Raw genomic sequence first — 72,089 nt, 5'->3', positions numbered from 1 at the left:
TCACGTGTCCTGTGAAAACAACCATAGCAAAGAAAAAAAATCTAGGGAAGCTTGGACTCAAGTGCAAGGTTTGAATCGCGAATCTGTTGTAGGTGAGCAACAATGGACACAAAGTTACAGTAGCACGCCCTGCCTTTCGGTTCGCTGCCTCTTCCTGGGCCATGCGAACTACCTGCGGTCGGGACATGCCGAGAACTGCGGAGACGTTGGCGCGAGGTCTCTTGTGATACCGAGCGCATGCGGACATGACTACGATGCGAGCTCCCGCACGAAGGCTTTCCTTCGATAGTGCGCGCATGCGCACGCCCCTCTTGAGTGTTCCGGCAGCTGCTATGACGTGTCTTTCAATTGTAGAGGTGGCAATGCGACATCTGCGCGACGCTCACGTTATAGCGTTCGGCGCGGAGAGTTTGCGACGCGCCCAAACCCCCGACTTACACCCAGTAATACAGCTTCGCTGTTAAAAGAACTGCACGACTGGTTTGCGTTGCAACGTGACTCGCTCAAGACGCAAGTAGCTCCAGACCATGCGGATTGTCAGGATAATAAGGAAACGCCAACTGAAAACAGCTTAAGTGTGGTATTCATGGTGAAGCGAAAGAAAAGACTATCAGAAACAGTCCATTTATTTACAATGATTTCTACGGGGCATTTCGAGAGGACAATAAGGTGGCCACAGTCAGTGATGGACAAAATGACTGCTGGCTGGTGAACGAAGGTTCCACGCCGAAGCGGCAATGAAAAAATTGGTTCGCACACTCGTTTGTACTGTTAAACAGTGGTTCACGAAATAAGAAAGCGTCTGCTTTGGCACGCCAGAAAGCGGCGTTATTATCGGTGTTAGCAGAAGTGGCGAGACCTCCACCCTGCTAGCTTCAACTGACATGAATTCTTGTTGCCTGTCAACTGGACTGGTTTTCAGCCATGGACGCTGGAACACCATAAAATTTGTAGCCATCTTCGCGCGGGGGAACAAGTTCCAAAACACGAGTGCTTGCCTGGAGCCTGGTTCGTACCTAGTTTTTGGCACCAAAAAAGTGGAGAAAGCGACGAGCCGCCTTGACTGATTCTGATAAATGCATTTATTGAACATGCTAATGGTGATGATGGCCGCGAAGGAGGCGAGGCGCCATCGTTTTAACAATGCACTCTTGGGCTGACCAGTCCCACACTGCGAGTACGTGCGACTCTAGAGGTACGCACTGGTTTTCTGGAATACCAATGGCAACTGTCTGGTGTGCACTCCGTAAGCTTAACGTTTGGGTTTGGGATGTATGTCGCGAATCAGTACCTGCTGCTTGGCGTTCTCTTCGAACCATATCAAAATGGAGCATTCAGATAGATAACGGCGTCATAACGAGAAGGACCCAGGCCCGAATCTGGCCACGGGACGCATTTTTTTCTTTGACTTCACCCACGATCATTTATCATCCCTGAGAGAGATAGTTGGCTTTCTTGCACACCGCATTCGCGTACAACGGCATACTGTGAGGACGCTAAAGTTTCGCTTAAAATCAGCCTTCTTAAAAAATGCCAGGATGCAGTGACGAGGCGAGAGAGTTGACGAGCGTCAACAAACCTCCATTGAATAGGCCTGTTGAAGAAAGTGAAGCAAGGAGCCGCGGGACGTGGGTGATACTTTTTATTGGCGCGCGTTGCAACTCTACAATGATGATGGTAGCAGAAGAGAGCTTCCAAGCTACCTCTTGTTTCTTTAATTTTTTTAACATTACAAAATGATGCCGTGACCAGGATGGGAAGATCTACACAACGTAAGAACGGAGTGTTCCAGTGTTCCATCAACGATGACGCCAGTGACACGGCTGCAATGGCACTGGGCTCCTGGTCCTGACAATTGACCGCAAGCGTCCGCCAAGAAAACCCAAGGAATTGAGGACGCACCAAACGTGTACCGAAAAGCACTCCCTCAATGACTTTTACCGATTCTTGGTGGACTCCTAGAGGAAATCAGTGAGTCAACAACAACTGCTTCGACCTTCTGCCGACCGCCATCCTTCTCAGTGAGCACGTATTCATTAACGACGTCTAGAATTAACCTGGAAGCCCTTCGCCACAGACGAAGCTTCATCCGCAATAACGTGACCACACTGATTGAAGACGTCAGAACAGAGATGAGCGCCGATTCACCATTCATCTGTAAGCTGATTTTTTGTAGACAAGCCTACTCGAAGCACAAGATATTCTAAAGAAGCTTCATAGCGATATTGAAGAGCTTGTTGATTTGGATAATTTAACCGAAGAATATAAAATCTCATATGAATTCTAAGAATCTACCCTGTTAACCAATATTAAAATAAGCGGATTATTTCCAGAGTTGCAAACCCATTCCAACAATCACATTGTAACAATAGCAGCGGAAAAACAGAGAGGTATCTCCAACAAGAATGACTCGGCAGTGGAGAACAATGACACTTCCAGCAGAGTGATTTGGTGACACTTTTTATACATGTGAAGAGCCGCAGGCCACTCAACGAGGACTGAATGTAATAACAGAAAAAAGAGGAGACAACTGTTACTCTTCTGTGCCCAGACGACGGATTGGAAACCGCTTTCTCCACAGTACACGCTCTGAATGATGAACCGGCTCTAGTAACACCAATCAGGATGACGACCAGTCAGAACTACGACAACGCGGTGGAGTCAGTTGAAGACTCGTCGGATTTGCATGGTTTTCATGGCACGAAAACACGTTCGGTGCTTAACGATCAACCTCATGAGGGCCAACAAGCACTACCGAAGGCGAACGAAGCACCCCTTCCGACCAATCGATAGATCGGCCAAATCTCATGCCCGGAGCCTTTATATACATGTTCCTATCGCGGAACGTCGCGTTTGGAGGTGATTGTGTTGGTCAATGCGAAATGTGACGATTTGAAGATCACGAAGTCGAAACGAATACTGAGAAAACAGCGAATACAGGCAGCCCTACGATCAGGAAGTGCAAGCACCCTACACAAGTCTCCACCGAAACGCAAGATCGTTACAGACATAGAAAGGTGCAGCCGGTACGTGACTTCCTATACGATACAATCGATCAGCCGCACATGTCACGTAAAGCTTTCGCGACCACTGCCAGAACACATGACGTTCCAGATTCCCCACATAAACTGGTCTGGCTTCTCAGAGCGAATTCGGCCCAGACGCTTCAAGCATAGATGGAAACAGAAGACTCCATAGACTACCATTATGTGGCCAACATGGAGAGAACATCGACTGCTACCACACTGAACCGATTACGTGACTTCGGATGAAAGTGTTAAAATATGAGTGGTTGATGACCGCTGAAAACTGCAGTAGTTCACGGCATGCTCTGTATCCTCCTTCCTTTACCGCGTGGCCGGGAGGATGCAGAAAGTATCAGAAAGCAAGGAGAGGTGGCCATTAGCACCTGCCTCCAAATAGTGTTATCACCATCATTGTGGAATTCGATCCACCGTTAAAGATTCACCAACGTACCGCGGTCCCCGCTTCGGTTCTTTAACAAGGCGTACGAGCCAGAAGGAAGAAAGGCGTCAGAGGTGCGAGCGGAGAGCAGAGAAAGAGTTACGTGGCAGGGGTACCGGAAAATTGTAGGATTTTGACGATAGATAAAGAAAAACGCAATTCCTGTTGATGCGTGCTTTGTACGGTGGAGTTGCGGAAAAGCGGCTGTATGGGCTTTCACCCTTTAAACCAGGGCGCGCGGGTAACTAAGCATTCGATGGCGCGAGAACAGATGCCCACCAGTAGGTGCGCAATTGCTTCAGAATAGGAGAGGCACAGCGTTGCTGGGTCAGGTGTGGATTGGTGTGCTTTCGTAGTTCCCTCCGTTCGGGTATGCGGATGGGGAAGCAGGTACATTGAAATGCAGGTGACGATTGCTCGAGTTGCCAGAGAGTGGTTGGAGTTGTCTGGGAAGTGCGGACTCTAATAAGGATACAGGGGTTGAAGGTAAGGAAGAACGGTTGGTACCAGCTTTTTATGGAGAGTGATGCCGTGGAATGTGAGTAGTTTGTTCAGGTGCGTAGGAGCTGTAGAAGCACCAAGTGGCTGTATAGGAATTCAGTGACTTGGTTCTTGAGCCCTCTTGTGTGCCGTCTCCGTCCTCCTGAAGGCTATGTGTAAGTCAGTTTATAAAGGACAGGTAGGGGTCTCAGGAAGGAGGTGGAGGCATAGAATTAGTGGGCGAAGGGCAAAATGATGACCAAGCAAAAACTTCCAAAGGCCAATTGTCAATGAGGAGCTATGTGGGTGGAGTAAAGTGTGGTTTGGGCGAGTGATGCTTTGTCTGCTTCGTGGGTATGCTAGCGTAGGTTGTGGTTGATGGAGAAATAATTAGGGTTCGTGTTTACGGAATTATAACGCAGTTCTGGCGCGGTTGCTGCTCGGCAGCTTTGACGTTTAAAGTAAAATAAAGGGACGGAAAGTGTTTGGTGTGGTGTTGTACTCCCGCCAGGTGAAGGTGCTTGTGGTAGAGAAGGAGTTATTGCTGGAGGGTAGGAGCAGGTGGTGGATAACACCTAGGTGTCTTCCAGAAATTGGAATTGGAGGGGAGTGCTGGACGAGCCAGTTGATAATTATGGAGCATCGGGTGGTTCATCTTTGTGGATCAGGGCCTCGGTGTAACCGAGGGAAAAAGACGGGACAGAACACCAGCAAAGCGGAGAATAAATATGTGCAGAAAGCTTGAGAGGGACGGCGGATGCCGAAACCGAGCGACACCTGATCTGCAGCGGCACGCTCCTGTGCTTTTGAGTCGCCGTCAGCCTTCCTCTCACCGAGAGAACGACGAGAACCGCGAAGACAAATGGTATAGAGTGAGGAGAAAATCAGAGGCGGAATGTGTTGTGAAAATGTGAGGTGGATTGCGGTAAACCGAGTCCGAGCGAGACATTCTCGGACTCGGTTTGAGATAACTCGCTTTGAGATAACGCCAGAATAACGCGCGCCGTCGTAGGGTAGCGGATGACGCGATTACTTAGGACCAGCAGTAGCTATGTGCCTTCACAAAGAACACTGCCGTTGAAGCTGCGCTCCAATGTCGCATGAAGAAGTATCGTAATCATCAGCCTGTTATACAAGTGGTAGACCCTCAAACTTTTGGCAAACAAAATTGTCAATTTCTTGAGCACCGGAAAATTAAGTTCGCTGTGGATTTTACATACTAACGGTGTTGTACCGCAGCACGAAGAGATCAAATTGGTTTTATATATCTGAGGGGAAAGTTTTATTAAATAGAAAAATATTACCTATAAAACCAAAAACTGTTCGGGATGAGGAAGGAATAACGGAAGAACTTCGAGGCATGGCGAAAGCTGGCTTTAACACCTCACTTACTGGCTAAGTTGTCGTCAAGGAGGACATCAAAACTCTGCTTTAAAACCCCAATCCAAGTGTGTCGCATCTAGTCAATGATTTCATTATCTGCCACGATACACCACTGTTAGCTACAATTGGCCAAATAGGCTAGCAGTTTATTATGAAACTCAACACTCAAATATACATAGTAACCCCCGTCATGTTTTCATTCGCATTAAAGAGATATTTGCCCCTACGTTAAGGTACCTTCCCCTTGAGTCCAAAATAATACGTATACGCCCGATTCCCCAACAGTGAACTACGTGGAGGAGCACAGATATATTATTTTTAGAGCATATGCCAGTGTTCCACTTAGGCACTGTTGAGTTCTGGCCCTCATGTTATATTATTGCTGCTTTCTATTCATTTTCTTGCCCACCTCGAAATTAGGTAAAAGATATTCGCATTTATACCAATGCGGTCATATTTATGCGGAGTATTACCACTACGAGAACTTTAATATGTAGGGTTGAATTTTCAAGAGATGAATTCATATTTTGACTAATTATTTAGACCCAATACCTGCTTGTCGTATTGTCCATAATAAGTATTACTTTAAATATTGCAATTTTGTTGAAAACGCTCGAGTTAAACTGTTATCACGCCACATTCATGAGCTTGTAAAGAGTGCGCAGTAATTAATGTGGTGCAACTGTCACTCCGAATGCTTTTGCAGGAATAAAATATACAATGTAGTACTGGAATGCAAGCTTACGCCGCACAGGTGTATTGGTGGTTTCGGTTCTCGTAGTTGTTTCCGGACTTGGCGGGGCGGGTGAAGTCACCTGTAAGAAACATTTAACGGAGCTTTCGTAAGTTCAGTGGGAATCGTGGGAAGCAAAAGATGTAGCCGCTTCAGGAATCGCGAGCCAGAAATCTATCAGTATATGGGCAAGACACGGCCGCATAAACACTCCGTCCACAATAATGAGCAAGTTGTGCTCATAGACGATGATGGTTTGGCGACGATTGTTGAGCGGGTGAATATGGCAGGGTTTCCTCGCAATCATTTGTGATATGTTGAGGAGAACCTTCTCTTGGAGCCGCGCACGAAAAATAACGTGCGCGAGCAGGTCAAGAGTGTCAGATTGCGCATAACCTGATGATAGTAGTAGACGCGTTAGTAGACAATTTTGTACTATGACTATTAGGCATACCAAACCGCAAAATCTGAGAATCGCACGTGCTGTAGAAATTGTGTGGAGAGTGAGATTGCGGTTTTGCTTTACACAAATAACGCACCTGATGGACAGTCAACCGAAGACATTAAACACCTCATCATAAACGTAACCACTGTCTCCAGTTCTCTCTCCAGAAACGCCGAACGCACCGCTATCGCAGCGCTATCTTGAAGGGTCTTATCGCGCCTTTTAAAGGCCGGAACTTTCACGCGGTTTTTAAAAAGTGTTCCATTCATCAAAAGGAGGGAAAACAAAAGTCGGCTTGTGAAATGGCGCGCCTCCAATAATGTGAGGCAAATACAACGCCCTTCAGCTCACGTGCTGCGACTCAGCTGGCCACAAGAATAACTGTTGGCAAGTATTCTATCACTCACAACAAAACGCCGTCTTTTTACTACCTTCTCACGACAAATCTGTGTGCAAGGCTGGCTGTGCATACCCTTAACTTCGTGAGAGAGGGCGGTAGTGAATTGGGAAGACGGGCTGGGACATTGCTAGAAATGCTCGGTCTGGTCTGAGCACCAATACGGCAGCGCCGCCAAGATGAGCCCTCAAACAGAATATTAGTATTACGGGTGCTGTACACACCTCGAGAAGCAATCACCGCGCGGACGCTAGAGTGCACGTACCGATTCAACCTAAAATTAAGTCAACAGTGCGACTACAATCTCTAGTAATAAAAAGTCGCCCCAAAACACGCAGGCATGACACCATGTTCGTAAGATTTCCTTTTACAATAGGCTGTGTCCGGAAGATTGACACGCATATCTTGGTCGCTGGGCTACACAAATTCAGTCTTGAATGGCCATACCCCGTTAGATGGTCCCCGCCATAAACAACCTCACAGGAAACCCCCGCTCTTATATTGACTGTGTATCGCTGTCTCCTGTTCATCTTCATTCTAAAGCTTGCTGGGCGCTGCTATAGCAACTAAACAGCGCAATTCCAGTATACGTCCCGTGATGAATAACTCCCATTCTGTACAGCTGTGGGACTGAATAACCCTAATATTATAGAATTCCCTTTTGCTTCTTTCCTGTACAACTGCCACGGTTCATACCCTCAAAAGCAAAGGGATTTTTTGGGGGGGAAGAAAGGGCAGGCGGAAAGAACTGTTTTAAATATAGTTTTCCACGGCGTGGCAGAAGCAGTCAAGCCCAAGGAAGACATAAAGCAGCATATCTGTTTTTTTTTCTCTCGAAATTGGAGTTTAAAAAGGTTCACCTACATATCGAATGAAAGGAGTCTGTGTACTGCTAACCATTTTGGCATCCTTTATACCCGTGTAATACAAAGAAGGACCAATAGGCCTCCACTGAGTTGTGAACTGCTTCATTACACCGTTGCTACTCCAACAAGCCAGTATTTCTCAATTTTTTCGATTTAAATATATGTCCCGATGGTTTTATTTTTATTCTGATGATGATGGTGGTTGGTGCATCATCCCTCAACGCGCGTAGGGAAAAAGGCGCCAAAGAAAACTGATTCTGGGGGTATTGCAAACGTAGGTATTACAATATGTCAATAATACCGTGACATGAGACACAATGCAATTAATTTGGTGGAGATGCCTAGGCTATCTCTATGCGGAATAAGAAACTACGTATAAATATTTCATATCAGTTCAAAACTTGGGACATCATTGATAGAAAACATGGGATCTTGGCCACAAAGGTATATTGGATGCAGTGGAACATGTTGTTTGCTAACTTGAGGGAGAAGTATACGTTCTGTGCTTTGCATTTATTGAGGATGCGGGATACCGATATTCCCTGCTATATGAAGGTCTGCTATATGAAGATCTCGGAGATCCTGCTATATGAAGGTCTCGAAGAACCAGTGAGCACATAAAAGTGTTACGAGTGTGGCCTATCCATAACATAGCTAAGGCAACTTCAGTGTGGTTGTTGTGTGAGTAGTTGTGTACCTCCTAAAGTGTGGTTTGATAATTTAATTATGTGTAGTCTGCTTTACGAAGTTCTTGGCTGATGTGTAGCAAGATGGAAGTGAGTCGTAGTATTTTAATCATGTACACTACGTTAAAATGAGCAGAAAAAGCGGTCCGTTTATCATCTACCTCATTGCCAGTGATCTCAAAATAGCCTGGAGCCCAACACCCACACATTCCAGGCCTTAGAGCATGGACAGCCATGATGGTTTTAAAAACTGGCTGCTTCAGAGATGCCAATGCAAGCACGCCGCTGAAGAAATATGTAGATATGATGGTCTTAAAAATTTTGTGTTGTACAATGACTAAAGGCAATTTGCTTCTGCTTAGGAAATAGTGGTGTACACGCGCATGGTTCCGCACGCATTAAAGCTCGGTCTATTAACTCATCTGGAGCGTTTAAAACGGCAAAGTAAAATTTCTTACAATAGTATATATACTCCAGAGACAAGAAGTGCAGGAAGGTTGCAGTGTATGTGGCCTTTTTTTATTGATTTTTATCACAGTTACATCCCAAGACGCATGGCAAGCTTGCCCTGGCGGTAAAGTAACAGTAGCATAGGATCTCTATACGTCTAAAACGTAAATTCAGTTGCACCCAGTGTGAAATATGCTGCAACAGCGCAGCTATGCGTTCAAATTACTAATATTCAATTTAGCTACAGCTTCTTCCCAGTGCGTAATGTCACACTCGTCATAGCAGCTAATTGTCGTCGAATAGTGGTCCCGATAGCAGCGGTAAAAATCAATTACAGCAGTTTACAACCACGCCCTCCGCACATGGCAACCTATGGACCGAAGAATATTTCTGCATCGCTTGCAACTTCGCTGTGCAATAATTCTTTTTTTCAAGTGAATAAAAGTGGTCAGAGCACGACCATCGCAGTAACGACAAACTACCATAAAAACTTGCTGCGGATTTCTTACGAAAGCACAAGAATTATACATTTTTCTGTACTTATACTTCTCCGTAGATTGATATGCTTCACTACAAAAGGCAATGCGGGAAAGCCAGCTCACAAACTCGAAGCTCACTCCAACCTCTCGAAATTCGCCTTCATCTCTGAGTGCAAATGCATGAGTCGGTGCCCTCTTACAAAAAACACTATAATGGTCTTCTTATGAATACCTTGGAAAGTACCCAAAAGCCATATTTTGCTGCATAGGTGGCCGACTTTTAAGATGAATGTGCTTTAGTCACGGGTACTTAAAGATCTCACCGGCGTCACGTTCGTCACGGGAATGACATCGCCAGAAGAAGTTGCACTGACGCGGCTGCACCCGGATTCGAGTCACGAATCTGGCGCTACAACGGGAGGTACACAGCGCTCTGAAAACTGCGCTATGTATAAAGCAGAAGTAGGTGTACGACCGCGTTTTATATTTTACCTTTTTGATTAAGATTAGGCTGCCGTCTAGAAGAGGCGAAGCGAAGTAGTTCATCATGACACGAATGAGACCCAACAGGTTGCGCCTCGATTCCAGCCTCAGGACGCGGGTGAATTGAAGCACCACCCGCAACCTGATGCTTTTGGTTTCGGTTTTGGATCGGCTTCGTTCACGCAGTTTTCAAGGGACTACGGTTTCAACCTTATTAAATGCAAAGATCAGGCGCGTGTAATCCAGTGTCTAACGTTGATGCGTCGAACAGCGGCATACCGACGTAATATAAATAGCGATGTGCAAGTTCATGAGGATGTACACTAAATATTTATTGCTCCTGTGAAGGCACCCTTCTCTTTCGTGTTTCGCCGATTCCAATGAAAGAGGCATCAACCCGTTTTTTTTAAGTGTGTCTGCAGGTGAGTGTTGTATCACTGTGATTGTAACGTTGCCTGCTCCAGGAGATGCAAGCTTACAGGCGTTCTGAGCAGCCCTCCACTTATGATGTGACAAGCAGTTGAAAGAACTGTTTGATATATTTTCGTGTAAGGACTTCGTTTCAGAAGTCCTTTGATGTTTCTTGAAAAGGTTCGTGTAGTGAGCAGAGCTGAATACGTGTTGCTTGTTAATAGCTTGAAAAGGTGTCTCATCTGCGCCCAGTAAAAAGCACACCCGACACAAGTTGTCTTCGCCATCATTTCGCAGTGCCGTATCTTAAACTAGATGTATCTGACGTAGGTTCACCTAAGACTGGATAAATTGGGACGTCCTTCCTACGAGAGCCTTTTCAACTCAACAAGGTTTACCGCTTTCATATGTCTAGTTCTTCCCTCCAGAAACCTACCAGTTGTGAAGTCGTCATCGCACTTGTCCCACCTGTGTGAGGGGTTTTGGAGGTGAAATTGGTCTCGCCGTCGTCACTGTCTTCCAAGTCTTCGTCTGGAAATTTACAAAGGCATGTCAGCTACGGTGGCTAACCGACAAGGTGTATACAATCTTGAGTAATAAAACCCGGGAACACACCCGCATCTGAAATATTTACTGCCGAATCACTTTGTGAAAAGGATGTATAATTTTATGCATGTTTGAGGCTGCCAGATACTCATGCAGTCGACATCAGAATATTGGACTCACTCACATTTGAACCTTAGTATCTGCTTTCCCCAATCGACTAAAATCAACACTGTCTAGTTTCGAAGGAAAAAGAAGAAAAGGCTGCTAATAGAAATCGGGAACTTCTAAAGAATAAAAAAAAGGTAAGGCCAATTCAAACACAAGAAAAAAAAGCGCAATTCATACATAAACTGATCGAATTGTGTCTTCCCACACGTTGAGAAATTTGTCCACACATTCAAAAGTTTATTTGAATGCGTGGTTTTATCCGACTCCGGATCTGCCGCTTGAACTCCAACAAGCCGAACAAAAATCTGCCATTCTTTTAAACTTCTGTAGGTAACTTTGTTCAGAGGTACTTCACCAGATATTCGCCGTCAAGAATTATATTTTTGGCATTTTATATTGTTCTAGCCGTCACATTTCCAAGTTACTATCTTATAGCGCTTTTGCCAATAAAGGAGAGCTTGTTGATACGCGTGCAATGAGTCTTTACTGTGAACATTTTGAAGGGTAACGACAAATCAAAGGGTCCTTATTTGTGGGCGGGAATGGTTTTCCGCAATTTGAAACGTCCCATTACCTGGGCCATCGAAGAAACTCTGAAGGCACAGCAAAAGCACCTGCTTGTCCGCATGAGAGGTGGTATGGGCTCAGTTCCTACCGGAATGCGTGAACCACCAGCCGCTAACCAACCGTGCACGAAGGGTCTTAGAGTGGGTTACGTAAGACGGATCGCGACATAGGCGTCAGAAGCTTCATCTGCAAAGGTGGGGCCTTGTGCAGCGGCGAACACTTGACAAAACTATGCGGCACGTTTATTCTCTAGGCCTATCAGCCAAATTCCGAAGATTCGGACCCTCTTTGCGAATACGTGAGTCTTAAACAAGGCGATGCGAAATATAAACAAGGCACTAATGACACAGGCTTAACATCGCGGATCGCCTTTTGGTCCGGCCACACTCGGTTCGATTTGAAATAAAGGACAGGTTGCGGTAAGGCGCCCGTACTTGTAAAAATTTGTAGGGCCCTTAAATATGCTTGCAGTTTTGCAGGCGAAATCATGCTACACTGCATTTGCTACAGTGCATTGTTACACGGCATTTGCGTCTGTTCGGTTGCTTTAGATTCGATGACGGCTTCTTCTCTGATACAAGTTTGGGTCTCCACTGTCTTTTTGGTTCTTACGACGCAAAATACGTTAGCAAGCAGTGTAACACACCCGAACGCTTCATCGGAGTACTTGTACTGCGCCGTTGGTCTGTACTTGTACTCATGTGCCATAATGTTTCGCGGTCACGAAGCATGCAGTCCACTGCGCATCTTTTTTGTGTCCAATGCATGTATTTGCGGATTTTGTGTAGCGAGAACGTGATATCCTCAAAGTTTCTGATTCCGGGCCAATAACCCGGGTGCAGTGGGGCACGAAGAAAAGAGCACAAAGAACAACAACTTTTGTTCTACCGTCATAACCTCCGTGCATACCACATTGGGCTTGCATTGGGCTGCAACTTCACGACCCTGGTTCATGTCTCATATGATTAAAACTTTTTTTATTAATTTCCTACTTACTGCAGTTGCCGTTTTCTTGGTAAAACAAGAACAACGATTATTTGTTGCAGAAAACAGCGCCAACAAATATAACCTTAAAAGCTACCCCCACCTGCGGAGATAAACTTGTCTGTTTTCTTGCCTTGCTAACACTTACTCCGCGGGTGAAAGTAAGCTGATTTCAGGGATAATATTTTTTTATACTTTATACCTAATGACGAAGACCGTTTTCAAAATCATAATAATTCCAGAAGCTATTGCTAGTAAATTTCTAACGTTTCCTATTTACACATATTTGGTAGTTCTCTTGCCTTGACTACAAATTTAGTGTACGATTTTATACTACCGCAAAGAAACGCATGAGGCTTGTCCTTAACCGCCACGTTGGCTTCTCGAGAAAAAATAAAGGACATACTCAAAGGGAAGATACAACGGCTTTGTATTTTTGTAGCGGAGAAATGTTTAGATTGTTCTAGCCACGCAAAAAAGTTCCGGCAAAGATCGCACACTTTTAGAAATTCCAGTCCAAAGCTGCGAGAAGGACAAACGTACCTTGAATTACTAGCAACAAGGACATCGCTAATCCCAAGAGAAAAGCCACGATAACAAGAACACAGACGATGGACAACGCAGCACAGAACATGCTGTCCCTGCAAAGTAAAAAATGCAGTTTTGAAAATTTAGAATTTTCCAGTGAAAAATCCCGAATTTTTGTTATAAACAAAGGCAACTGTATGTTTAAATTTGTCTTAACGATATAAACTGAATGACTAAGCAAATGGTTTTACCATCAATTAGCAAAATGTGCAGAAATTATTTGTACAATTAATCATTCAACCAACGTTCACTCACATCGTCGCAATGTATGAACGAATAACACAAAGGAACATAGTTGTTCCTGTGTTTAGGAATAACTACAAGAAAAGGGTGTCATTTGGATGAGCGCAAGAACCAACTAGGAGGCTTGCGAATGGGACGGTGTATTTAGGTTGTTACAGGCAAAACAGAAATTCCTCAGGACATGTAGATCTGTTTACTGGCTTGGAAGACAAATGCCTGATTGCACTTTCAGACTTGTTTACTGCAACATTGGACTTGCGTCTCTTTCTTCGATTTAGATTTGTTTTGTCTTTGGTGGGAATTAGCTTTACCTACTTTTTCCCTGCTAGGCAATTTTTGCGTCCCTGCCTTTGTTTCTATTTGCTCTTCACACAGCGCGAGAAAACGAGAACGAGAATACCCTCCCTCCTTATTATTGAAAGAGTCATCGACTTTACGTAGGCCTAAATACGCAAAAAAACGTAATTACTTACTTCCCTGTGGGTGGAGTGACGACGCGTTCTGCTGTTTACAGCACACATGAGAACATAAGGGAGTTGAAATAACAACGACACGTCCACCACAAAAATGTTACAGGCTAAAAACGGTTCCTTTAATACACAATATGTACATGTATTTATTGTATACAGTAAAAGTTTGTTAATTTGGCACTGGCGGGACGTTTCATAATTGTTTCCTTATCCGATTGTCCAAATATCGATTGAACAACAAAAAGGCGAAATGTTCCTCAGCATTACCCTTTAATTGTCAAAGAAGTCTGTAATCTTTGTATGTTTTTCCGGGCGAATTTGAGCGGCGACAATAGCTCTAGTACCTGACAGATGCTCCATCGCACACTCACAATGCAGAATTTGTTCACAAAAGTCCTACAGCACGGACAATGTTTCTGGAGCTTGTTTTACCGTGAGTTTTGGTGGTTGCGGCAATTGGTCACAACCGTCACCTTCGTACATCGTCAACGGCGAATCGTCGTTGTTTGCGCCTACCACCTCCTAAAATATTTCTTGTTCCTAAAAGGACGACACACGCCATAATCAGGCTTGCCGAAGATAAGAATATCTGCAACGCGGCTTCACAAAGCCGACAGAGGTCACAAAGCACACAGGCGTCGACCCCCGCAGCCGCCACCAAGCCCGCTTTACACGTCCATGTACGGAAGGATGGTAGTGCCCTAACCTGTTGTATCGGGCAGCAGCTTGCTCGACATATCCCATACACATCTACTCGTTTCGGGTGATGCTGACGACCATGCGGTTCGCCAATGCGGCATTTCTCGTTTGAGCTTTACAGTAGTGTTGCTCTTTGCAGTGTTTTTCTCTTCTTGTTCTTCGCGCATCGACTGGCGAACTCGCGGGCTGCGACGCTCAGACAAATAATTCGATATGTGCTTAAATTTTGCTGAATAAACGAGAGTTTCGCTCCATAGACTGCCGTATGTAATTGTAGAGACCATGAGCGCAGGTCGAATTACCTGATTTTTCCATTTAATGTGGGTTGATTTACTGAGATTTTGCTGTAGACATTTTTGTATTACTTTTATTGAAAGAACATTACATTCGCGATGAGGCGAGGGTCCGTAGGACGTTTCTTTCTGGCTTGCATTTGGTCCTCGCAATACTATCTCTAGTTGTTTAAGAAGCAAGCTGAGCATTGTGGAGGGTTGCCGCTATATTATACATATCAATTCCTCTGTCTGTTCTTGCTCCTTACTCGAGGAGAATGTTACGGCATACCCAAATATAACGGGACCGCACTATGTCCGGTCATCGCCATGTACAAGCACGATCATACAGCATTTGTGATTTGGAGGATGATTGCCAGTTATTCCATGGCGACTATCCTAACGAATGGGCGTCGCCACATTTCTGATTTTGCAATGTCGTTTTCTCTCTGTCGGCCTTACTGGAACTGCAACAACTTTTTAAAGATTATGTAGGCGCTTCGGGGTGCTAGAAAATGCTTTGCTGCTCAGTTGTGCATGTCGGAATGAAGTATTTGTATTTACCTTGAGGCTGTGTATGAATTAAAGCAGTCTCGTCCACTGTAAAAAAACGCGTTTACAGTAAATATTCACAAACCAGTCCAAACAAATAAGAACGGCGATGAACCTCAAAAGTGCGCCAGCAAGGGAGTGTTTTGTACATTCGACTGTCGACCCTCAATACCAGAAAAGTTGGGCAGTAGTGGTGGAAAAGGACAAGTTTTGCGCTAGTTGGGTGAATGTCACTGTTGCGTCCTCATGCATGCGATCAATCGCTACAACAATGGTCTTTTTAAATGTTTCTAAAACATACAAAATGTATTGGCGTCACTGTTAACTGTTAGCTTGTTCTCACGCAGGTACATTGCTGAGGGGTACGTTACTTTACGTAATGAGAACAATACGGAAATATATAAAAAAAACTAATTAATGAACCGTTCGCATTTAAAATCCAAAATTTGTCGTTAGTTTACGAGCCTTTTTGTAATTCCGTAAAATGCTTAATGTATGTTCTCCTAACAAAAGCCTGAGGCAAAGTTGCAGCCACGAAGCTTCTGCTATTTGTTCCCATTACCAGAATAAAGAAGCTCAGTCCCTTGTTGACCTCTTCTAGTTTCTGTAGTGCTGCCTGTAGGTAAGCTTGGTTCCAAATTTAAGATTATCACCGAATGTAGGACGGATCACTATGCACTACCAACTTTTCTACCCTGTGGAGCATTGACGCCATTGGCAAAGCCTTTCATTACGAAAAAGCGAGCGCAGTTAACAGGACCACAACGAACGACAGAACTGTCACAAGCCGGTTTTCTGCCTTTCTGCCCGCTAGCTTTATCCACTCTCCTGTCATTTTGTTACAGTAGCGACCGTTACGCTAAGTTTTCCACTTCAAAATATAGCGCGAAAAAGTCGAACATCCTGCCGTTCTGGTGTAGCCTTCTAAAAAAAATTGCTATGGTCGGACGTCAAGTGCACATATCTCGAAACTCGTCTTACTGGTTAAAATTCTTTAATCTGGCGCGATCTATCCTTTCTTCAAGCACAGGTCGACGTTTGTATTTTGGATAGCACAAGCATGTGGCTTGTGCAGAGCTGTGGGGCCAACTCTGACTTGTTATTGTTGGAAGCCGGCGGCTTTGCGAGACTATCGGGCGACTAAATAATGTTTTCTACTCTTTCTCTCTATCTCTCCCTCTCTCTCTCTATCTCTGTCTCCCTCTTCCTATCTATCTATCTATCTATCTATCTATCTATCTATCTATCTATCTATCTATCTATCTATCTATCTATCTATCTATCTATCTATCTATCTATCTATCTATCTATCTATCTATCTATCTATCTATCTATCTATCTATCTATCTATCTATCTATCTATCTATCTATCTATCTATCTATCTATCTATCTATCTATCTATCTATCTATCTATCTATCTATCTATCTATCTATCTATCTATCTATCTATCTATCTATCTATCTATCTATCTATCTATCTATCTATCTATCTATCTATCTATCTATCTATCTATCTATCTATCTATCTCTGTTTATCTCTCTGGGGCACGTACCACCATGTTGTCACGTGGTGGCCATGATCAATACTTTCCCTATGCCTGCTATCACCTCGTGTGCGAAGTCAAAGCGGTATCCACAGCAAAGACAACCAGCCCTTAACTCATGTCCTCGGGAAGCGGTCGTGCCATGCTTGAGAATGCGTCACCATCAGAAAAAGTCCTATTTACAGATTCACTTTTTTATTCAAGCCACTTTCTACCCTGCAGTGCTGAGCGGGACGAATCGCCGGGTTCAATTTTCACCCGGGTGGTTCCCCCGTTGTACGTTTTAATGCCCAATCAAGGGTTCCTGCCACACGTGCTCACGGCTTCCTTCTCATGCCCGTTCCTTCCACGATCATTTATTGTGTATTCCTCTCGCATGTCCGATTCCCCACCCTTGACCGCACAGCGCTCAGTTTCTGTCACCGATCCGGAATTCGGTTTCTCTTTGGCTGTGTCGAGATTGCACCTACGCAGCGTGAAGAGCTGTTCCCGGCAGTGTGGGTATATCAGTTTCCTCTGCTTCTGCCCAGCAACCGGCTCAAAGCTGCGCTCTTCAAACCCGGAAAACGAGCACCTGCCTCACATTTGCGTCATTGCAGCACTTCACTCTGCTACTTCTACTCTCTTGCGTTTGAAACTCACCATATCCGGCAGGACCATGGAGGAAAGAGAAGGTTAGGAGAGGCCCTGACGTCACATTTGTGAAGCCGAGTCCCGCCATGACTTGAGCCCACGGAGCCCAGCACTCTATGCCATCATCCTTTGCTGTATCCGGTTTGATTTGACTAACACGGCGTCGCCCTGCCCTCCCGCTTCTAAGCGAAACAGCTTCGTTGCTGATTCCTCGGTGCGATATCATCTTCTAAGCTGTTGATTTCGCCTTCAATTTGCCCATTCTAACCCTCACCCAAAGTTTCAATCGAAAAACGGCCTTCGTTTTTGAGATAGAAGGACGATTTTTCAGCTCTTAAGCCTGGCAAAGTAGCGTTTGTCGTCGTCATAGCAACAGGCATGCGGGATGACGAATGCAGACGCCTCCGACGGCAGAGTTTTCAAACCGGCCTAATTTAGAAACGTTTGTCGTAGCGACTTTGCTGGTTTGCAAGCGTAGCGAGGCAGCCACATACGAAGCGCCTTAAAAATTTGTCCGTTGTATTTGCCCAAATTTGGCCGCCGCAGTTGTAAACTTGTAAGCAACATTGTCTATGGGCTCAAGAAAATTCACGTGACTTCCTCCACACTTTTCGCAATGCATTGGGGTGCTAGGGGCCACTCCTAAGTATTCTTTCCTCCATGGGCAGGACCTTAAGCGCGTTATCTAGAAGCACACAAATATACTCACCAACCTCCTACTACTCTCACTTAACTTTCTCAGCAGCCACGTAATAATGTCGGAACAGTCACGTAAAAGTTCAGTACCCAGAAAGGTGGCACCGCTCCGCAGATCATGTGCCTATCTGGTAAAATTGCCATTCAGAGAGTTTTCCCAATTGTCCTGGTTACCTTAGAAACCCACCGACACTTCTGACACTGCTGCTGTCTGAGACCGGCACTCCGCTATTGGCCTGGACGAAAACGAAGTCACGGTTCTACAAACTTCAGCACGCCCCCGTTCCCTCGATGTCATGAGCGCCAACCACTGGTAATGGTCAATGTTTTCTCACTCGTCGCATGTGGCGTTCATCCACCCCGATACATGTACATTACTCTGAGCTTGAATCCCCTGGTCTCCCCAGGACAAAAAACGGTCCTGAGTGTTTGGAGTGGTCCTATTCCGTAGGGGGGATTTCCCGTACAAGCCGGATGAACTTCCCAAGCGTTGAAGTCCAACATAAATAGCCGATTGCAACGCCGGGTAGTCGTTCGCACCTATTTTGACGGAACATATGGCCGGCAATGCCATATACTGCCATGCCTTAACACAAGACGATAACGACTAAGAAGAAGTGGGTGTGTCCTTGCACGCACTATCTTATGGGCGCTGTGTACATTCTGTAAATACGTCCATCGCATCTCTGTGTAAATGGATTTCTTCCCATCAACCATGGATCACCTCATCAATTCTGCCACCACATAACACTATTAAATGCAGAGCGTTTCAGTAACTCACGATGTCACCCGCGTTGGCGTCCGTAGTCCGCGTCCGCATCGCTCCCCCTACACTATATAAAGAAATAATACTTGTCGGCGCCAGGTTTCGATCCTACGACTCTGCGGGCGGAGCGCAAGGTGCACGGTGCTCTACCAACTGAGCCACAAAGCCGACACAGAACGGAAGGTTACGAACGTGCCTTAAATCCTTGACTCATTCAACCGTCGGCCAGAGGTGCGCCCTCTCCCCCGCGTCCTCCTCGCCTTCTCTCCGCTCGCAACGCCCTCTCTCGCCGCGTTCGGTAAGGGCGCACAACAGGTGGGGACGTGCGCAACACCCTCTCTCGCCGCGTTAGGTTCGCGCGCAAGAACAGGTGGGGCGCTCGAATCGCGCTCTCTTGCCGCGGTCGGTTCGCGCTTAAACCACATATGTCGTTCGCGCGCGCTGCGGTCGCTAACATCTGTGGCGTCATCGTGCCGTCAGCATCACGCGTTCGCGTGGTGGCGATTTCGGCGCTATAACACTCTCTCGCGAGGGGCATTGTATTGGATTCGATTAGATTGGCTTGGATTGGCTTGGATTTGGATTGGATTGAAATAAAATGGATTGTGTTGGATTGTGCTGCGTCATAGCCGCGCCACGTTGCGTCATAGCCGCTCCACGCTGCGTCATAGCCGCGGCAGGGGGTTCACGGCACGTTTCACCATCGACTTCATCGACAATGTCTACGCTGGAAGACAACAATTACAACAACAACAACCAATACGTAATCAATACGACTTGCAGGCGCGCCCCCCGCAGAAATGCTCTGCATTTGATCGTGCCCCTCGCGAGGGGGATGTTCTAACATTTGCTAGTTCCTCTTTGATTTACGCGCTCCAAGTCGCAGCGGCGCGGGGCAAGCAAAACACTCCTCCTTCTCTCACTGTTTTTTTTAACGGTAGATGCCCGCCGTCACCAAGGCACACGAATGCACATGGAGGCTGGTACAGCCACGGTGGACGCTCAACTCGCTAACCGCATGTGGCTGGTCATGGGGCCAGATTCTTTCACCCCCGGCAATGCGGCGTGATGGCCGGGGATCAGGTCCAAGATATACAAGGGTCAGGTGCCCCTCGCAAGTGTAAAGGTAGCTTTACAGGCCATAATTTCCCTTTCAAAGGTCCGCACTCGACCAGGAAGGCCCATACCGTTTAGAGAAACCAGTGGGTGCAAGCCGGCACGTGGATTCGAACCCGGTACGCCCCGCATACGAGAAGAGTGCTGTACCTCTCACCCACCGCTGCGGTTTTTAATTTCGTTCGTTCGTTAATTCACGTCACGATTTTGAAAGCACTACTGCCCGATACTTTTACCTAGTTTGGTTTTCCACTTTCCAGGGATGGGTAAGGTTAGTGTAGTTTATGATGTCCTGCACTGGTTGTGCCGTTTCAAAACAGAGAAAAGCTCTATTTACATAACTAATTGCACTACCGGGTGACGTTTTCAAGGGACACTACAGCAGGACCATAAGTGTACTTCCCGAACGCGCATTTCCATTTGCGGCAACCTGCATAACCCTCCTCAACATACCCATGATACGGATCTTAAAAGCACTACAATAAATCCCCGTGCCCCCCAGTAGATTCTATGCAGGTGATATCATTGTACCGATACCACGTGTTAGCAACACCCACATTCAACACCCGCTGCAATGGGCCACCCACACGGTAAAATGCACTAGTTGCCGAAGTCGGGCACACCTAGTGCTCGCCAGCAAAGACAGGGCTGTGCCACCAAAGACGGGAAGACCAAGCATGACCTCTCCAATGCCTATGCAAAAACCGAATTCCCGCCACGCCCATGTAAATGAACTTCACAAGGCTTGACGGAATCAGCCCTTGGAAAGTTCAAATTAGTGCTAACTTCCCTAAAAAATGCCAGAGCACAGGTTGTGTTTGAAAGTCTGAAGTTCGAAGCCGCAAATGCGGAGTTTCTCTGTGTCTCAGTGCCGCAAAAGATTGCTTCCTTAAATTTCACGTCAAAAAGTAGGAGCGTTGAAGCAACCAATCTTAGAGTCATTGAAAATGCACTCTTGGACACAACTGGAAAGTCACATAGCTGAGAATTCTTTTTGATCGTGCCTATGGTCATTGACACGCTTTACTACCAAGAGGTCCTATGTGCACACACCACAAATATATTTTTCTTAGATCACTAAGTATGTTTTGGTTGATATCACTAACTTTCGGTTTCTTTTGAAGGCATATTAAAAAAACACAATTTTTCTGCGAAATTATAATAAATTCCGTCTGATGGGTTCGTGCCACAAGAGTCTGTCTAAACGTTGTGCGCGGCGCGAAGTCAAGTGGCCTCAACGCAGGGGTGTTTTAGGCAGCCTTGGCTCCGCCTTCGTAGCCGCACGAAGTTATGCGAGGCTCTGACACCCGTGCCAGGCGGCCCGCGCCGGGGCAGTTTTGATCCAAAGCTTTACTAATTTCGTCCAGCCGTATCGCTGCGGATGCGCAAATTCCCCTTTTGCCCTCATAGACAACCCAAACAACACATCCCCTGAAGCGCATCGCGTGGTTCGCCTGGCCCGCTTTCAGCGCTGCGCCGAGGGCGCCGTTTTGAGTAGTTCATCTCAACGCATCCGCTTAGGGGCGCGCGGTCGCGGGCGCTCAGCTGATCGGCAGTAAACACAGGCCGGTGCATCCCACGCATGCGCCACTGTGTTGTCTCGGGCTATGGGACTCATCTTGCACACGGCGAAAAGGAACACCGCGTTCACAACGAATGAAAGCGAGGCAGGCCTCCTGTGAGGGTTGCACGGGGCCGACCAGGGTTGAGCCGTGGTCGGCAATACAGCTAAATCAAAGGTTAACCACGCGAAACCAAGACTCAAACGCAATGAACCAAACGTTTGATTTGCAAATCCAAGGTTTGCTGAGCCAAGCCTCAGCCATTTTTTAAATCTGAGATTTTTAGAGCAACTTGAACACGGACATTTTGGTCTGTCTCTTTGTCTGTCGGTCTTTCCCTGTATTTCTACACAACTATTTCTAAACACTCCAGTCAGTTTTGACGTTTATACTTGTAAATATGGTAGAGTCGCAAGATCTTATTTGGTATATCTGAGGCACAACATCAATACATAGGTGATATTTACAGTGTCTCAACATACATAAATGCTTCATTTAAAAGGCGCCAGATTTCCTTGAGCTTAGATAGCAAATGAAGTTTAGCCTCTGTGGGGATGCAGCACGCGAAGCCAAGATGTAAGAAAAGCCTCCACGCGGCCATGGTTCCGCCACGCGGCAGGAGCAATGAGGTGCGAAGCTGTGTGCGTTTCCCGGCGCCATTGCGAGATGGCGGCAACGTGTCGCTTCCGCGGTCGCTTCGGTGGCGCGCTGGAACAAGCGGAGCCAGAGCACGTCATTTTCCACCCTTCAGCGATCATGACATTGGTCATGAATTGCCAGCTGTCATAAATTGCCACTCGGCGCAATACTTGCGGTTACGTATGTAGAGGTAACTGAAATCGACGGCGTGGCGTCAAGGTCACAAACCATTTTAAATATGTAGCTAATATAATATATAATTATATTATTAATTATTAATTATTTAACTATTAATTAATTAACTATTATTAATATAATAGATCACAGATGGTTTGTTACTACCGTCCAGCACGAAGCAAACAGTCGCCATAAATGGAAGTCGGGCTAAAAATGTGGTTGTTCGTTCATAATGGGTTCTGCATATCCGCGAGCACACAGTGCACACCTACAAAAGTGGCATCTGACAACTCGTCCTCTGCTATTCGCGAGTTACCTTTTAAAGGGACCCTGTAACACTCTTCGTGCAGTGCACGTAAACCTGCGCGACGTTTAGATTAGACTTCCAGGACACCCGAGCCAAATATTACACGTGCACGTGAAGCGGTAAGCGCGCAAATCGCCGTGAAAAACACGGAAAAACCAACCGCTCTCTTTTCAATTCTCCTCATTATGCACCCCTAGCATGGCCTCTGCGACGTGAATCGGGCCATGGCTGTCCTGACTGACCTATGGGCTGTCGCTGGTAAACTTCGCGTCTAAATTCTGGCATTTCCTGTGACGATCATCCGTCGTCGGCGCTGTGTATGAACCTCTTCTATGTCTGAACCTGTCCGCATGCTTTTTGTGTTTGCTTTGTTTTGAGTGCGCGCGGAGTTGGAGTGACGAACTAGATATTCCATGTTCAACGAGCCCACTCAAAATTATACGTTTATAACTCCAAAAACGCCCTACCAGCCTGAGCGCTTGCTTGGGAGCAGGCCACCATGCCTGCTTTTTTGTGGCACCAGACCGGAAATAGACCCGTCCACGTTGCGGGGAAAAGGACGAAACTCCCCGGCCTATGACATATCGAAGGCCGCCGTACAGAACGCCGCGCGCCGCCCCCCTTTTTGGGAGAAAGCGCGCAGTTTTTGTCGCATTGTCCGCGGTTCAGTTGAGAGGAAACATTTATGCGCAATTTTTCATCGCGCGTAGTTTCAGTGATAGTGAACGGATTTTCATAATTCTTGCGGGAGGAGATTACTGGCAGAATAGACTTTACCACAAACTACATTGCGAGTAGTCGATGGTAAGTGTTGCAGGGTCCCTTTAAGTGACAATCTAATGGCGATCGTAAAAAAGTACCCCTCTGTGAGAAGAGACGCGATTACTTACTGGTCGTTGCATTCAGTCATTTTGAAAAGTCATCTCACGTAGTAGCCTGAATGTATTTTAATGTATAAAACTTCCTACACTGGAATTTCTTTTTTTATTTTTGCCACCTAAACTCACTGACAAATCTCCATTGTGTGATAGATGATGTTTTACTCGCAAGAATCGGTGTCTCTTCAGTGATAGCGACGTGGGCATTCTTGGACTTGCTATTTATTTATTTATCTATTAGCTATTTGTTTATTTGTTTGATTATTTATTCATTTATTTATTTTTGTATTATTCATTTATTTATTTATTTATTTATTTGTTTATTTATTTATTTATTTATTTATTTATTTATTTATTTGTTTATTTATTTATTTATTTATTTATTTATTTATTTATTTATTTATTTATTTATTTATTTATTTATTTATTTATTTATTTATTTATTCTATAATTAAGATTGATTGAAGTGCTGTGGCCGTCCAATTCCTTTCGCCGACCGGCCAATCCCTGGGTGAGTATGAGATAGTGGCCGACAGCAATCATCACCGGTGCCTGATCGCTGTGCACGAGTCGCATCTTCTGGCTGGTTCACTTGGACTGCCTGCCTCTCGATGCCGATCCGGCGGACTCAGTTTTCTGGCTAATAATTCCCGTTGCAACTGGTAAGAAGCCGAGAGGGATCGATAGGCAAGCAGACCATGGTAAACCAGCCAGAGGATTCGACTCGTGCAGCGCGAACACGCGCCCGTGATGATAGACGTCGGTCAGTGTCTCATACCCGCGCAGGGATTGGCCGGTCGGCGCATGGGGTCGGACGGCCACAGCACTTCGATCTATCTTCATTAAATGTATTAATGTATTTTTTCTCGCTTGTGATAAAGTTGAAACGCCCCCTGGGACAAGGTTCCGCAAAAATTAAACGGCTCATAGTTAAAAGTAATGCCAAACTTTGTGTCTAGCGTCTTCAGCCGGTTCCCCCAGACAGACGGGAGACAAGCATTACGTTGCAAGTATTTTACTAAGCTCAACCTGAATGTGTCCCCAGCTTCTGCCTCAGGTTATGACGTTGGAAGCAACGCTATGTCTCGGAGCCAAAACGTTGTCGACTGGTGACCATTGAAAACAGCTTTAATTGAACTCAGTTCATTTCAACCTGTGAGTGCCACTTAGGGTCGAAAGGGCTTATACAATATCTTAGGATTAAGCTGATGCCAGCCGGCCTTTACACGGGGTCTGTAGTAATCTAGAAAGTGCGATATAGCGCTGTGTTCTATTTACAGCCGTCAATAGAAACCGCCGATAGATCTGTAGAGAATTTGACTGCTTTTAAGAGCAAGTATTTTGTGCTCCCTTTGTGCAACAACCCCGGATTTGTGCACCCAAAGCGTCTGATCAGAACATTTCTAAATCTTGTCACGCTCTCACACTCAACCAGCATTCACCAAGTGAAATGTCACCGCAAATGCTTTGTTTCTACGAAGGTGACGCAGGGTAGTTGTAAAATACATCGTTCGCCATATAACGTGTGTTATACAGCCAAATACTTTCTACCAAGAAAGCATATTTAAAACCACTGGCTCAAATTGTGTCCGAATTTATCCGTTCGCTCCCCTTAAGTTTTAAGCCAAAACGTGATTGCTTTGCGGTATTTTGGGGGAGCTGGGATGGCTCTGTGTAGGTCGCACTAGTGTAGTGGCTATGAAAAGTTTCGCACAAGGATTGCACTTGCTGACTATAACACTTAAAAAGTATAATAAAAACTACAGTTTGTTTTATAATTTTTATTTTTGTACCTTTTTTGTTGGTGACAACTACTTCAAGGTCCTCCTTCGAATGACGAAATGGTTTTAGGGGGCCGAATAAGGCGAAAATAAATCATGTCGACCTTTAAGGGCGGTTCCGAAAAGATAATTTCAGGTCACCACAATCGTAAATGCCACTGAACGCCTTTTACAGAGCGACAAAAAGACAAATACCTTGCAAATACCTGAAATAGCCTTTTACCTGCAAAATATTAATCTGAAGCAAATCCAATTATGACTGTAAAGTGGTAACTCGTCAGATGAACACGAGTTTGGATATTCGCCGCGTTCACAGAAAATAAACAAAATAATTAGCTGACCTAAGAACCTATGGACTACCTGGAAAAAACCTAGAAATCTTTCCGATTTTCTGAAAGTGTTTAAAAGTTAAGGGAAATGGACATTTCTTTACACCAGATGCTAAGGTAAATTTGTCAGATTTTTTTTGTAGTCCACATTTATAAAAAAATGTGTAGCATCACATTTTTATTGGGGTATATAGATAAAATGGCTCAGCCCCTTATTTTTAAATAAAAATAGTAAATAAATTTACCTAGGTGTGTTATCCCCATCAAACCCGCCGTGGTGGCTCAGTGGCTAAGGCGTTGCGCTGATGAGAACCAGGTCACGGGTTCAATTCCCGGCCGCGGCGGACGCTTTTATGATTGAGGCGAAAAGCAAAAACGCACGTGTGTACGTGATTTCGGCGCACGTTAAAGATCACCAGGAGGTCAAAATTAATCTGGAGCCCTCCACTACGGCGTGCCTCATCCCCTGCGTTGCATTCGATCGTTAAACCCTATCAATAAAACCCAAATCAATCAATTCTCATAAACATTTTCTTTCAACACACCTAAAATCATGTTTCCATGACCGTTGTGCAACCATGCTGTTTACACCTACCGAGGCTAAAACAAATATTGCTGAAAATTGGTTGATTTTCGCATTCGTTCTTACAGAAACTTGCACAGCTCATTTCAATCGGCTCAGCACGGTACAGAAAACGCTTTCTTAAAAGCCTTTTTTTACCGTGTTCTTCAAAACAAAAAGTTTTACATTTTACGCATTTTTTCTAATATTCCTCACCATTATACATAAACTTTGCAGTACCATTGTGCACATCACATACATTCCCACCTGCCAGCAAATAGCGCGAGAACTTCTGTCTCTCTTCCAACCAGCTCGGCTAGTTTTCTTAGTCGGGTTTGGCTAAAACTTTTCCTTCACATTTTGTTCACAACAGATTCTCCACGGGCAGAGTGAAATCATTTGCCGTTAACGCCATGTGTGCAGTTGTACATATTTTGTAAAACAATATTGACCTTACGCTTTTTTGGCGGAAGAAGTACATCAGTTACACTAGGGTACGGTTGAATCAAGGCTTAAATTAGAAATGAATTGTCGCACCGAACGAAACAACCACACTGTGAAAATTACCGCAGCTGTACTGTATGCGTTGCGGCCTCTCTTCTACAGCTTTTGCAACACGTTTGAGGGAATCGCTGGGGAAGGATTCACAGAGTTGGAGTACTCACCCGCACCTTGGGAAAGCATGATTGGCTGATGCTCTTTGGCATCGTGTTCGACGGGCTGCGCCGCGGACGTTAGGTTCATCCTAGTCGCGGAACCGTGGACGGAAAACTGTCTTTTGACACAAACGCTTTTCGAACGCAGAAGCGTAGGTCTGATCGATGGGACGCTAAAGCAGGCGTGACGCGGGGAAGAGATTCGTCTTCTTCTCTCGCCCAGAGGCAAGGCACGCAGAATCACCCGAAATAAAAAGAGGTTTCATGTTTTTATTGAGGAAATGTAACGTAAAGAGTAAAATCGCGAAATGACACTGCCTATGTGAGCCACTTTGCTCTGCTACATGAATAGTTATGCTTCGGTCATTTGTAGCAATTTTTCATTCTTAGATTTCGCAATTTGAATTTCATTGAATTCGTATTTTATTAACATGCCCTCCAGCTGATACCCATCAGGAACTTCTAGTAGGAGGGGCAAATAAAATTGTGCAACAATCTGCAGACAATAGAATCCTTTATTTTCTTCCCTTGTTGCTACAGGTTATCTCGTCAGTCTCCGTAAGGAACTCCTACCTTGGTATTGTTCGCATTTACGAAAACATTATTACCGTGAAGACAATACACTATGCAGCAGAAGAATGATGGAAACGATAAAAGGGACCCATTGCTACTGATATCAACCACTTCGGACGATCGTGACGTCAAAATGTCGCATAATATTGTCATGCACGACCCTCGGAGATCTCGGGTAGAAGGCTAAGGAGAAAAAAATTAATGGGAAGCGGCTCTCATCCCGGAAGTGCGTTTCACCGTGTTGCGAATGCCGTCGGGGACAATCTCATAACTTTAAACTGGGGCTGGGGTGAAATTACGAAAATTGTATCTAAGAAAAGCTTTCCTATTTCTCCATTTCCTTTGCCGTTGCTGTCACTGTTAATGCTAACACAGCGTGTTGAAGTGCGTTTATTTTTTAACTGTCTTGGTTATGTACCGCCAGGGAGTGCGGCACTCGGTACTGCTGTTTTTTTTCTGGCAGGATATTTCAACACTCAGTACAGTTACTACACAAAGATTTCGTCCCATAATACTGTTCTCTAACATAAACAGCGACGTGGACGGAAGTGCTTTTCCTCATGCAGCCGGCATTCGACGTTCTCTCTTTTTTGCAGACTTCAGGGCGCATTCCAGAGTAGGAGAAAAAAAAACTGTTGCCAAAGCGTAACTTTTAAGTAGGACTTTGATGAGTATGATATTTTATAGTTTTCTGACGCGACATAACTGTAAGCCACTTCACCTTGCGCAGTGAATTAAAACTGCTTTTCATAACATGTGTGTGCGGTTTTCACAAAGGCCGAGTTTCGTACTAATATCCCGCAAGATCGTCTCATTTTTTCAAAATGAAAGCAGTACTGCGAGTGTAACTTCAAAACTTGTATTGACCTCTCGTGTTTAGCATCCCGATGACGCCTCTTTAGGCTATCATTTTTAGGCTATATTAACATACTACCCTGCCTAAGAAACTGCTTCAACAGCCTCAGCACGAATCACATCGCTTTCAACACACCAAAGAGTTGGTGCATAATCATGTAACATAAAATATTTTGCTTAGCCTTTTCTTCCCAAAATACCCGTAGTATCAAACTTCCTTCCAGCCGATATTGTTTTCTTCCACGACAATCATTTGGTTCTAAAAGCATTAGGTAAAATTTTATCATTATCATCATCGTCGTCACCCTGTTTACGGCCACTGCAGGGGAATGGCCTCTCCACAGAACTCCAATTATCTTAGTCCTGTGACAACTGCGACGAATTTATTCCCAAAAACGTCTCTATTTCATCTGCCCATCCAACTTCCTCCCGCCCCATGCCACGCTTTCTCCTCTATTGATCCACTCTGTTATCCTTAGTGACCAACGGTTATCTTGTCTTCGCATTACATGCCCTGCCCACACCTGTTTCTTATTCTTAATTTCTACTAATATTTCCTTAACACCTGTCCGCTCCCTGATCCACTGCGGTCTCTTCTTATCCCGTAATGTTACAGCTATCATTTCTGTTCTAGTGGTCGCTGAGTTGTCCTCAATTTAAGTTGAACTCTTTTAGTGAGCCTCCATGTTTCGGCCTCGTAGGTGAGTAACGGTAAAATGTAGATATCATACACTTCTTTTATTAGAAACAATACCGACCGAATGCACTATACACCATTCCTATCCTTATAATTATGTCTGCCTCATGGGTACGTCAGCGGTCCCTAGTTGCCCTAAGTAGATGTATTCGCTTACCACTTCCACTTCCTCGCCACCTATTTCAAACCGCTGTGCTTTCTCCCGAGGCTATTGAGCTTTGTTTAGTTTTTTTAAGAATATATTCGGGTACACAGTTCTGCTCTGCTTGTCCAGTGCGATAAGCATGCTTTGTAATTCGTCCCCCGACTTACTTCATGCTTATCAGCTTATCTGAGGTTACTGAGGTGCTCCTCACCAACGCTTACGCCTACCTCTTCCTCATTCAATGTGCAGACTACTTGTTGTACACATGCTGCGAATAACATAAAAGAGAGTGTGTCTCCTGGTTTGACTCCCTTGCTCATAGGTATATAACTGTATGCCTTATGAAGGACGATGGTTGCTGTGAACCCATTGTATCTATCATTTTATATTCTAACGTAATATCGTCTACACCGTGGTTCCGTAATGCCTGAATAACTGCTGAGGTTCAGACGGAGGCAAGTTCTTTTTCGTAATCCATACATGCTATATATATATGGGTTGAGTATACTCCGCGCACTTTTCCTTCACTAGTTTGAACATGCAACTATCGTTCATTGTTGAATACCGTTTACGAAACCCTGTTTCTTTATTAGGTTGAATAAAATCCAAAGTGGCACAAATTCCATTAGCAATTACCTTTGTAAGTACCTTCTAGACGAATGATAGTAAGCTGATCGACCAGTAACTTTAAAAATTTTGTGTCTCCTGTCTTATGGATTAGAATGATGTTCGCGTTCTTTCAAGATTCCGGTACACTCACGGTCATTAGGCATTACGTATACAGATTTGCCGTTTTTCAAGAACAATTTTAATGCGAACTTTCGACAGGTATGCTTTCATCTGACACTCAACAGGTGTTTTGCCCTCTTGCATTTCATTCAAAGCCTTCTTTACTTCGGTCGTTTTTGTTTCAATGTTTATCTTCTCTGAACTACTGCTCAGTTGGATGTTATCCTGGAGGTCGCACCTACCGTACATTTATTTATAGAACTACGCGGCTACAATAACTTTTTTGTCCTTACTTGTGATGTCATTGTCTTGCTTGCCTTTAAGTGCGTACATCTGATTTTTACCCATGCCCAGACGCCTCTTCACTGCTTTTAGGCTGCCTCCATTCTTTAAAGCATGCTTGATCACTTCCATGTCACGCTTTCGTATGTCAGCTGCCTTACCGTCACTGATTAAATTCAAGAGCATCGCTAGTTTTATTCTGTCACCTGGAGTGGAGATTGTCATGCTTTGCCGTTTTTATTTGATATTTCGTTTCTTGGGAACGTTCACCAGTATCCTGTCTACCTTTCCTAGCTCCGAATTCTACTGCAGACTCCGTAATAATATGCATAAGATTGACGCCAGATTTCAGCGTCGAAACTCTGCTTCCTCGGTTAAAGATGTTTATCATGACTGGATGGCCATCCAGAATTCTTCATGGTTACGTCTTACGGTTATCCGATTGATCGGATTCTTTCATAGTAGCTTTTCGGGGTCCCTCCTCAAATCCAGCCTAATTCGAAATCTTACCCTAAGATGGTCACTACACCTCACCCTTCGGAGCACTTCCACATCGTGCACGCCGCCAGGGTTATCCACATAGCATCAAGTGTGTTTATATTTTTGTGCTCTTCATTCGGGCTCCTCAACGTCCACTTCCGGGGCTCCCGTTTGCAGAAGGAAAAATGTTTTTACCGCGTATAATTTTAGGGGCGCAGCGTTCTAAGGGAACGGCCTATCGGCGTTTCCTCTCGTCACAGTCTCATCGCCTCATGTAGTCACGGTACTAGAACAACGGTACACTCGTTTTGTATCGCCTCGCGCTAGAACGTAAAGCATACTTAAAAAGTACACAATGTATAAACCTGTTTGAAATTAGCTAACACGATTTGTTGAACGTTCCCTGTTCGTGTCAGCAATCATCAAGAACAAGCACAAGTAGGCTGTGGACGAGTTATAGTTCGTTTTACACTCAAGCACATGCCGGCCCTCGACGCTAGCCCTGATTCGGTCGCGTATTTTCAAAGGCTTCGTAACACAGGGCACCCCATGACATGTCAGCTTGAACGATGGAGAAAAGCAATGGAGCGTTGTCGTTTGCTGTGGTGCAAACCTGAAGCGACCTGAGCCATACCTGAACGCGTAAATTTGAGTCGAGAAAATACTTAAAAAAGAGGCAATGAGAAAAAACTAGGAGATACATCTGCTGGAGCTCGAAGTCAAGCCGCCAGCACACATATTCAGTACTCTACAACGGGGCTACAGAGACCAAACGGCGGCCTGGTTGTAGCAGGCGCTCCAAAGCTTAGCGCGAGCAGTACAATCACACGTCACGTGGGTGCTCTATGCAGCAAAGCGTTTTTGAAACACGCGATCATGTCGCGTGGTCATTCGAGGAACAAAAGGCACACTCACCGGGTTCCCGGGCCTCGTTGATCACGCAGGATGAGCCCCCAGGGCAAGGCGGGGGAATAGCCCTGCACTCGCGTTGACACCTGCCACTACTCCAAACTGGGGCACATGGGGCATGCACATTAATTAGATCCGGTTCAAAGCAACAGAGGGTGCCACCGCCTCAACAAGCGCTCGATTGGCAAGATCAGCGCGCGCCGTGTGGCAAGAGAGACTTAGAATCTTTGAATACACTAATGCACAGCACGCTTCGCCTCGTCCCAGGTTTCACGTCAGCGGAGATGGCCGGGAATTTTTTATTGAACACCTACACTGCAATCTTTCGCTTGCTTTTTTTGTACTTTCACTTGCCTATTTGATGCCTCTAGCATAGGGGGTAAAATACATCAATTTAATCCTCATACGCTTCTTCACAAAGCCAAACAACACACTTTTACCACTTTGTTGTTTTTTCAGTGTTGCGATCATAAGGCACACATTTTTATTTGCATTGGATCTGGGCAGCTGATGGATGTAGAAGTCCGTCAGCGTTGAACCTCGCCAGGACAATTACTTCTGTGGACCTCCACAAGAGTGGGTGCTGATTAGGTCACTTTAGCAAGAAGGAGCAGAAATGCAGTTGTGGCATTTCAGATGGCCTAGCTTTCTGAGCACATCAAATACGACTGTAGCAGCACGCGATCAATGCACGTGTTGATTTAATAATAATTATTGTTTCTGCAGCATTTGCTAGTGTTGAACAGTGCTGCCGCAAGGAGGGATGACAAAAACAGTTCAACACAACCTGTGGAGCTCTCTGATTTATTGAAGGCATATTCAAATAAAATTTTACCTATTCTGCAGTTATCACATCAAAATCGTTTATTACAAACACGTGTACTTCATGATAAAAAAACAGGAAGATCACTCCCAATCATTTTTCTATTTATTTATTAGTTTATTTATTTATTTCCTAAACTGGTTGCAATTGTCAGCTGTTTCAGGGATGGGAGGAAAATAATTTTACACAATCATGTAACATTAGTTTCCCGATAGACAAATAATGCAATCGGAAAACACCTAATGAAAACTTACCATCAAATGATTCGGCTGTGGGTGTGTCAATAAATATATCTGCGTTAAGGTTGTTCCACTCGACTACACTTTTTACAAGAAAAGAAAATTTGAAGACATCAACGCATGGCAGGTACGGCATCACTGCATAAGAGTTACCTGTTCATGGTGCAACTCGCCCTGGAGGGTGAAACTTTAGCCTGGAATGAAAGTTGAATTTATTATTGCTCAGTTGATACAAGAATTTCAGCCTAGCCATTTTTTTGCGCGTTGAGAGTTCGGGTAACCGGCACAACATAATAACGCAGGTGCAGACTGCGTTCTTCGGTACGCACCGAAGATAAACCTTGCAGCTAGTCTTGGAATCCGTTCGAATTTGTTTATCAAACCCACTTGCTGCGAATACGACACTATACTAGCGTACTCCACTGTAAGCTGTATAGTGTATTGGTACGCCTTGAGCTTCACGTCGCGTGTAGCAACTTTTAAATTTCGCTTTAACATACTGATTTTGCGTTGAGCAGATCTGCAGATGTTATCGATGTGCTCGTCCCAGTTCATATTGTTTGTAATTGTGACCCCGGCATGCTTCAGCTTACTGGCATGCTGAAGTGTAATATTAATTATTGTCTGAGTATTTATTTCTCAGTAATTGTAATTATTTCTCAGTAATTGTCCCAGTAATTATTGTCTCAGCTACATTTATGTAAGCTGACTTATCAAAATTTATTTTCATGCCCGATGTAATAAACCAGTCGTAAATTTTTGAAGGATTTCGTTTAACATCACTTCATCGTGAACATTCTTTACGCGACAATAAATCAGGAAATCGTCCGCAAATAGACGTAGTTTAATGTTAGAATCAATGTCATTAGCATAGTCATATAAATATAAAAGAAATAATATTGCTTCTAACCGTTCCTTGGAGCAGACCCGATAAAACCGGTAGAAAAGATGATCGTTCGCCAGCTTTTTGGACATATTTTTTTTCTTTTTGTAAGCTACGCATGAATCGATTTCACGATTTGCAAGTACACTCCATGTTTGTATAATATCTCAATAAGTTTAGTGTGACACACTCGATCAAAAGCTTTTGAGAAACGAATAAATATTACATCGATTTGCTCTTTGTTGTTACTTCCAAGGCCTAATGCATGGGAAACGTCAAAAAGCTGCGTTACTGTCGACAAGTGTCGGTGAAAACCATTCTGCTTTCCATAGAATAAGTTTGTTATTTTCAAGGTATTCAACTAGATGTTTCGATGTTATGTGTTCTAACACTTTACACGCTCCGCATGTAACGGAAATTGGTCTATAAGTCTCGGGCAATCACTTATTACCCACTTTAAAAACAAGTAAAATACGGGCATGGAGCCAGTCTTCTCGCACACTTCCGGTGCGCAATTTCACCACAACATGTCCCAAAAAAATGGGGTATCTATTCACAATAGCGCTTTAAGAACTCAATGGGTATTTCATCGGGACTGCAACATTTTTTTGTTATCTATTGCAACAACAACGCTACAATGCCATCTCGAGAAATGTTGATATTATTAGTATCTCCACACAGCCAGAAAGAATCGGTTGTATCTGGGGGGTGCCTATTACTCTTAGGTGGAAATACCGTATCAAACATACTGTTAAACACACACTAAACATTTTTACGCCCACAAGGGTGCTTCAGCTTGTCGCCGCAGGAACACCCTAACAACTGAATATTTTACGCCCTTTAGGGTGCTTGGATTTTGTCGCCGCAAGAGCACCCTTTGTGAAGCACCCCAGAAGGCAGGTGCCTTATAACACCCTTTTCCGCCTAAAAGTATCCTAGGGTGCTACTTAGCACCCCAATCTGTAGGAGCATCTTCTGCAAAAGCACCCACCTAAAGGGTACAAAAAGGGTGTGTCATCCTCGGTTCACAAATGATGCAGCAGGTGTGAGACCACATATTGCACAATATAACACACGATTATGGTATGAAACATTCGTGCTTTCCAAGTTCGGTTCTGTGAGACATTCCATTGAAGCTCAACGTCAGCTGATAATTTCGTTCAACTTGTGTCGCCGATTGTTAAAACATCAATTTAAAGAGTCAGGAGCCACATCTCAGTACAGAGTTATAACTTTAGAGGTAGTTGATTACCCAAAACTTCGTAAAAAACCATTTATATGTTCAGTTTGCCGAACTGCAGTACACATCCTTCGAGCTTCACTGCACAGCCTAACCATGCTGTGCAGTGAAAGCAATTAGGTGTGCAACACTTCAACCACACAAAACTTCCTTGAACCTTAAAACCCTTGGCTTCTCAGTATTGCATCAAACTTCCAATCAAGGTAGCTACTTGCAATGTTTAGTGCCTTATTCTTGAGCTGAGCAGGAAGGTTCAATATGAAGGAAGACCAAATGCAAAATGTATAGTTTCCTCCGTAATGCGGCTCATAATATAGTTCCCTCCGTACTGTGGCTCATAATCTACTTATAAAAGTTGGGTACCCAAGCCATTTATTTTCGTTTGCATTAGTCTTTTTGCTTTACGAAAAAATATTCATATGGTACAGCACTTGCAAGGTTTGGAGGTATATGGAGTTTTATAAGCATACCTTTAGACTAAATGACCCCACATAGCAATAACAAGAACTGCAAACATCACAGAACAATGCATCCAAGTTCCCTGGTGAAGCCCATGGTTGAAATGTAATGTCATTGTTCAGAAAACATTATTTTATCATGAGGCTAGCTTGTACATGATTATGTCCCTGCCGGTGGATGTGGGGTCATTTGTCACTGTTGCAAATGAAAAGCCAACAGCCAGGGCCCATTAGCTTTGGCTAGAATTACGAGGTGCCTCACGGCAAGCATTCTACGTCGATAGACTTTTTTAGAGTTGACTAGAACTAAAATCAGCAAAAGATTCTCTACAAAACATTCAGTCTATCCGTAGCTTTAGGGTTTGCTAATTTCCATATTTGGGTTTCTTCTGCCTTTCTTAACAACATTTTTCTTTTGATAAGAAGGTGCATAACCAAAAGCAAAAAGCTTTTCTGTAAACCTTTGGCAGGTATATAATTGTTACAAAATATTTTACTCTAAATACGGCAGCTTAAACTGAGAATATTTGCATTTAAAAACATTAAAGTAAGTTTAAATTGATCATAAATTTTTAGCTGTTTTTACACAAAACTGTACATGGGATATGAAGTGCACCACAAGGAGGGCTTTGGATTAGCTTTAGCAAATTTGGGACATTTAAGGTGCACTGAAATCTCTACACATGCGCTTTTTCACTTTCTGCATCCACCAGGAAAATGGCTGCCAATTTAGACAGCGATTCTAAATAGTAGTTGACGTGCATTTTAAAATGATCTCAAACATTATAGCCACAAAATTAATTTTTACAAGTTGTAGACATTGCCCGTTACACCAGACATTGGACTACACTGTCAAGAGCTTTGACATCTACAATGACGTCTACAAAGCAAGCTTATACTGGCAGAATGTTTCATACCATAATTACTGTGTGTTCAGAGCTCACGTGTGAAGTATGGATACTGCTGCTTCAGCAATAACCGAGGATGAGCACCCTTCCTGGTTCTGAAAAAAATAACAGAGGAAATGCCTTAAGCATGATTCTGAAACAGGGTTGACAGAAACAAGAATGAACAAGAAATCCTTTCGAAACATGTAAAGCAATGCAAACAAATATTTATTTCAACTTCATTTCTACAAACGACCACCTTATGAAGACTGGTGATGGGGTATGGGCTCAAAAAAAGAGCAGAGAGCACTTATACAAATGCTACAGGGAGCCTTCGCAACCAAATATTGTTTGAGCACCTAAACTAATCACTGTACAACAAACTCATAAAAAAATGTTTGAATGCATAAAAAACAGGTGGTAAACACAGGAATCAGTTAAAACAGAATGGCGGTATAAGTTTGTCCCGCCGTTCTCTTCTGTGTCCTGGGTTTTCCTATGGTTTTTCATCCATTCAAACATGTACCGGCTAGCCCAGTCCAACGCCTTGGTATCATAAAAATATGGATAGTCAATCCTTACAGAAAGTAGAAAAAAAGAGTATAAAGTAGGTGACAAATTTAAAACGACAGCAAATTGGTTGGCTTTTAATTTTAAATGATAATATTAAAAATAATGGCATGAATGAAAGTAAGCAGCACGCGAAGTACCTTGTTGCTAGCCCGACATTCCACTTTGAAGCAAAATGTCCGCTTTCAACACTACATAGGCTAAACATGCAATGAGGCATTCCTTTAGGAACACAAAATATACCATATTTGTTAAAAGAGCTACGAATTAGTTGAAAAAACCTGACCACAACAAACTGGAATTAGTGACTAGATACAGTTTCAGAAATACACAGCGACACCATATAAAAATATATGGTTCCCATACAAAGATTGATCATAACAAAAATTCAGGACTACATTTATCAGACTGGCATCAATGTGCAAAGCAGCCTAATGAAGGAAGACGGTCTTCACTAAAAACATGTTAATATTGAGAGCTCATGTGCTTCCCTGGAAGTTGGGTGTGTAAACCCACTGACATCTTAACTAACATGCCTGAATCATCACTTTATAGACATTGAGGAATTTTACGAATTGCTTTATTGTAGTGAGCTGTCTACTTTATTTCCCTATTTTTCTTGGCATTTCGTGTCTAATTCTAAATTTGGTGACTAGATAGCTTTTACTATGGTCATGCACTGGTGACAACGAATATTTGATTTTACTTTAAAAAAAATTTCAGTTTTGTTTTATTGCTCACCAGCCACCGACCTGAAATATCAGAGGCGCTTAAAACGTATGTTGGCATTTCCTTTCTGCGCTGTAGTACAACTAATCATGACTTTTAACATAATTTGTTCACAAATCGTAAAATTTGGAAAGTATTCAGCCGAATGAAAATGTCATTTCAGAAGCATGCACAATCAACAAGGCCTCAATGACTCTCACGACATGGTCCACTTGTTTCTGTCACAAATAACCTGAGTGCAGACACATTCCGCCGAAGACGAAGGTAACATGCCCTCTTGGGTGATGAATATTTAAAAAGCCTTACGAGTAAATTTGCTGCTGAGCACGTGAAATTGTGGCATTAAAACAAAAGATCCCTCTGCGGCATCTTTCACTTGGAGGAGCGCTTGACCACAAACTTTGAGAAGCTGGAAAATGCTCCATGAGCCGCTCCAGCCAGCAGAAACGATGCAGGACACAAGTTGGTAGCCGGACCGTTGGCATCCTGCGATTGTGAAGATATTTCTGTTTAGTAGATGCTCTTCTTTTTGTACCACTGTTTATTTCACCTTTAACAAGCAGCTGAACTCCGTAACGTTCGTATAATAAAATGCTGCAATGCGGAACAGTTAGCAGGGTTACCTCAATTTTGCTTTTCTACGAATTAACACAATGTAGGTAATCTGCACACAACTACAATCAAACTGCAATTTTCACCTACTTCACTGCTAACATCAGCGTTTGACTGCTCAAGCACAAATACAGGTTAGACATGTGAGGAATCTGCTAAACTTATCCCCACAAACTGAACAATCAGGCATCAGAAATCGGCAAGGAAGGAGGTGTCACCTTTAAATGGCACTTTTTTCGTTGAAAACATAAACAACACCTGGAAGCTTGAAGCGTGAAAGGGGGTCTTTCATGCTGACAATGTCAGAACATAGCTTGCTAGTGGGCACGTGCACGATGTGCACAATGTGTTTCTTGAAAATGCGTGCAAAAGCTTGATTGATGTGTAGGACGAGAATTGCAGCACGTTTTGACACAGGCCTTGTGGACGCTTCTGCCTGCTAATGTCAATGCGGATTCCTGCTAGTCGCCCTCTTCGCTTCTTTTTGAATATAATGCTTTAGGCAGCCACAAGGACTGCATCAAAACGTGCAGCAATTACCTATGTCCCACACATCGGTGAAACTCACGCACACATTTTCAAGAAACGCAGTGCATACATCATGCATTTGCCCACTAGCAAGCTGCGTTCTGACATTGTCAGCGTGAAGGACCCCCTCTCACGCTCCAAGCTTCCGGATATTGTTTATTAGATTCCATGCGCTGAATGCAAATCAGTGTACATTGGCGAAACGGGCAATCTGCACACAAGATTACCGCAGCACTGGAACGAAGTGAACAAGGGCCATGCAAAAACAAATCCACTGGCAGAGCACCGTGAGAGGACGGGATACGTGGTCGACTGGAACAAGACAAAATTACTGACAACTGAGTGCAATCTATCTCTTCTCGATTACTGCTCGAGTCCCTCATCGTTCAGACGACGCCCAACATTATCAACATAATGGATGGCAATCTGCACCATATCTATGCAAACTCATTGCACCGCGTAATGCCCAATATATAGCTTCGTTTTCCACGACACATGCTCACCGTGAACAAGCCCCAAACCGTTAAATGACTTTCTTGACTTGGTCAGTGTCATACGTTTCATCATTGCAATAATGCTTTTACCTGCCTACACGGCATTCCGTCAAACACTGGACTACACTACATGAGCCATTGCCGTTCTTAACCTGAGTATATAACCTTTCACTACTGCTATGAGATAGACCCATAAACGCACTTCAATATGACCTTTATATTTAGCTCTTGGAAACATGTGTAATTTCACTTTTATGTTGCACCTGCTACAGCAGCTGGTAATATACCAAAAATATGAAAACAAAACTGTTGTTTAACACGCCAAAGCTACAGTTGGTATATGGGGAGCACTGTAGGGGAAGGCTTCGCATTCATTTTGACCACCTGGGTATTTTTGTGCGCACAGAAATCTCAAAACACGGGCGTCTTTACGTGTTGCCTCCATCTGAAAAGCGGCCACACCAAGCGGTATCTAACCGACATTCGCCTCCACAGCGCATTACCCTAGATACTGCAGTGGGTTAAACATATGAAATAAAGCGAGTTTTGGAGTGCAAATGAAAATATTATCACACGTCTTATTTTCCCAATCGATCTACCTTTTGAAATCCACCGTGCAATCCCCCCTCCCCTACCGGCCTCCCAAAACACCTTTGTCTCAAGAGGTAATCAGGCTGTTGTTAATTAAGTAAGTATTTACAATTCGAGACTTGCCACCGTTAAAGTCATGCACTTTGTTTTAGAGATAAGCGACATTAGCCATTTGCAGCACCAGGAGTTAATTGTTTTAGGATCAGATTGAAAGCATTGACGGTAGTAGTTGAAAGAAATTGTGTGATAAATTAGAACATCATCTGCAAATAGACCTACATGGGAGGATATGCAACGTGGAAGATAGACAGGACCAAGCAACCTGCCTGGGGAGACAACAAAGTGGCACGAGCAAAAGAAGTATATACTTATTAGAAGTAAACTGCCTTTGAGAAGAATGAAAATCTTTCACTCAAGTGAGGACATTATGGTGTAGTTTGAGAAATAGTCTATGGCGTGCAATGCTATTGAATGCTTTAGAATAATCGAGAAAAACTACCGCAGTTTGTAAGCCTGCGTCAATGGATCAATGTAGATCGTGAACAAATCCTTAAAGTTGTGTTTCTCAAGTAACCCTTGTAAAAACCGTGGTGATATTCGAATGTGATATTGTGATTTTATAAATAATTAGCGACCTGGGAGTGGATGAAATGTTTCCCGACCTTGCATATGGTGCTTGTTAGGGAAATGTAATGGTGAAGTACCGTCTCCTGATTTAAAGATTGGTGCTACCTCGACTATCTTCCAATCATTGAAAATAGTGCCTTTCATGAGAGACTGGGAAAAAAGCGCTGCCGGAATTCTACAGACTGCGGGATGTACTTTTCGGTATAGGATGATTAATACCAGTATGATCTGAAGTAGACCAGTTTGTATTGCAAGTTCAAAACCATATCGAAAGATCCTAAATGTTTGCTTGGCTTGATTACATACCAATACTTGCTTCAAAGTCAGCTCAATTTCTCTTCTTGCCCTTTAGTCATCGGCCCCAGATTCTCTTCAATATCTCTGCTAAGCAAGGACACGCTCCAAACGCACAGCACTGCGTCATGAAAATGTTTCAAATAATCAGAGGCCACAGCACTGCTAACAGGTATACATCATGGCAGGTTCCACAACATGCAATAACTAACCTGAAAGTACATAATCGGTGGGTGCACCGATATGGCAGCAGTGCCTGGACCGATGTGTCGAGCAAATGCGCTGACTTCTGAACGGGTGGTCCAAGCGGCCAGATGATGGATGAATGACCATTCCTGGCGGCAAAGCGTACGGAGCACCAACGAAAGGCCAGGCAGTACTTGGGTACAGCAGGTGCAGTGTCAGTTGGCCAAGGGAGGCCCTGGCAAAGCCTTTGAAACTGGACTGGAAGGCAGCTGACCCAGGACAGCCAGCAGCAGCACCTGCAGGTGCATAATCTGTGAGTGTGCTGACACTTGTTGAAATACAAGAAGAGCACACACAAAGCACGAATGCTTACATCAAGTAGATTTTTAATCGTTTAAAGACAGTAACCTCCAAGGCACTAATAAGAACATTCCCAGAACACCCCAAGTGAAATTTAGGTCACAGTAAGAATGTATTTATTAGACCCGCAGGTACTGTGAGTGGGGTATGCAGGATATATGCAAAGCTCACTGCTGAGCTAATGTGCATGGAACGCATGCTAGCAGCTCATCGCTTGCTTTCAATCGGAACTGGTGTGTGATAGTTGAGGCTCCTCCATTTCAATGTCTGACTTGTATCTGCACGTTCAATTCTCCAATATAAATCGAGTTGAGTGCCTACAGCTTTCTTGTTAGTCTCTGTATGGCCTGCGGTTTTGCAAAAATGAGAACTTGCGAATTCGCTCAATTTTCTGCACTAATTTAAACAATACATATGCCTCTGATATCATGCCCCAGACTTCCCGAGAGCCACTCTGGCGGAATTGGCAGGCGCCTTGTAGGCGTTGTGAAATCTCCCCCACTACCCCGAGACTATGCTAACTCCCTGCGAGGCCACATGCGCGCATATAACCTTCAATTTGCACGTATGTGAATTCTTCGCGGCCCGAAGACCGCGAGGCGTACGGTCGCCGGTCTCGCGAGCGCAATAGCTGCGAAGCGCACTGCACGTCATTCGTGTAGGGGGGGGAGGAGAGGGGGGGATTTCACAACACCTACGAGACGCCAGCCAAGGAATCAAGTGTACGCTTTTTCACATGCACTTCCAGGGAACCTCCTGTTCATGTTATTTCTTGGTATACCACGGGTATTCACGAGGGAGGACTAATCACAGCGTTGTGCTACTCACGCGAAATTGCGACTGCGATCTGCAACCGCAAAGGCACTGTTTGAGAGACACATAAACAAACGCCCCCGTGTTAAAGAGCCTTGCGTGATGTGAAATTATTAGCAGCCGTGTACCACAGCGCGAGCATCGTAGCCACGGTCTAGCTTCAGCGTAAATTGATGCTGACTTCTGCGGAAACGGTGGACTGGGCGCCACAGAAGTATACTAACTCACGTAGGCTCTCAGAGCAAACGAGATGGGGGTCTAGCGAATTACTGACCCATAAACAACACAACTCGTTCCAACCAAATACAGAATAATAAAAAATGCGTACTTACCCGAGCAAAAACGATGTTTCCAACGTACAATTCTCCTTCACTGTCGTCTTCATCTCGCGGACACACGAACACGCTTTGTTCTGATGCAATGTCATCCACTTTTGACGCGCAGTGTTTTATCCGGCGATGATCGTTCTTCCGGGGTACCCATGCTCAACACACGCGTAGGTTGGAAGGGTAGACATCACCCATAAAGCTTTTATAACTATGATTTAAGCTTGAAATAGATAAAACTAATCAAATGACGCCAGCAACCACTCGGCACAAAACGCCATGAAAAAACACACAAAAAGTGAGAGATAGTTGCCAGACTTCAAATGCAGCACCTCTATGTTTGACGAAAATTGTGTTAGTACTGTAATGTTGGTAATTATCCTTCTGCTTTCAAAGTCTGAAATGTGTTTATAACTTAAATTTAAGGTTTTTAAAGACAAAAATTGAATACACATAAAGTAATTGACATATATACTGATATTGAAAAGAGGTTTTGACGTTTGTTTTGGTTTTGTTTTCACGGCGGGCTTCTCAAGAGAGAAGGCGCGAGAAAACGAGCTACTTTGGGTTTAGGAAGAGGGCGGTAAATGTTGGCGTGATAGAAAGCAAGGAACAGGCGCTCACCCTGGTCGTAAAAAAAGAGCTAATAAAACCCTCACCTAAAAAAAAACAGGTTCGACGAGGAATCGAACCATTGACCTACAAAACAGTAAACGGACGCGTTAACCCTGAGCTATGTCGGCAGGTGGTTTCTTTTTTTTTGGATAAACAAAAAACTTTATTTACAGAGATATATACAGGATCACATGAGATGATTGCAGGGTATTCGTCGTACACAATAGCAGCTCTACGCATGCAGAAATATAGGCGCTTACTGCCTTTACGCTAGCATGGCGTACGTAAGTTAATTGTCAACGAATATTGTCGCTTGTGTTTAGTTTATGCTGCATTTTTGAAATTCTGGCTGTCCTAACGCTTGTTTCTCACGCACCGGTCTTGCAGACGAGGCCGCATTGCTAGCGCTGCAAGCGATTGAGCCAAAGCTCCCTTATTTGACTCAAGAAAAGCTATCGCAGTCAACCCGACCTTTCCTGCGCAAGCCACGGTAGCCACGAAATAAATGGAATGTGCCGTTAGAATTATGGCGTTGATAACGCTTGTTTGTCCGGCACCGTCTTGCAGACAAGCAACGACGCGCTAATACTACAAGCGATGTCACTCCTGGCATGTCAGGCGCATCAAACCCGTCGTGTAAACCGACTGCTAACAGTGCGAAAACCTCTGAGTTTGTAACAAGTGGGGATTATTAGAAAGCAACCGAAGCATGCGGTGGCGGCGACGTAATAGGTACAGCAAACAGGTAGGCAGAACGGCAGCGACGAGCGAAAATGATTTTACACCACCGCCCCCGTCGGCCTGCGCAAAAAAGGAAGATAGAACCCCTGCATAGACGCCCTCGAAGAAAGCTGTACAGCCGATTCAGTTTGTTGTGGACGAAGAGCAACCGATCGGCTGCAGCCACAAACGATTGTGCTTGCCGTGGTATGAACCAAAGCATATCTTCACATCTTTATGTTATCGTCCGTCTGACTGTTACTTATTGAAGGGAAAATTCAGAACACAAACGTTGACGTCTAGCGTCTATGCCCGACATAGACGCTGCTGTTTAGGCCTTAAAAACCACCTTCAGGGCGTCTGTCGGTTCTGTCTGATGGCGCGCTCGCGCCGCTGATTACGAACAAGGCGTCTGTTGGCGTTCACTGATCGTGTTGGCGAGCCGGTAAACGCCATCACGGTTAAACTCCCTGTTGGAAGACTACGCTGTTGGGACGATAGAGTGTCGACAGAGCTTCTTATTGGCCCCACAAACGCCATCAAGGTTAAACTCCCTGTTGGAAGACTAGGCTATTGGAACGATAGAGTGCCGACAGAACTTCGTATTGGCTCCACAGGCGTGCTGTGAACCCAACAAGAAAGTCTTGTTGGACTTTTTGCCCGGGGCATAATATTACGGGAACAAATTCTTAGGTAAATTCGATTTCGTTGAGGAAACCGATGCCTCGCGTAAAAGTTTTATTTATAGGACTACAAGAGGCATTTTGTAGCCTTCCCTTTCCGTGCACCCAGACATCTAAACGAACGTTGTGATACACTCGAAGAAGTAGATTAGTGCAAAGTGGAATTTAAACATTCAGCACGTTTTGTTCAAATTACGAACAGCAATTTTAGAGCATTTCCCCTGGTCTATGTGGAGAGTTCATTATTAAACCTCTCAACGGGAGGTGAAATAGTGCAATGTGCGGTTTAAACATTCAGCCTGTTTTTGTGCAATTTTGCATGCTTGTATTCACACACCGTTCTTTTAGGCACCCTAACGATAGGGTGCCGTGATAACACCCAATCGAGAAGAAATACTTTTTAGCACCCCTTTAACGGTCGTAGCACCCTTTGAAACTGTTGATTACACCCCTGAATTTTGGCACCCTCGATGTGGGGTGCCCGAGCAATATTTGGGCGCTTGAAAGGTGCAAAAAGGGTGCAAAATGTTCATTACACCCTTCTAGCACCTTAAAGGGTGAAAAATGTTAAGATTTACACCCCTTAATATGTTGCACCCTTATGATTGGGCGCCGCAGCAATGTTTTGGTCTCTAAAAGGTGCAAAAAGGGTGCACAATGTTGAGTGCACCCTTATAGCACCTTAAAAGGTGTTAAAAAGTTTAGTGTGCACGTGAGCGGTCAAATCTGGCCTACTAAAGGCGCTTCCATTTACTGTGATTTCATAATATCGCGCTTAGAATACGATAAGTACACCCAGAATTTTTTAGGCGAGTTTTGCATGTAATTTCCAGTGTTGCAGAAAAAGACGTCGCCTTTGCGATTTTACCGCAAAGCAGTGTATGTTTAACCCCCGCCTAGTTTTCATTCCGGTGTCATCGATTTACTCGGCACCGCTCCGGGGCTCCTCCTCACCACCCTTCACAACTCCTTCACAACTATTTTCACCTAGTCTCTACTGATGCCTCTTTGCCAAGTTGCACAGTCGGCAGATAACGGTGGTAGTGCGTTTATCAGATGATTGCCAAAAATAAGCAGAACCAAAGATGGGCGACAAAACATGCACTCTCTAGTACTACACTCCCAAATACTAAATTTGCGCGCAGCGCGAGCGGCAGTCTTCTCGGCCACAGCGCGTTCTTGCTGCGTCTCAGGAAGTGTCTGCGTGATCAGCAAACGTACGGCGGCGTCTGCCACTCTGCTGCTACCTCGCAGTGCACCGCCGCCGCCGGCCAGCTTGTTGCCAACCATGTTTCAACCGCCCGCGCAAATATCACGTGGTTCGGATTAGCCCCGCACACGGGAGCAGCGAGCATGTTGTTGCTTATCGTGTTAAAACCTCCGCGCAAACGTGAATTGGTTTGGACTGGCGGAGGATAGAACAGCGTCAGGGGAAAGTGTCATGGTGAGGGCGCAACTTGGTGGCGATGCATGAGATATATGTGAGGTAAAGGAAGCTAGAGAGATGACGCCGTAGCCGGAAATGTCGTATTCCACATCACCCTTCTCGAGACGCTCCTCTCCGTTTTCTTTCTTTCAGTGACTGCGACACTCGCTGACTCGGTTACACGTACATAAACAGACCATGCTCTACCGAAGCCAAGGTAGCAGCTACCAAATGGCTGACCTCTAAAATGACCGGAATCCACCGTCGCCGTTTCGCTCAATTCCACTTCTCCAAGGAGCTGTGAATCCATCCCGGTAGAAGAGACACTTCCCCATTGGGAACGCCGGTTTGAGTCCATAATTCTTTTTCAGCTTGCAAGGCCTTCCGGCTGAAATTTTTACCGGTGTCTTACACGCCTGAGTATGCGCCATCACCGGTTGCCAGTTTATGCGTGCATGGTTCGCGGGTAGATAAAAGGGGGCGTGCACGCACCGCTAGGCCTTATGCCGCTAACAATGAAATGCCGGTTGGGCTTTTGGCAGATTTAGATGTGGAAAGTACATGACTCAATTCTTTTAGTAGGCTGTCCCCCTTAATCGAGTGGTTTGGGCGTGGGTTTACGTGTTACACAGACATCTTACACAAACAGTAAGATGCATACGAGCGGTACGAAAACGGACAGCCACATGTTTGTACAGGAGAATAGGGATGAAGGGCATCCAGGATTTATATCATTATCGGGCGGATGCATACCGCTCGTTTGAAGGAAGACTAGCAAGAATGGAAGCGTTGGCCTAAACACAAACGCGAACGGGCGAAAAAAACGACGGAAACCTGCAGGCGCCGCCATTACCGCCTCAAGTTCAGCTCGTCGAGTAGAGGCGAATCCCTCCCTGATGAACAACTAACCCGCTTGGAACGCCACCGTAAGCCTATGTCACTTCTTTAGAGGGCTTTCAGGGGATGTTTTGGGCGGTGTCTGTCAATTCTAATCACGCGCATATGACCAGTTGCCGGTTTATGCGTGCGCATGTTTGTAGAGGAGAATAGTGGCAGGGAGAAGGCGGGGGGCGTGCACACGCCGGTAAAGGTTATATGCCCTTTGGGTGCTTTTTAAGAGTTTCAAAGGGGGTTTTCTTCATACGACCAAATGACATGTTGTACATCTGTGTATTTATGGCAAAGAGGGCATCGGGTAGAGTGCAACTCGGAATAGTAGAGGGATAGGAGGGCAGGGGTGGGAAATGTGGAAGTTTGAAGCTGGCGCCTCACAACAGCGTGGCGGCGGGAGAGGGGGGGTTCGGTGGTGGGAAGCGAGCTCTGGACCGTCGGTAGTGATCGAGTACCTATCGGTTGGTCAAGAGGCGGTCCCTATGGGAGAAGAGATGAGATTCTGCAGCGCCTGTGGTCTCTTGGATTACTAGTTCCCGAGCAACCTCGTGTGTCAACTCATTTCCTGGCAGGTCGAAGTGGCCCGGTGCCCAAACAATAGAGATTTTTTGTTTCGGGAATTTGGGTGCCTGCAGAAGAAGGAGTAAAGTTTCCGGGTGAACTCACCAGTTAGAGTAATTGGTAATGGCCGATTCGGAGTCGCCTGTTATAGTAGTAATCTTAGGGCTGGAAATATTGGCAAGAGCGATAGCCATGTCTTCGCCTACGTAGGAAATTGAGTAGGGAAGGAGAGGGCAGCTGTGTTCGGTGAGATGAATCAACAACGACAGATGCCATGGCTTCGCGTCCTGTGTTATCTGCAGCGTCTATGTAGGCTTTTTGTGGGTTGAAGGAGTGTTGCTTGTGTAAAGCATGTGCTCTCGCTCGGCGCCTTTCTTCGTTATGAACAGGGTGCATGTGTTTAGGGAGGCGGTGTATTACCAGTTGGTCTCGAATGACTGGGGAATGTCGACGTGCGTGTCAGAAATAGTGGGGTGACTGAGGCCAAGGCTCTGAAAAATGTGGCCTCCAGTGTCACTCCTCGTTAGTCCCTCAAGTTGCGAGACCCGTTGGGCTTCGGTAATTTCGGCTACTGTATGGTTAAGACCGAGCGAGGGTAGTTTGTCTGTTGAGAGTTTGTATGCCGGTTTTACGTATCATTTACGTGTCATAGCTTCGATTTTGCGCGTTTCGCTGACTTTGAGGTTTACGAAGGCGGTGACGCATGCTATGCGACTGATGATGAAGGCTTGCATGAGACATTAAATTGTTATCTTTCACTCCTCTATGTTTGGTAGCTATTCGAGAGATGAGTCGTGTAGTTTTGGTAACCCCTTTTTCTAGGGCACGGAGAGTATCTACATTATGTCTTTTTGCCTGTATATGGAGACCTAGAATCTTGATGCAGTCAACAATTGGGATGGGTTGGCCGTTAGAGGTAGTAATTTCGAAAAGGGAGGTGGGGAAGCGCATATGCGTTTTCTAGTCAGTACAGCCAGCCGTCACCTGGGCTTGCTTCAGGGGGTTATATCACAGTTTGGCGTCAATCCATTCGTGTCCGCCCTCTTCCTAAAAATATGCACCCCACTTTGCACTCCGGTCGTCGACACGCCCGTAGCCAAGCCCAAGAACAAATCTACGGAAGCAATCCTAAGGTTTTGTACACAGATGCCAGCCCTTACTCCAATCCGTCCCATCAATTAGCCATAGCAACCACTTAGGAAAAGATCATCACCTGCGCCTCAATCAAGACCCCATCTATCTGGGCCGCGGAAGAATTCGCTGTGGCCCTCGCCATCACTCAAACACCCGCAATTATTCTAATTACAGACTGTCAAGCCGTCTGTCGCAGCTTTTTATCAGGTTACGTGGCCTCAGCTACGTGGAAACTCCTGGCTCAACACGCCCCTAACAGGAAGATCGACATTGTGTGGACCCTGGGACACTCCTCACTAAAGGGCAATAATTTTGCTGATAGACAAGCCTGCGAACTCTCCTCTTAGGCTCTGAGGAAACACCAAGTCTCGTTACCCTGCTCACATTTCAAGACATCACCCAACATTACCGCACATCAAGACAACATTTTTCCCCTCCTCACCCGCAGCTTACTAAAACAGAAGAAGTAATACTCTGGAGGCTTCAAACAAACACCTTTCCTCACCCAACTTGGCTACATCGGCTGTACCCCACCCAATACCCTGCCACATGTAAATTCTGCCCTAACCCGTGTACCCTCATACACATGATCTTGGGGTGCGCACACAACCCAGCCCTCCCACCTTTACACACTTCCCTTCCCCTCCATGAGCTGTGGGAGAACCTGACGACCAGCGCCGGCTTGGATGCACAGCAACTCCTGGTGTCCAGGGCTGAGACAGCAAGGTCGTCCCATCGTCTCCTAGACTGAGGAGCCACTCCCACATCACCAGGCTCAAAATAAAGTTTTTCCTCCTCCTACTATCCCAGTTTAAACGTACCTAGAGCACACAAAAAAACCACCCGAACTGAAATAAATAACAGCCAAAATGGAATTGGTTGAAAACCACGGTGTAAAAAACTATTCAACAGAAATACCCGAAACCGACCTAAAAGGAGCGAACCTGCAAAAACGTACAAGCAGTAGTAGCTGAAGCTGACCAAGAGGCAACAAAAATACCCTAGATCCCATTTATAATGCATAAAGATGTCATAAATAGATTTTATGAATGATAATAAATGTAATATTTAATACGTGCACTCTTGAAATAAAAAAAGCTGTAACGGGATTGGAGCACAGGTTCAGATGTTTGCTTTGCAGGAGCGGAACTACCACACTAATAGAACAAGCGGCTCTCAGTGCTTAAACTGAGGGCTACAAGCACATGGACATAGCTTCAAACATGCCCCTAGATGGCACCATGCGTCGCTTGGCTGTGCTGACTAGGAAACACCCATACGCAGTGGGGAACGTGGTTTTTTATTCCTGGTGTTTTAGGTCTCTGTAAAAGAAGCTCTGATATTGTTGGAGAGCAGGGCAGACCACGAGAGGCAGCGTACACTTCGACGACATCAGTTGCCGTTTGCAGGGTATCTTGGATGTGACCATCAGATCCTCTAGTAACGCACAACATGATAGTAAAGATGGTTGTGGTTCGTTTCCCCGAAGTCCGTTGTCGGTCAGGAACCCAATCGCCCGGGCTCCAGTTGATTTAGCAGAAGGCTGGCGGGGCGATGGCGTTGAAGGCTTGGAGAGGGGGGTCGAATTGACGAACTCGAAGCGTGTAGATTGATTAAGTGAAACGGAAGTTTATATACAGCTATATACAGTAGGATAACTGGGTCCATGAGTTGTAAAAGGAAATCCTTCAAACTTCAGTTAAACGTTAGCTCCGAGTGCGCACAAATCACTCGACCTCCTCAACTTCGTCTAACTCTCCTATTCTCGGAGCGTACACAAACCACTCGAGACACGACAGCCGAGACACTGTCTCGCCGCAAGATCCGTCTAGTTTCCCAGTACGATGCTGTACCCTAAACTTCCGACGCGATCTTAACCTCTAGCACGGGGCTCACAAATCCCAACCTGGCTTCAACGGTCGAGACTCCTTGTCCCGTCGGGAACTGCCCAGCTCGGCGCTCAGATAAAGAAGATTTCTAACGGCCAAGTTCGGCCTTATTACCTCGAGATCACACTCTCTCGGGAACGCCCCTGTAGCGTTCGTACACGCGTAAGAGAGTGCCAAAATTCACGTAGACAGCTGTCATTCAGCACGCCACGGAATATTCAATGAGGCGCCGCCGTCTTTGGGTCAACGGCACGCTCGCGGACAAGCAAGTGCGTGCGACCCCGCGGGGTGAGAGCGAAAGGCGGCGACAGTGCACTGTGCCGGCTGGGGCGCGTTGACAATGGTGTCTCGCGTGGCGCGCGCTTCGACGCCGGTAATTCCACCTCCTCCGCGCGTCACGTCGACGGTTCTCGGAACCCTCCGGCACCGTCTGCGCTTTCAATGGGGGATTATCCCCGTGGTATTCGGTGGGCCAGACAATCCGTCTCCCGAGCGCGCCATGACGAATTGGCGACGGCTGCGGCGCACAGTCCACAGTTCTGAGCCCCAAGACAGTGCGGGTTCTCACGCGCAGCGCGGGCGCCTGGCCGCTGTTCTCATAAGTGGGCTTTACAACGATGTTCCAGGCTTATATGCTGGGGTGTAGGTCGGGGATGGCGTCAAGGAGCGGGGGTAGACCTCATATGGCCATAATAAAAAAAGGGGAAAGAACCGATCCTTGGGGGTACCTTTGCTACCGAGGGGGATAGGGGTGTAGTCGATTGTCCAAGGTTGAGTATGGCTGTTCGACCCGTGAGGAAATTACAAATGTAGTTGTATGCTCGCACACCGACTCCAGCCGCAACTACTCCTTCTAGGATTGCCGAGTAGTTGTTGCAGCTCAGCCGCGGCAGCTGAGCTCGAGCCACCAGAGCAGTGCACCGCGTGACCTCAGATCATGTCCCGAGCCGGGAGCCACGAGGCATGAGTCAAGCGGCCGGCCGTTGGAATCCAGACACCGAGCCAACAACACCGAGCTTGACTCTGCCACGCAGGATCAGCACCGGCGCCATGGCTCGCCCGTCTCCGCCGCTGTCCGCCTTCTGCCCTTCTAACGTCACGCCGCAATAAATGAAGGCGGGGCCTCTACTCACGCCCCCTTGAAGTCTCTTTCTTAGCACACTGCGCGCGGAAATTGGCCGCAGCAGAAGCACTGGTGGGAGGAGGAATCCTGCGCAATCGCGCACCCTCTCTGGCTTTGAACCGGATTTAATTAATATGCATGCCCCATCTGTCCCAGTTTGGAGTAGTTGCAGGAGTCAACGAGAGCGCAGTGCAATACCCGGGCATTGACCTGGGGGCTCATCCTAGGTGATCAACGAGGCCCAGGCACCAGGTGAGTATGCCTTTTCTTCCTGGAACGAAAACTCAACCTCATCGCGTGTATCCAAACGCTTTGCTGCACAGAGCTCCCACGTTACGTGTGTTCTGTCACTTCGCACGCTATTCTTTGGAGCGCCTGCTACAACCAGGCCACCATTTCGGCTCTGTAGCCCCTATATAGCGTGCTGATTATGCGCGCTGACGGCTTGGCTTCGACCCCATCAGGTGAATCCCCTAGTTTTTTCAATGCTTATTTTTCCAATTTTTTTTCGAAACTCAAATTTACGCACCTAGGTATGGTTTAGGTAGCTTCAGGTTTGCGCCACAGCAAATGACCACGTTCAATTACCCTTCTCCTACGCGTAAACAGACACGTCCAGGGGGTGTTCTGTGCAGCGAAGCCTCGGGAAATACGCGACCCCGTGTACTTGAGCGGGAAACAAACCATAAATCTACAAACAGCTTCTGCTCGTTCTTGACGATTGCTGACACGAAAAGGGAGAATTCCACAAATAATGGTAGTTTCTTTTGAAAAGGGTTTAACCAGTGTACACTTTTCTCTTAGTATGCTTTACCTTCTAGCAGGAGGCGTTAGAAAACCAGTGTCCGGGTGTTTTAGTACCGTGACTACAGGAGACGATTAGACAATGACGAGAGGAGACGCCCACACGACGTTCCCCCAGGACGCTTAGCCCCAAAAATTAAACCTGATTAAAAAAACTTACCTTCTACCGATAACGGTAGAGCCGGAAGTAAATGTGGACGAGCCCGAATGGAGAGTGTAAAAATGAAATGCACTTCATACCATGCGATAACACTGGCGCCGTGCAAGATGTGGGAGTGCTCGGAAGGGTGAGGTGTAGTGACCATCTTATGGTAAGATCTCGAATTGAGCTAGATTTGAGGAGGGACCGCCGAAAGCGACTAGGAAAGATGCCGATCAATGAGCTAACCGTAAGACAAAAAAATGAAGAATTAAGGATCGCGCTGCAGCAACGACATTCAGCTCTTACCAAGGAAGCAGAGTTTATGACACAGTAATCCAGCGCCAAACTTACGCATATTTTCACAGAGTGTGCAGTAGAAGTAGGAAATACAACAGCTAGACAGGATACTGGTGAACTTTCCCAGGAGACGAAATATATAACTAGGAAATGGCAAACATGACAATCTCCACCCCTGATGACAGAATAAAACTAGCGGAACTTTGGAAGTTAATAACCTTAATTAAGGCAGCTCGAGTATGCTGCATAGAGTATGCTCGAGTATGCTGCATTGATCGAGTATGCTGCAAAGAACAGAGGCAGTTTGAAACCAGTGAAGAGGCCTCGAGGCATGGGTAAAAATATGATGTACGCACCTAAAGACTAGCACGGTTATGTCATCACAAATAGGGATAAAATACGTATAGTAGCCGAGTTGTTCTATCACAATCTGTACAGTAGCTGCGGCATCAAGGATAATACCGAACTAGACAGTAATTTTAGGCGATATACATCGCAACAACAACGACCGAAGAGGTAAAGAATAAAACGCAAGAGGACAAAGGACCTGTTGAGTATCAGATAAAAGCATACCACTCGAAGGATTGAGAGAAAATTGTATTTGAAAACTGCCAAACCCGTATACGCAATGTCTAATTCCCTCGAATGTACTGTAATCTTGCAAGAACGCGAACATCATCCTAATTCATAAGAAAGGTGACATGCATGGTTCAGAAGTTACGGGTTCATTAGGTTATTATCAGCCGTCTACAAGGTACTTACCAAGGTAATCTCTAACAGAATTTGTGCCACCTTGGATTTCAGCCAACCTAATAAACAAGCAGGGCTTCATAAACGGTATTCAACAATGGACGATAGTTAAACGTTGTCTAGTGAATTTGCTTTGGCGCAGTGCAAGAAAACAAGAAAAATGAAAAGAACATAAGATGCGAAAATTGTACATATGCTCAAAATATTGATGTTAAATGAGTTGAATATGCTCTAGTTGGTCATAAATAATGTGTACCTGAAAGTAGACGCCTATTTTTTTCTGGAGTATTTGAATTTTCAATATGTTTTTGTTGTGGTTTCCAAGACTAAGCTGCAGTAGTTGAGGTTGGCCTCAAACAATGCGTAATATAGCTTTATTTTCACTTCTCTAAGGAGGAACATTTCGGGGCTCCACTTACTGAAGAAAGTTTTTTGGAAATGTTAATATGGCTATCCCTGCTTAGGCATTCCGAAAAGGCTTCTCCGAGGGTTTTAATGTCCAATTAAACTTCACTCTAGCTAAACGAGAGCTACATTATGGAATTTACTTGAGCAAACGTCCACAGGGTTTACTGCGGGAGGCGCGAGACTGGAGGGGAAGAGCATGAGAGTTGGACGAGTTAGAGAAGAGATGGCCTTACATGACAGGGGCCGAAGAAGACAACCGCCTTTCGAAAACATTTGAGGTGAACTGATTAGACCGGCGGCCAATTTCAACAGCAGAGTTGTTTATGCTTGAGTTCCATATGCAACTAGCGACGCCCTAAACTCGACAATGGAAATTGGGGAAGAGCACAATGCTACGGCAAGGACTGCGAGGGAAAGTGGCGAGGACGCAAGGAGCCGGCGAGCAAGTGTTGGGAGTGCGCTTATAAAGATAAAATTTCCCGCGATCAGAACCGATCCTGGCTACCTCGTGTGATGAACCAGTGTCTATTTGACTGCGCTATCATTATATTCGGGGCGTTCAGCGTTTTTGTTGGGTTTGTAGCGTAGGCCTTGGCTTTGGATCTTGGCTGAGTTGAAGTGGGCAGTTGTTAGGGTGGGAATACCGCGTCCGGGATTGGCCGAGCCTACTGATAATGTAAGCTATGAGGCGCAAGTTTCACCCTTGTTGAGAAAGACGGCGTGCACTCGGCGGCATTAGAGTTTCATTAACCGATAGGGTAGGGAGACATTGGAAAAGTCAACCGAAAACTAGTGAAGACAGCCAGCTCCACTCTTTTCTCAGTCATCACATCTCAATTGTGAATGTTTCCGAACAATTTTTTATTTTATATCCGAAATGTTGGAAGTGTTTCTCCTAACAACTCTTCTGCTATAACAGCGCTCAAAAATTAGTGATCGTTGTGTTCACTTACTGTCAGCAATAAGTAGTTTATTGAAGTCCTTTGATTTCGTTTTACTATATTAAATTATCTCAACTGCAATCAGAAGAAAACTTGCAGACGGGGGAAGACTACTCTGCTCTACACTATGGTGAAAGAAACACGTTGGTCTAACTCTGATCTAGGTATAACCAATGCGTAGTTATGAAAGCTTTGGTTCACATTTTTACGTGCCTGCAATATAGACTGCTTTTTGTACTCGGTATAAAAAGCCAGTGGCCACTACAACAGTAACTTCGCCAAAATTGCAGCTTTTCACATCATCCAATGTTTTCACGAGGGAGCCTTCGCTATTGAAGTCGCCTTGCACGGCAACTCCTCGGCCGAAAGTGTCTTCTGCTGTGGCTTACACGCACCAAGCCTTAGCACAAGCAGCAATGCGTATTGCGGCTTCACCTGAGGACAAGAGGAAACTGCGTGGATGACCGATACAAGGCAATAAACTGCCTGAAACTATGGCTAACAAGAACATCAAGAGTCGTTCAAGACCTCCGTTGCAGGCTTTAAAAGACCCGGAACACAAACTTCTAAAGGTGTTCGAAAAATTCAAAGTCGTGCCCAACACCAAATAAAACGTATATGCAGCGCCATTTACACCCCTAGTCACATAAATATGCATTCGTGAGACCAGCGCTGGTTTGTCTAAACATGTTGCGAAAAATTACTGTGCCGTGCGATTCACTGAATAAACTCATATCTGTATTCTTAAAATAAGCTTTATTACTTTCATACACACATACATCTGTGCACTCCTCCCAGTAAAACTGAAATCAAGGAGAAGCGTGCTAAAAGTTTTCATGAGATGTCTAGGTAATAGAAAATAGGACATGCGTAGTAAGCTCGGACATACCTCCCATAATTTTGCCGGGAATTTCTAAATCTGACGGAGAATCTACAAAAGCGAAACGCTATAAATGCATATTCGAGACTCTGTATGCCCAGGGCTCATTCACTTGAAGATGCAGCATCTGTCGCAACCCCATTGTTTGCTCCGATTTCTTCAGTAACCATGGGCAGTTGAATTTGGAACCTCGGAAACCCATTGACTGTCACCAATGACGTCTCTGACAGGTCGTGGCTTTCACATCGGTTGTCCGCCTATGTGAGGTAGGTGCCACGGTCTCTATTGTGGTCCCATTGCTTCGGGCTGGTTTTTATACTAAAATTTTTGTAAGCAACCGGTGGTCATTCCCTACTCCACCGAAGTAGAAGCGCGTATTTATGGATAACGTACACATGAGGAACAAAGCTGCCTTTGCTACAAGACGCATTTACTTCCTCGCTACCTCGGCTACTTTGAGTTCTAAAAAGAATTGTGCTTCGAACTGTGCTACAAAAATATCGCAGGTTTTGCTACTTATCTGAAAAAAGGGGAAACTACTGAATCACCATCAAAGTTGGTTACCGGAATCCATTCAAATCGTTATCTCTAAAGTGAGGAACAACGGAATATGAGGAAGTGTTGTTCTATGCACTCTAGAAAGTACCAAGTACCACATTTTGTGCTTATTTTATGTTTAGCCTTCTCAGTAGTTTTTAAGTGGTGTAAAAAGGCTATTTACACGGTATCTTTGGGCTCAACAAGATCTCTAGCGTCGGACCTTCTCTTAGTCTGCTCATCAGGTCGGAATAACTCGTGTTAGCGTAACTGAGGCAACCACCCCGCACGTGCACATTCACGGGCGTCCATACAGTAGCATTGTACTTTTTAATACAGTGTGCAGTTAATACGGGCCATGGAAACAACAGTGCAGGTAGGTGGACCGGCTGCATGACCGCACCGTGGCGCTGCTTTTGCGTTCAGCGGGCTCACGCTGAATGTGCCGAGTCGCGCCGAACTTCGTCCCTCACTTCCATGGGGGTTCTATTTTCGTTTGATGGTGTAGAGTGCAACATTCGGTCACTCTGCTGCTGACCTTTGTGACAAAAGAAATCATGCGTCGCCGTTAATAAGGCTCATGGAGCTGTCACGCAGGAGCTTGCGGCCGCAAGGCATCAAACGACGGCGTTATAACTGAATGAAGATCCGTTCTAGTTTTAACAGAGGAGCTGCTCTTCGGCTGGTCCTGACGAGAGCTTCTGCTGGTATCGTGCCACGCTCTCTTTGTAGTAGGGTTCTCCGCCTCGTAAAATATGTTACTAGAATAGATGAATTTCATTAAGATAAAAAAGTCTTGGGGTGTTCTTGTCTTGATGTAAGAAGCCATTTATACCTCTTGGAAAAATGGTCTTCTTAGCGAAGCATCTGTGTCTGCAGTCTATTCAGTCCGTTGAGTATAGTTCCTGGAAGTTCATTATTTCATCTCATTTTTGTAAGGTTTCGCAAAGGAATGTTTACAACAACTGAATCTTGACTGCTGCGCTGAGCGTAAAGACACGCCAAAAGGTTGCACAGAGTTCCTAATGATCGAAGGGAACCTAATGTTCATGACGAATAATTCAGCCCAACTTACGATAACAGTTTCGCCATAATATTGCTGTGGAGGCATAGAACGTACAGTTTAACAATAATTATGTGGTTCCGAGTATAACGGCAGCAGTTGAGTGGGGAAAATTAAAAAGTCCATGAACGCTGGCTGTTAATAGTGAAATTTTTTAGTGTTTTTCTTCCAATCAATACATTAGGCTTTCTTTTGGCCAAACGTTTATTAACGCGTGTTTTTACACCGACGCAAATGTTTTATGGTGGATATTTATTGCAGAATTACTGCAGAAGTGCTGTGAAATAAGCATTAGTATAGGCGTAGCAGCTTGAGGGAAAAACATAATTAAGGTTAAATGCGAAGCAGGCAGCAAATTGCAATTAAATAAGGCTGATGCAGCCTGCCTTCTTGGAAGTATTGAACTGGTCCCGAAAATAATTCAACAGCTTTCTGATCATTTGCAGGCGGTCGCCCTTGCCCTTGACGAATTGAGGGTCGCATGCAGTGGGGCCGATATCGTAGCTGACGTCGAATGCGGCGAGTCCAAACTCGACATTTGGAAGATTCGACTTGGCATCACACACCTGCGAGCAAGCAGTCAGAAAAGGAGCACATAGGGTGACGCGTGGAAAAGGCGCTGCTAGGGAAGAACTCCCTTCGATGCATAAACTTCACACTTCTGGCTTACATCATTGATTGCGCAGAGGCAGTAACAAGAAGTGCGAACGAAGCCAAAACTCTTTGACGCATGGTGTGCTATTAGGCTGCCATTATTTGACGCTCCGAACATGCGCGAGTTTTGATGCTTTCAGAGAAGGCTGCTCGCTGGACATGGTTACTACATTTGGCCCATTGAAAGACAGCCGAACCGGAACTTTTTAAAGAGGCCAACATGTTAGCTTAAGGAAATCGCAGTCTTGCAAAAAGATGCAACTATAGCTTCGCCGTTCACCCTCTGATTTTAAAGAAACGTGCAACGTGGCAGCAAGCCTGCGCTCTTCGTACCGAAAACAACGGGCCGGAGCTAAATATTAAGTTGTTTCGTTCTAAAAATTCTATTTCTGTTCGTTTTAAAGCTGGACGCAGCTGCATTTGCTCCACCTTTAGACCGCACAGCTGAAAACAAAAATATGCTCCGCCCGGTCATTTCGAGTGGCACAGTGTGATCTGCTTTCAGCCTATGAATTGTCACTATACTCGGTGACAACTTAAGAATGGCACCGGAAGTTGCCGCTATGCCTTATCACCGTAGCCGGATGTTTCTCCGCGCGGCGCAAGTAGGGCGTTAGTGGGAATATTCTGAACATGGCGTGAGCCGTTCCTGTGATTTTTTGGACTTTATATGCTTAAAAACTACTCCACTGACGACAAACAAGCTGCGTGAGACAAGGCAGACGATATCACGCATTCATAGCAAACCCCTTTCAAAACGCGCGCGCACTGACGTCACGGGTCCGGCGCTTTGGCGGAGTGATCACTACATGAGGTAGTGCCGTTCTTGAGTTGTAACCGAGTATAAAAAGAGGCGAATTCTTTTGTTACATAATTTAGCTATGCAGCTTAAAACAGTGTACAAATACTTGTCAACGCATAAAGCAGGGAAAGTTGGTTCGAGATGTGAAACATGGTTAAGTGGCGCAGTAACGACGGTACAATATATTTGAGACCCCACCGTACTACCGCTTAAGCACTAGTAACACAGGACAAGCGCTACTCTTGTAAGGTATCTTTTATATTTCTCCGTCTTTATCGCGCTACTTAGCCGTGTCTCATGACACGAGTGAGTACGGAAATAGGTACTTGTCGCTGAGGAAGTCTAAACTGCGCTGGTGATACGGCCCAAAGAGCCAGCGCCTCTAGTCGGACAGTCGGCTTGGTTGAGTCCCATACTGCTTAGTGCGTGTGGTCGGGAATGCTGGAGGCCACAGCAAGTCCACAGAAGACGGGGAATGTCTGTGGTCGATGCCAACGTGGCGCAAAATGCGTGTCACCACCCATACGGAGCCCGTCGATCTGGCGGCCAAATCTGCGGTACAACTGGTGCAAGACAGCACCGACGCGAATCCTTCATGGTGTAACCTCAATGCGACGGGTTAGCCCACCAGGGAGACTTGATCCACACGTTGGAATAACTGCATCTGCTGAGCGCCGAAGGTCGTCTTTGTCCGTGACCAATGTTTGAATTGCGTCAAATGGGAATAAGGCTGTCTATGCGTCGTATGCGGTACACGGGTCGCAGCATGCGCGTGTCGCTCTCCAGGAGTCGACGTCCTCTGGGACCAAGTAATATTCACTCTGAAACTAAGCATCACAGTCTTCTCACGGATGAATTGGAAAATAGGCACTTCCCGTGGTCTCTCGAGGTCTCCGATGGCTTGTATTGAGTCGGTGAGAATCTTAACAGGTTGTGATGACTCTGGTATAAGCAGCTCTACAGTAGTCAAGGCCAAGAAAATCGCTTTGAACTCTCCAAGTGACGACCCTTGCCTGTGAGTGGCGTAGTACTAAATGGTTTGGCAAAACTGCATGTATGGGTTCACGACGGCTGTGGTAAACAGGCTGCCGGGAATACTGGCGTTGACGTAAAACGCATCTTGGCTAGCTCTGGGCTCGAGCGGTGCCGCAACACCGCTTGACTGAGCCACAGGCTTGCAATCAGTACGCAATATTCGGGACCAAGGCGTGGTTCTGGAGTAGGTGACGGTAGCGCGATTATTTGGAGGTCCATATGGAACACAAAGCCGCCACATATAAGTACGCCTTCGCTTTAAGAGGGCATGCCCATCGCCGCTGGTGAATCAATTTATCTACCGTATTAAGGTAGGCTTGCTTCTTTGGTGTAGGGATGGGTAATAAGCGAGGGAAGCAGGTAATGGTCCTCATCACTTTTCTAATGGTGGTTTCTAGAAGAGACCACACCTCCCTTGTCATGTACTGAAAGTGGGCTTAGCACATGAGACGTTGCTGCGAGATTGCCGACACGAGAATCCGAGATATCTTTCTGGGAACGCACCCCGCTTTCATGTAGATGCCATGAAGGGCGTGCCGGTGTGCTTCCCACAGTCAGGCTGTAGCTGAGCCGGAGGCGGCGACATAAGGGCCAGAGTGTGGTAGGAAGTGACTTCTGTTACACGCTGTTCATCAACGTTTTCGAAACAGGGTGGTTTTGCAGTCTTTGTAGAGCCCTTCGGTTTCCAAAGATAAGCAACACGATGTTATCTCGGGATAGCGTGACCCCCACACGTTTGCAGTGCGTGTAGACAATATTTAAAACGCTCTAAAAAGGTTGTTCTTAGTTTGAAATGCCTGGAAGTATCTGCCAGAAGCTGACGTCATACGCATTGACGAGGCGCTTAGGGAAGGCATTTTATATCTTTCAAAGCACCGAGTGTCCAGGGGACCAGGTGAAGTTCCAGGGTGAAAAGCATAGGCTTCATGCAGACCCTTGAGGTACCCCGCGGCATGTTGAATTGTCTTGAGGTACCCCGCGGCACGTTTTCTATTAGTAGCCGTACTCAAGTTAGAGACGCTGCTTTTGTATTACGTGGTTGAATGTGGGATGGTTGAAGCTCTTCGAAGTATTTTCTGGTGCTCGCGTTATTACTCAACTCTTCTTTCTAGTCTTTTTACTTTCTTTCTTCACTGTTATTTTTATTTTGCTTTTTACATTACAGACGAATATATTTGTATCGCGGAGTCTGTAATGAGCAGTAACTTCCGGGCACGGCCCAACAAGAATTTTTGTCACTTGGGCTGGCCCGCATATGTACTAATAGCTGTGAAACAATGAATACAAATTTATATAATAATCAATCAATCAATCAATCAATCAACCTTTATTTTCGGTGCCCAGGAACAACCCTAGGGTCTTCGTGCTGGTACACCATACAAAACAAAAAAAACGCACTAAAATTAAGACGAGACAACACACAAAAACAACCTGTATGACATAAACAATAAAGTAAAGATAGTTACAGAAATCTTAGAAAGCAAAAAAAGGAAAAAGAGAGAAAAAAGAACAGAAAGTCAAAAAGGAAAAGACAGGCTTGGCGTTGCAAGCCATGACACTCGGCCAGCGAAACGTGCAATAGAGCTGAAAAATAGGAACTATATAGGCAAATATTGGATGAACATGACATAGAGTATACGTATGAATCCAAGGCTTTCCAACAACATGTTAGGAAGTTCCACAATAAAAAAAGGAGAGAGAAAAAGCTTCAGCGTTACCAATACTGACACTGAAACGTACAGATATTCAAGCAACACAAAACAAGAAAAACATAAAAACAAGCAAGAATACAGTATGCATATAACAAATACGGTACATAAATTTGGAATGACATAAAGGACTTAAGCTACAACAGTTTTCAACTCATTAGAGAACATAGTAAAATAGCTCTCGAATATGTCAGACGAACGGAATATTCATCAATCAATCAATCAATCAATCAATCAACCTTTATTTTCGGTGCCCAGGAACAACCCTAGGGTCTTGGTACTGGTACACCATATACAAAACATACATAAAAACAAACTAAAATCAAGACAACACAACACCCAAAACCGTATGCATGAAAGAAACAATAAAGTAAAGATTGTTACAGTAATCTCAGAAAGCAAAACAGCAAAAAAAAAAGAAAAGAAACAGGAGACCTAGCGTTGCAAGCCATGACACTCGGACAGCGAAATGTTCAAGGCACGTGAAAAACAGAAAATACTCACTGAACATGGCAGAGATAAGTTATACGCATAAAAGGAAGGTTTCATAACAAAATGTTCGGAAGTTTTAACTTTGAAAGAAGCTCAGCATTACAAGCACTGGCACTCAAACCTACAGAAATTCAAGCAACTCAAAACCAGGAAATGTGAAAAACAAACAAACAAGACCATGATTTGCCTAAAATAAATACGGCACATAAATTTGCAATGACATAAAGGCACTTAAGCTACAACAGTTTTCAAGTCGTTTGAGAACAAAGAAAAAGAGCTTTGGAATATATCAAGACAATCAGAATATTCATTATATGCACATTGTATTCTGCAGATGGACGAGCGTCTTCTACTTAAAGCATCTGTTCTAAAAGTTCGAAATGTTCGGAAAAGTTTGTTCGGCAAGTTGACATTGATAAGTGTAACCAAGTCGTCACACAAAATATCCGCATGAAGAAGTCTATAAAGAAAGATAATATCAGCTCGCACTCGTCGACACCGAAGGGAAGGAAGACTTTTCAGAAAAGGCACGCTGCCGTTAGCGTCTTCTTGTACATGACGGAAACGGTGCCTAAAGATAGAAAAGAACTTATTTTGAACTCTTTCGCTACGGTCACTATTGGACCTGCAAGTTCCATTCCAAACAACAGAGCCGTATTCGAGAAGAGGTAAGCAGAGAGCCGAATACAACTCGAAGAAAGGAAGAGGACCTTTAAACTCTCTAGAATATCTGCAAACAGCACCCAGACATCGAAGAGAGCGACGGGTAATTTGTGTAACGTGGGAAGAGAAAGTCAGAGAAGAATCAAATAGTACTCCCAAGTCTCGAATTTCAGTCACCCTCGGCAATGCAGTGCTTGCAATTTTATAAGAGTATTGCAGCTGTTGAGTTTTTCTACTATAGGAGACAACTTTCGTTTTTGAGGGGTTCAAAATTAGGTCGTTTTTGGTGCACCAACGATGGAATGACGCAATATCAGCCTGAAGATAATTACAGTCATAAATAATACGCACTTCTCTAAAGATTTTCATATCATCAGCATACAACAAAAAAAAAGAATTGTGAAAAACAGAAGCAACATCGTTAATGAAAATGGAGAAAAGAAGGGGACCCAGAACAGATCCCTGGGGTACACCACTGGTTGCTTTGTACCTAAATTAAGTTTCACCGTTAACACTTACATAGCAATATCGCTGCTGGAGATAGCAACATATAAGACCCACCAAAGAAGCGTGGACATCTAATAGAATGAGCTTGGCAAGCAATAACAAATGGTTGACTACATCAAAGGCCTTGCTCATGTCACAGTAGACCACATCAAGCTGGCTTCTACCAACGATTGCTGGGACGGCCTGCTCCATGAAGCACGCGAGGTTTGTGGAAGTTGAACGACCACGCATAAAGCCATGTTGATTAGGAATGAGGACGTGTTTAAGTGAGAAAGACAAGACCATATGAAGAGATAACTAGAATATTTTAGAGGAAGAACAAAGGAGCGAGACTGGCCTATAGTTTATGGCGTCAGTTTTTGGGCCTGACTTGAATACAGGGAATACTCGAGAGATTTTCCATGAGCGAGGGAACGTGCCAGACCGGAGACAGTTATTAAACATTGAAGTCAACACAGGAACGAATATGTTTGCATATGTTTTTTGAATGGCGGCAGGAATACCATCTGGTCCACAAGAAAGCGAGGGCTTTAGCCGCTTGATACTGGTCCGCACGATGTTCTCATCCAGTTGGAAACAACCAGAGTTACCACCCTGGTGACAAGGGGCGCTACTGTTATCACTGCCACCGCTAATTCCAAAAAAACAAGAAAACTGACGAGCAAAGCAGTCGGCCACCTCCGCAACCTCATTGCCGTTGGAGTCTAGTAAACGAATAGATTCTTTAGTTTTACTAGATCTTGAATGAATGTACTTCCAGAATGCTCCCGGTTGATGGGTTGCTTTAGCTTCTACTGACGCCAGGTACGAAGCATGATCACGCTTGTGCAATATTTTGCATAAGGCACGTAGGCGCCGAAACTCCTGAGCGAACGGGTTCGCACCAGAGCACTTCATCTTTCTGTACGCACGTTCTTTGAGTTTAAGGGCATCCCGCAATTCAGAAGAAAACCAGTGTGGGAATTTGAACTTCTTTGGTAAATATTGCGGGATGTATTTCTTCATACCCAAAAGTACAATCTCAGTAAAACGGTCAACTTGTTCATTGACATCAGTTTCGTCAATGACTGTCGACCAAGGGGCAGCAGAAAAGTAATCATACAGCCCAACGTAATCTCCCCGGGCGAAAGCGTAGCGAGGTTGCGTGTTGCAGGAACTTACGGAATGGTGGAGCATTGTGGGAAGGGAACAGGAAATAGAAAGAGGAGGATGATATTTTTCGGGTATTACTAAAGCACAATCAGAGCGCCACACATTAACCCCATCGAAGTTTGAAAAGCACAGGTCCAGAATGTTTCCACTGCAGTTTTTTATGTGATTACGCTGTGCCATGGAAGTGAAAGACGAAAAATCTAGTAATCTATTACCCTTCTGTTCAATGTAGTGGTTATGGTGGGAACAGGATAGATGGCTCCACTGAACGCCAGGAGCGTTAAAGTCTCCAAGAAGGAGGACCTTGCGATTGCAATGAGTAATAAGCTCCTGTTCAATGGAGGAGACTAACTGATTGAATGCGTCAGGAGCTACATCAAAGGGGAATGTAAAAAACCCCAACAAGAAGTTTTTCAGTTTTAGAGATAAGAATTTCAACCCATACAGACTCATCTGCATTTTGAATATCACTACGAAGCACACTCGGGAGAGATTTGTCGACGGCAAGAAGGACCCCACCCCCTTTTTGTTTGCTTCCCGTCAAGGCCCGATCACTACGATATACATGGTAATTTTGAGGGAAATAATCACTGGACAGGATATCAGGGCACAACCAAGTTTCAGAGATAGCTATTAGCAGAAAACAAGAAGACAGAACATTACCAAAGAAGTCAGTTGCCTTGGTACGAAGACCGCGCACATTCTGATAAAACACATCAAAAGTACTAGTCATCATTGCTTTTCTTATGTGATGCGCTCAGAGCTGTGAAGCATGCCTTCGCGAAACATGCCTCGAAACTCCTTAAAGAGGCAGTCTTTCGGCCAAACAGCGGGGTCATTCATGCGCTGGAAAAACTCTTCACTGACGGATATATAAAAGGATGCGTACGTGTCAAACTTAGTCTTCAGTCGTCGGCAGCTCAAGGACGAGACAGCTAAGGTTGACAGATGGGCATTAAGGCTAGCAGAGGTGGTGGATGGGGAAAGCTTTGAGAGGAACATAGCTTTGGGGCGGTTCGGCTGCGGAACGACGACGAGTCCACATGTTTCCGTTGCACCTACACATGCCCGGCTTCGGCGTTTCTCAATAGTAGGAGGGTTACGGTCAAGCACAGACACAGATTGCACCGGGGAAAGTGGGGACGGAGCGGGAGGCAGTGTCGGAAAAGCCGAAGACACCGACTGCAGCGGAGCCGACTTAGCCGACGGCGACACTTCTTTGTAGACAACTTGCGTGAAAGAAGGCTTTTCCGAGCTGCGACGTACTTCATCCTGCAAGGCAGGGGGGCGACGAAGCAATTCGGCACGCAAGGAGCACACTTACGCACGCAGGGAACTAACCACCTTTGCATAATGGGCGCGGTCTCCCTCCCTGTCCTGACGGAGACGGTCGAAAGAGTGCGCGTTTTCCCGGCGCATGAGGTCGTTGTTCTCCCGCAGCCGGGCCACTTGGTCGGTGAGGAAAGAAATTCCGTCCAGCGCGTCGATGAGGAGTGGGCGAAGACCAGCAGCTTCGGCGTCAAGGTCAACCGGCTGGGACGGCGGGGACGGGGCCTTCTCGACGACGGGTGGCGAGTCTCGTCGAAGGGAGGAGGGGGAAGGAGCCCCGCTTGCGGACGTGCCGAAGTCGTTGCCGGCTCCGCTAGGCCTAGCCGCCGCCTCAGCCGTTTCGCAGATGTTGCACTTGAACGGCCGAGCGCCAGAACTCAGGAGTTGAAGCTCAGCGTCCGGCCACACAACACACTTCGCGTGCACGCGTTTTTTACAGGAAAGGCAGCGGAAAAACTTTTGTTTACCATAAAAAACACAAGAGCATAGAATACAGCAATAATAATATTAATAATAATAATAATAATAATAATAATAATAATAATAATAATAATAATAATAATAATAATAATAATAATAATAATATTATTATTATTATTATTAAACCAGCGAAGACGGTGAGCCAGCGAACATCCCGGCCAAACGAGTGGCGTCCCCTGTCGGAGCAAGCTTCAACCCTTCGGCGGACCTACGCGCAGAGGTAGCGGCTTTGAAGAATCTCCTGTCCGAAGCCTGCGACAGCCTCTCCTTTCTTGGGGATGTTGTCACCGAGCTGCGCGAGGAGAACCGGCTTCTGCGACGGGACCATGTGGCTGGGCTTGCCCATCAGGCTGCAATCGTCGCGTCCCTGCGTGAGGAGGTTCGCTGCCTGCGAGGGGAGCTCGCCCGTCCGCCGCCTTCCCCGCCTGCTTCCCCGAAGCCTGCTAGCCGTTCCACGCTACCGGTGACGTCACCGCACTCCGGTCTCCCCATGAGGTCGTCGTTCGCCGCTGCTGCCGCCGGTGCAGCGGGCGAAGGCGGCCCCCTCCTGTCCTAGACGAACGCTTCGGCATTCTTAGAACGCTCCAGCGGTCAACCAGGTGCGGTGTTGAGTGATTTGAGTTCCCCATCGGACTGTCCTTTGCCTCCGCCTCTACGGTCCGACACTGCGAGTAATGGCCCGCCGGTGAACTTAGTGAAGAAAAGAAGCCCTCCTCGCGTTGGTGCATCGGAAGCTTCTGAGTTGGTTGTGGTGCGCCGACCGCCGAGCTCCAGGGCCATCTTTGTTACGAAGTTGTCGGCTAACACTACATCTGGGCAACTGTTGGCCCACTTGTCGAATGTGCAAGTCACGCCATTGTCATGCAAACGCCTTAAAACCAAGCATGACTCCTATTCTTCTTTTTGTGTAACTGTTGACGCAGAGTGTTTCAGGCGCCTGTGCGACCCGTCTATGTGGCCAAAGGGCTGCCTCTTCAAGCCGTTCCAAGGCAAGCTCCACCCTGGCATGGTGCACAGCTGTGAAACTTCTGAGAATGACCAGTAAGAACGACACTCTCGACATCTATTATCAAAATGCTCGGGGTCTACGTACTAAGTCCTCCGAATTTCTTAGAAATGTTGTGTGCTCCAAATTTTCTACTATTGTTATTACTGAAACTTGGCTTTGCGATGATATCTCATCTTCCGACTATTTTCCTCCGACCTATGAAATTTTTAGAAGTGACAGAAAGTTAACTGGGCCCAAGCAAAAGGGTGGCGGTGTTCTCATTGCCATCGATCGCTCAGTGCAATGCGTGCGGCGTGCAGACCTCGAGACTGAAGAATCAGTCTGGCTTGAGGTAGGCCTCAAGAGGGGCGAGAAGCTGCTCATCGGTGCATTCTATATAACCCCGGATATTTTACCTGCTGAATATAATCTAAAGCTCACATCTATTGAAAATGTTTCCAATTCACACTCCAACCATAAGCTAATTATACTTGGGGACTTCAACACCCCAGGTATTCACTGGAACAGTCTTTCATTTCAGCATAAAAACCAATATGCAGCGCAGAAATGCACCATGTTATTAGATTTTCAATCATTCACCTCCTTGCAGCAGTTCTGCCACATAGAAAACTTCTGTGGTAATGTCCTAGATGTGTGCTTCTCGAACTTGAAAAACGTAGAAGTGTGTGCCTCCGAAATATCTCTTGTACACCCCGACAAGTTTCACCCCCCTCTTATTGTCTCTGTCTCTGTCGCTGCCCAGCATTGCTATGGTGGTGTTGACGATTGTGCAGTCCCGCGATATGCTTTCAAGCGTGGAGATTATGTTGGGCTCTATCACTTTTATTCATCTGCTGAATGGTCTAGTGTTTTTGATGTCAATGATGTTGACGAACAGGTTCGACGTTTTACCGAAATTGTCAGGAGTGGCATGGAAAAGTACATCCCTTGTTATATGCCTGTTCATTCCAAATTTCCCCATTGGTTCTCTAAAAAACTTCGAAGTTCGCTTAAACTTAAGGACAGCGCCCACAAAAAGGCCAAGCGTTCTGGGCTCGACAAGTGGAAAGCGGAGTTTAGTCGGTATCGCTCACTTTGTAAAAGCCTCTACCGGCGGGACCACCAGCTCTATATAGAGTCGTTAGAGGCTTCTGCGTCTCAGAAACCGGCTGACTTCTGGAGGTATGTACGCGGCCGTTCTAAGGAGTCTAAAGAACACATTAGCCTGCTTAATTCCGATGGGGAACAGGTTGAGGATGTCGCCACTAGCTTTGCTCAGTACTTTCATTCTGTCTTTCAACTGCCAGATGGTCACGACGAACGCCTATCGTTTAATAATATGTCTAATTTTAGTACACTTATGTTCGATGAAAAACTTGTCAATGATAGCCTTAAACGGATGAAACCGTCATTTTCCTGTGGTGCAGACGGAATTCCAGCAGCCCTCATGAAGGTTTACGGCAACATTTTTGTGCCTGTCTTAACTTCCATTTATAATAACTGTTTACTTTTCGGCAAATTTCCTCGTGCATGGAAGATTGCTCGAATTTTTCCAATATTTAAGTCTGGTGATAAGTCAGCCGTTACCAACTATCGCCCAATCTCACTCCTTTGTGTCGCCTCAAAACTCTTTGAGTCAGCTCTGCACAACGTTCTTGCTGCCTGCGTCAAGAACGTTCTGATACCAAATCAGCACGGCTTTTTCTCGGGTCGATCGACGGTTACAAATCTTGCAAGCTTCATGACTCAGGCTTCGGCTGCAGTTTGTGAAAACGGCCAGTTGGATGTTATCTATTTTGACCTCAGTAAGGCGTTTGATGTAGTGAACCATGAATTATTAATTAACAAGCTTACTATGTCCGGTGTTGATGCAAGCCTTGTTGCCTTGTTGTCCAACTATCTCCTTGACCGGTCCTTTTACGTAGATGTAAACTTCAAAAGGTCTAGTGTTTACACTGCAACGAGTGGTGTACCTCAGGGTTCTGTGCTTGGTCCACTATTGTTTTCTATCTTTATCAATGATGTGTCAACAGTGTTAACAAAATCTTCATTTCTTCTCTATGCTGATGATGTAAAACTATTTAGGCACATTAGCAGTTTTCAGGACTGCTGTGCCTTGCAGAGGGATGTGTCGGAATTATCTGTCTGGTGCAGCAAAAACTGTCTAATTTTAAATCCAGCTAAAACAAAGGTTGTCACGTACAGCCGGAAAACCCATCGTCTACTGTTTTCCTACAGTATAGAGGGAGCTCCTTTGCAAAGGGTTGAGGACATTAGGGACCTAGGGGTGCTTTTCGACAGTACCATCTCTTTTTCTCCTCATATTAGGCTCATCACCCGGCGAGCGCTCCGAAGCCTTGGAAATGTGTGTCGGATTACAAAGGAATTCTCTTCTCCAGATCCATTTCTAATGCTATACAATGCTATATGTATACCACAGTTAGAATATGCTTCTGTTGCCTGGAACGGCATCTCCAAATCTAGCAGTGAATTAATAGAACGTGTGCAGAAGAAGTTTTTATCCATATTTAAGCACCGTCATCACAATCACAGTCCGGGTCCTGATTCTGACTTACCCATAGTTCCTTCCATTCCTTCGTTGACCTGCAGACGTATGCGTGCAGACCTTACATTTCTTCACAAAGTTGTTCATGGTGACCTTTCTTGCGCGGACCTGCTTAACTGTTTAGAGTTTAGTGTTCCACAGAGGCCCACCAGGTCGCATCGCCCTTTCTTGACCGCTGCGCGCAACACCAATCATTCTCCAGTGCGCAGAATACAGAATTGCTACAACCGCTTCTCTGAACGCCTTGACATCTTTCAAAGCTCCTTTACAATTTACCGTACTGCGCTGTTGAACACAGTATGTTAAACATCTATGATATCTCTGTCGTTCGTTTTTCTTTTTTTTTATTGCTGAAATTTGGTTTCTCTGCGGTTCTGTTTAACCAATATAGTTGCCTGTTTTTGAAACTGTTTACTTATCATGCTTGTCTTATCATTTGTCTCTATACTCTTGTCATTGTTTTTGTCGTCTTACTGTCAAACTTTGTTCTCTGCTTGTTGTGCATTCATTACAATAAGCTGAGCCACAACGGCATCTTCTTTTTTCTTTTTTACCTGTACCCAGGCTCCGCCTGTGCTTTATTTTTGTAATTTTCGCTACTTCAATATGTGTGTGTCTTGTCGCTTGTTTGTTTCTTGCAATATGTTTCTTGTATTTTGTTTTCATATAACTATCCGTGCGCCAGCACTCAGGCCTCTGGCTGTTCCTGGGCACGTAAATAAACATGATTGATTGATTGATTGATTGATTGATTATTATTATTCGAACAGTTATTGGAACAGTCTATCCTTTAGCACAAAAACCATTATGCATCGCAGAAATGCAGCATGCTGTTAGATTTTCAATCGTTCACCTCCATGCAGCAGTTTTGCTGCATAGAAAACTCTTGTGGTAATGTTCTAGATGTGTGCTTCTCAAACTTAAAAAACGTACAAGTGTGTGCCTCCGAAATATCCCTTGTGCACCCCGACAAGTTTCACCCCCCTCTTATTGTCTCTGTCTCGGTCGCGACCCAGCATCGCTCTGGCGGTGTTGACAATTGTGCAGTCCCGCGATACGCTTTCAAGCGTGGAGATTATGCTGGGCTGTATCACTTTTGTTCATCTGCTGAATGGTCTAGTGTTTTGGATGTCAATGATGTTGACGAATAGGGGTTCGACGTTTTACCGAAATCGTCAGAAATGGCATGAAAAAGTACATCCCTTGTTATAAGCCTGCTCCTTCCAAATTTCCCTACTGGTTTTCTAAAGAACTTCGAAGTTCGCTTAAACTTAAGGACAGCGCCCACAAAAAGGCCAAGCGTTCTGGGCTTGACAAGTGGAAAGCGGAGTTTAGTCGGTATCGCTCACTTTGTAAAATCCTCTACCGGCGTGACCACCAGCTCTATATAGAATCGTTAGAGGCTGCTGCGTCTCAGAAACCGGCTGAATTCTGGAGGTATGTACGCGGCCGTTCTAAGGCGTCTAAAGAACACGTTAGCCTGCTTAATTCCGATGGTGAAGAGGTTGAGGATGTTGCCACCAGTTTTGCTCAGTACTTTCATTCTGTCTTTCAACTGCCAGATGGCAACGACGAACGCATATCGTTTAATAACTCTAATTTTAACACACTTATGTTCGATAAAAAATTTTCAATGATAGCCTTCAACGGATGAAACCATCATTTTCCTGTGGTGCAAATGGAATTCCAGCAGCCCTCACGAAGGCTTACGGCATATTTTTGTGCCTGTCTTAACTTCCATTTATAATAACTGCTTACTTTTAGGCAAATTTCCTGGTGCATGGAAGATCGCTCGAGTTTTTCCAATATTTTAGTTTGGTGATATGTCAGCCGTTTCTAACTATCGCCCGATCTCACTCCTTTGTGTCGCCTCAAAATTCTTTGAGTCAGCTTTGCACAAAGTTCTTGCTGCCTGCGTCAAGAACGTTGGGATACCAAATCAACACGGCTTTTTCTCGGGTCGATCGATGGTCACAAATCTTGCAAGCTTTATGACACAGGCTGCTGCAGTTTGTGAAAACGGCCAGTTGGACGTTATTTATTCTGACCTCAATAAGGGGTCTGATGTGGTGAACCTCAGTTATTAATTAACAAGCTTGCTAAGTCCGGTGTAGACGCAGGCCTTGTTGCCTTGTTGTCCAACTTATATCCTTGACCGGTCCTTTTATGTAGATGTTAACTACAAAAAGTCTAGTGTTTACCCTGCAACAAGTGGTGTACCCCAGGGTTCCGTGCTGGGTCCATTATTGTTTTCTGTCTGTATCAATGATGTGTCAACAGTGTTAACAAACTCCTCTTTTCTTCTCTATGCTGAAGATGTCAAACTATTTAGGCATATTAGCGGTGTTCAGGACTGCTGTGCCTTGCAGAGGGATGTGTTGGAATTATCGGTCTGGTGCAAGAAAAACTGCCTAATTTTAAACCCCACGAAAACAAAGGCTGTCACCAACAGCCGGAAAACCCACCGTCTGCTGTTTTCCTACAGTATTGAGGGAGCTCCTCTG

General features: G+C 45.2%; 1 long non-coding RNA gene across 1 annotated transcript; it reads right to left on the bottom strand.

Moving 5' to 3' along the window:
• Positions 1-37,620: 37,620 nt before the first annotated feature.
• LOC144139564 (uncharacterized) lies at positions 37,621-42,793 on the bottom strand. Its single transcript, XR_013316272.1, has 3 exons — positions 42,351-42,793; positions 40,872-41,141; positions 37,621-37,999 (listed from the first exon to the last, which is right to left on the bottom strand). It is a non-coding gene; the product is annotated as an uncharacterized LOC144139564 (long non-coding RNA).
• Between the last annotated feature and the right edge of the window lie 29,296 nt (positions 42,794-72,089).

Source organism: Haemaphysalis longicornis, unplaced genomic scaffold (assembly GCF_048455015.1).
Source record: "Haemaphysalis longicornis isolate Haplotype H1 unplaced genomic scaffold, Haemaphysalis longicornis Haplotype H1 scaffold_5, whole genome shotgun sequence".
Lineage (NCBI taxonomy): Eukaryota > Metazoa > Arthropoda > Arachnida > Ixodida > Ixodidae > Haemaphysalis > Haemaphysalis longicornis.
The sequence above is the reverse complement of the archived record's forward strand: the minus strand, read 5'-3'. Positions and strand labels throughout refer to the sequence as shown.